The following is a 54,884-nucleotide window of genomic DNA, read 5'->3' as shown; positions in this document are numbered from 1 at the left end:
CTCTGATGATTAAGTTAGTACTCTCGTAGTAGATTGTGAGCTAAAAATTAGAAAGTATGAGAGCTAGAATGTGCTTACTCGCCACTCTTGTGTCATTGGGGTTGGTGCCTTTATATAGGCATTGTTTGGTGTGGGCCTCATGCACCGCATCCAAGATTTTCGGGAGGTCGTGCCTAACCGGTCCGAGATCCTCGGAGGTAACCGCCATGCACGTTAACCATCCTCTAGAACATTCGGTACATGGGACAACTTCCGAGAAACCTGGGAACGTCGGGATATGCATGCCGAATTTGTTGGCGAGCACATCTCATAGGTCACCATCTGGTCCCCAGTCAAGTCGGCAAGCCCTCGAAGGAGGTTGCTCCTTGCGTCGAGGTCACTTTGGTAGGTGATGAGGTGCTATAGGCTAACCCTGGATGAGGTGCTGCAAGCCAACCTAATTTGTGGTCGAGGTCGCTAAGTTGGTGTAAAGGCAGGTTGCCAAGTCGGCAGTGAAGGCAGGTAGCTAGGTCGGCGGTAAAGGTGGATCATCAGGTCGGGGTAAAGATGAGCCGTGATCTAGGACTCCAAATCATCACTTAGGTGGTGCCTAAGTGTCATCTAGTTGTTCTGAGATGCCATGTGTCACAATGTCATTGGAGGGCCAAATCCACCCTCATCAATTGCCCCCCACTCTCGAGCTAAAAGTAGCTTGGCGAAGGGAGTAGATCGCTCATTTTGGCCCGGAATGACTAATTTGATAAGTTCGTAGTCATAAGCATCGGTCCAATTTGCTTCTCAGGTCGGAAGACTCCAAGTGCTTGCAGCCTTACGCAGGACCTCCCCGTCTTGATTATCGGGGCACAAGAGCAAATTCATCTGCTCGAGGAGAGGTGGAGTAGGTACCCCGAGGGCATCTACCTTATTAGGGGTGTGACAATCAAGGGGTTCTATAGTCCAACTAAGAACCTCAAGAGTGAAGCTCATCATGTCGTCCTCAAGAAGAGGTTCTATGTGGTTGTTTTATCAGGTCGCTCCACCTAGGTAGACTTCGACGCAGTGTTTCTTGAGCTAGTTCTCAAAAGAGTAGCCGACGAGTTTGATGAGGAGCCAGGAACCAAGGTGGAGGTCGACTATGAAGAGATCGTCGAAGTTTGCGTCCGTCATGATGCTAAAAGTGAACTAGTCTTTTCTTTGTTTTTCTTTCATGTGTCGAATTAATCTTCCTTCCATTGTTTCTTTTTCTCCAAAAAATTTTCTAAGTGTAGATTCACCCGAGGTGCCAAACTGGTGGGCTGGGCATAGTTAGGAATAATCTGAGGTCGAGGTAAGCCGAGGGGCGCGAACACTATAGGGAATGTATCCAACATGTTTGCACACCAATGAACGCGAACTGTTTTTTTTTTTATTTCGGCCATGCTGGAGAGGCGATTGGGGTTTAGGTTGCCCATGCCAAAGTGACTGGGTCTTGTGTGGTGCCAAGTTCTTCTGTTAGCTCGCCACCTTAACCCTTAGGCCTAGGGAGGGACTCGTAGTCCACTCTCCTTATTCTTGACTTTGCCCATGCCGAAGGGGCGATTGGGTCTCAGGTTGTGCCGATGTCTTTATCAGCTCGACACTTTAGCCCTTAGGCTCTGGGAGAAACTTCGTAGTCCACTCTCTTTAATATTATTTAGTCGATATGTGGCTTGACCTTTCCGCCTATGCAGGTGGTCATTCTGTAGTAACTTATCATATGGCTGCTTTTACATCATCCAGTGGGATTATCTTCTTGGATGAGTGCTTGCGAGACCACGACGTACATGTTCTGCCCACCCCCCCCCTCTTGCGAGGGCATAATGTTGTTGTCGGTGTGATTCGACAGTTTGGGGCCACGACTGCACTGCATCAACTTCGAAATGGCGTCGATCGTCCACTCCTACGAGAAGCCATAGGGAGCTTGACCTGCGGGGGCAGCTCTACTAACTGTAGGTCGTCGACTCACTCGGGAGCCTTGAGGGGCTCAACCCGCAAGGGCGTTTGCATAGCTCGTAGGCCACTAACTCCTACGGGAGCTACGAAGGGTTCAATCTGTAGGGGAGACCTAGCAAAGAGGACTGATGAGGCTTATCTGGGCTGAAATAAAGTCAACAGAGCTACTTAGTCTGTTGCCATCAACTTTCTGCGGGAACCATGACTGGCTCAACTTGCGGGGACAACCTTACTCCGAGGTGCCTGTCGCCAGACAGCTGGCTGTTAAGGTCGTTCTATTGTTGCCTATTTTGCATCAACATGAACACGTCAAGTTGCTCCCATGCTCATATATGGAAATTCATGCTTCATCTCATGGAACTGTCGTGCTTCGATCCTGGCAAGAACTACTAATGGCTTTACCACGGGGAGAGGGGCATTCACATTCAGTAGCGGGATATTTATCTGGGGCACTGGGGATGTTGAGTTTGGCTTGAACTTGTCTGATTGTCGCAGGGGAGTTCTCCAAGTTCATCGCAAATGTTTTTGCCCCCCAGTAATCGGTATTCATTTTGAGTGTTGATGCTGCTCAAAAGTGCTTTTAAGTTCATAAAAATGGAAATTAGAAAGTGAGAACTTTAATTTCTAAAAGGTGAGATCTTAGCTTTCTAGAAGATAAGGACTTAGCTTTTTAGAAGGTGAGAACTTAGCTTCTTGTAGCGTTTCCTACAGACGACACCAATTGATGAAGGGTTTTTTGGCAGCACCCTGTTGTTCGGACTATTTCCAGGTGGCCAATGACTCTGAGGCTGAAGTGGAGGATTTTCGCTAGATGGGAACTTGGATGCTGAGCTGACTAGGCTGAGCTGGGGGGTAGATTGGGTGCCGAGCTAGATTGATTGCCGAGTTGGGTAGCTCTCTAGAGAAACCTGCAATGAATCAATGTTAGAGGACCCGGGGTGGCTAACCCGGTGAGGTCTCTCCGATGATTAAGTTACTACTCTCGTAGTAGATTGCTAGCTAAAAAATCAGAAAGTATGAGAGCTAGAATGTGCTTACTCGCCTCTTCTCTTGTGTCATTGGGGTTGGTGTCTTTATATAGGCATTGTTTGGTGTGGGCCTCACGCACCGCATCCGAGATTTCTGGGAGGTCATGCCTAACCGGTTCGAGATCCTCGGAGGCAACCACCATGCACGTTGACCATCATTCGGAACATTCAGTGCATGGGCCAACTTCCAAGAAACCTGGGAACATTGGGAAATGCATGCCGAATTTGTCGACGAGCACATTTCATAGGTCACCACCTGGTCCCCAGTCAGGTTGGCAAGCCCTCGAGGGAGGTCACTCATCGCGTCGAGGTCACTTCGGCCGGTGACAAGGTGCTATAGGCTGACCTTGGACGAGGTGCTACAAGCCGACCAAAGTTGTGGTCGAGGTTGTTAGGTCGGTGTAAAGGCCGGTGACAAGGTGCTATAGTTTTTTTTTTCAATCTAACATTCAATTGACATCTGAACTTATTTAAGATAACCAAACATTATGCATCATAGATTTCTAGCATTACCTATTGAATGAATCAGAAATGTATGAGGAAGTTTATCCAACAAGACAAGGCCGAACTAATCAATTGGGTCTTAATTTGTATGAAAAGGAGAAGATAGCAATTTAAAAATCCTGTAGGGGTGGAATGGAACTGTCGATTTGTAGACCCATTGATCCGGTCCTTAGCAAAAATTCATTGAATCGATCAATGATTCATCAACCTAAGTAGTCAAATCATTGACCCGTTGATATGTTCAATGGTTTTTGGCTGTTCTTTATCTTTTTAATCGACCATCCAGGCAATAGATTTTATTTTATCCTAATCTTGGTTTGTAGCCAAAAATCATTGAATCAATCAATGACCCATTGATTCGAGCGATCGAACCGTTGACCTGTTCAATGGTTTTTAGTTGTTTTTTATTTTTTATTTTTATTTTTATTATCAGAATGGGTCATCCATTCAAATTGAATAGTCGAACCATTGACCCAAAAATCGGTGGCCAGAACGGTTCCGTTTCCAGGTTGTATAAGTCACACGCTCTAATGACATAACACGTATGGTAATGCTTAATGGACCTCACACACTCAATATTTTGCATGTAATTTTTGTTGTCAAAATGGGTCGTCCATTTTTTTTTCTTAATTGGAAACTATCTAGACAACCAGATCCGTTTTACCCCAATCTTGGTCCTTGGCCAAAAACCATTGAATTGATCAATGATCCATTGACCCGTTTAATGGTTTTTGGCTATTTTTTTTAATTTTTGTTGTCATAACGGGTCGTCCGTTCGAACCAAACGACTGAATCGTCGACCTGAAAACCGATGGCCAGAACGGTTCCATTTTTGGGTCGTATGAGTCACACGCTCGAATGGCATACATGTATGATACTGCTCAATGGACCTCACACACTCAATTTTTTTTTCCTATAATCTTTGTTGTTAGAACATACTATCCGTTCGAACCGGACAATCAAACCACTAACCTGAAAACCGATGGCCAAAACGGTTCTGTAAATTTTTGCTTATAATTTTTTGTTGTTAGAATGGGTTGTTTGTTTGAACCGAACGGCCGAGCCGTCAATCCAAAAACCGGTGGCCATAATGGTTTCGTTTTCGGGTCATATGAGTCACATGCTCAAATGACATAACTCGTATGATACTACTCAATAGACCTCACAAACTCAATTTTTTGCCTATAATTTTTGTTGTCATAACGGACTATCCGTTCGAATAAGATGATTGAACCATCAACCCAAAAATTGGTGGCCAAAATGGTTCTGTAACTTTTTACTTGTAATTTTTGTTGTCAGAAACGGGCCATCCGTTCGAACCAAACGGTCAAACCGTCGATTGTCAGAACGTTATTAACAACATTTATCAATAATAGTAAGTAATTATACTATTTAATTAAATAATCATTAATGATAGTTTTAATAATATTATTTAGTTATTTTTAATATAACAATAATTATTAAATTTATGAATAGGATTTATTAACAGTATTCATTAAATTAATAATTACCAAAATTAAATTAAATTAATAGTATTTATTAGTAATAGTCATTAATTATAATATTTTATTAAATAGTCAATAACAATACTTTTAATAACATTTTTAACTATTTTGAATATAACAATAATTACTATATTTATTAACAATATTTATAATTTTAATTTAAAGTAAGATTTAAGTAAATATCTATTTATTAATAATATTTATACTAACAGTAATTATTAATTATAATCACTAATTATATATTTAATAAATTGCTTTAATAATCAGTAATTATTATTACAATAATTAATTGTTGTAATTAATAATTAAAGAAAAATTTAAGTAAATATATATTTATTAACAATGTTTATAATAACAGTAATTATTAATTATAATCACTAATTATATATTTATTAAATTACTATAATAATCAGTAATTATATTATTACAGTAATTAATTATTGTAATTAATTAGTGATTATTGTTATTAATTAATAATTAATTAGAAATTAAGTATTGTAATTAATTACTGGAAATGGATGCATATTATTACACTATTAATTACTGTAATGAATTAATAATTATTATTATTAGTTAGTAATTAATTAATAATTATTAGGGCTGTTCATAAGAAGACCTAACTCGACCAAATCGACCAACCTGGATTGACTCAACCCAAGTTGGCCGGGTTTTCTTCAGCACCGGTTAGTTTCAGGTTGTAAAAAATTATAAACCGATGGTTCGGCTTAGTAGTTAGTAGTTAGTAGTTGGTTCCTAATTAGTATTTACAACCTACTTAGTTCCTACTTAACTAAGTTTTCTCTATCCTAGTTACAACCTAACTTAATTTCTAGTCTTCTAGTTAGTTATGACATTAATGGCAAGTATTGTAAGACAAAATAGACAAGGAATTTTTTTGAAAAAATTTATAGAAAAGAATCAAAGGATCATAGTTTTTATGGTCTTTTACACCAAATAGGTAACCAATTACAATTAGAATTAGGTGTCATTTTTTTACTTAAATTAGAAGGTTTCTTGAAATATACAAATTTCAATATTCTTTCTCTAATACAGTTTGACTTTCTATTTTTTTGATAACTTCTATTCTAACTTGGTCCGCCCCCTACCAATTTCAGTCTTCTTTCTCTAATAGAATTAGGTGTCCTTTTTTTACATCAAATTTCAGTCTTCTTTCTTCAATCTACCAATTTATTACCATGGTTGAACTTAGAACCGAAACCGACCCAACCTGATTCAAACTAACCAGGTCGGTTTTGCTTAACACAGGGTTGGTTTCGGTTTCAATTTCAGGTAATTCGACAAGGCCGGGTCGGTTGTAAAAATCTCAGTAAACCGACCCGACCCGACTCATGAATAGTCCTAATAATTATTGTTATTAATTAATAATTAATTACTGGAAATGGATACTCGCACATGAGATCTATTTACACGAGTAGATTCCATTTCATGAGTGCAAAAAGCACCCATATCCTTTTATTATATATATATAAGGTAAGCTTCTCTTTTGCTCTTGGATCTAACATTAACATATTTACATTTTAACAATCTTTTCCTTTGAAGCCTTGTGTTTCTTCTTCCCTATTCCAGCATATAACTTCTCTCCAACATTGGCGTAACACTAAATCATGGAATATTTGATAAATCGCTCTTATACTCCTCCTCCAATTCCTCTACACCATATGACTAATTAAAATTATAAAATTCACAATTATATATATATATATATATATATATATATATATATATATATATATATATATATATATATATATATATATATATTATCCAGGCTAATTAAAACAATCGAGTGACAGCCCGTGCGAAGCAGGGGCCTCCTTCCTAGTCTATCTCTATTCTATTTGAAAGAGAAAACCTTCATTGAATTTAAGAATTCGTATTCTTTTAATTTATCCCTTTTGTAAAGTTTGTACAGAGAGATTGCATTATAAAAACTGAGGAATCATAGAACATATACACAAGATATGGAGACATCACTTACAACCTAAAAACTTAAACTATTATATAAATGTTTTGGGCCACTGTCTTATATAAATGTTTTGCACCTCTCACTCCTTTCTACTGTGAGATTCTATATACCATACACTATTCACACGTAAATTTCAACATATTGAATCATATTATCTCTAAGCAAAGCAAAGGTTTTAAGGAGAAAAAAATATTCTTGATCCCAGGTGATGACCTCCCCCCCTAGAAGTGTTTAGTGGGAAGAGAGACATTGACAAGGGTACATATTAAAGTATACATATTTATCTAAATTTAGGATGACTGAACCAAACCATAATTGCATAGTTTGGTTTAAACTAAGAACAGTTTGATTTGATTCTCTGAACTTTATAAATCATATCATACTAAATCGTAAATCATAAATCGTAAATTAAAATATATACGTATACATATATAATGTATTTTATATAATATATAATAAAATAAACTCTCAAAGCACTCTCTCATTATTTATTATTTATGTAAGCATATATATTGTTAGGGCTTTTTAATTGGGTTAAGCCCAATAGAATGGCCCAAACCGTATTAGAAACTGCACCAAATCATAATAAAATGATTTAGTTTGATATGAGAAATTTGTAGATTGTATTTTGTCGATTTGATTTTAGATCTACTCTAAACCGCACTAAACCGAATGTAAATGGAGCAAATGGTCCAACTTCTTCGAATGTGGGACTAATCATTCGAGACTCTCAGGGTTGTTTGCTACATGCCAGGGCAATACCACTTTTAGCGCAATGGTATTCTTGGAATATATCAATTTTGCGGTTGAGATAGGGCCTCACATGTATATGTGGAAGGATAAATGGAACCTCCATGAGGTATCGGGACTATTGTTGCCAATTGTAGAAGTTTGATATGTTAATTTTCTTCTAAACTTGTTGCTTATGTTCCTATACAAGTGAATTGTGTTGCGTTCAATTGTTCAATATTATGTTGTCTTATATTCGAAGACCACATGGTCTCTCATACCTTATTTTTTCCTTGAGAACAATTGTTTTAAATGACTTTAAATAATAAAATAATACGTTATGTATGTAAATTAAAGGCATAACATGCATGTATTTGTACATGTTTGTACATGTGTGTGAGTTTAAGCTAATCATATACATATTGCAAATAAATAAATAAATATAGTTTGGGATGTAATATGATAATATAAATATGTAATATGTATCCATACATATAAATTATGTGTGTTAAAAATACACAATACAATATACACAAATAAATGTGCATATCATATAATGTCAGGTGGGCCTAGATTGGGTTGAGCCTCACTCAGGTTGGGCTTAGCTACCCAAGGTCTAAACCCTAGCCTAACTTGAATTTAGGTCAAGCTCAAAATTTTTGCTTAGGCCCAATATATGCAAAAGCTCAGGTTGGGTCAGATTGAGTTCAAGATGGGTCCACTAATTGCAACCATAGCTACAAAATGATTTTTGTTGTCTAGATAGTCTAACCCAAGGGGGTGAATTGGGTTCTACAAAATGTATTCTCTAAATATTTCATTTTCAAAATAAATTCAATGCAAGAATGATTGAGAGCAATAATATGAAATGCAATATATATATATATATATATATATATATATATATATATGACTAAGAATGAATATCAACAAGAAATATCAAAAACAATAATAAAAGTAGAAGGTACAAACAAATTTTATAGAGGTTCATCCAAACTTGGCCTACGTTCTCCCTAGGTACACCACTTGAAAAATTCCACTATAGCAACTAACTTTTGGGTGCCAGAAAAACCTTTTACACTAGTTCAACTTTCGGATGCTAATAAGACCTTTCATTGGATAGACTTTTGGGTGCTATCCCAACTTTGTAGTATTCAATCTCATAACACTATACAACACTTAATTAAAAAACTACTAGCTTATCAAATACAATAAGAATAACAATGAGACATACAAATGAAATACAATATAATGCCTCTACAAGGCTAACGTGCAAATACAATTTAAACTACTCAAATGCAAGAAAATGCACAATAATAAATGTGTTGTAACACTCCAAAGTGATTCAAGTTTCTTGTGAAAATCAATGTAGCATAAATGGCTATTTCAATTTTTTCATAAAGATGAAATTCTTTCTAGCTCAAAATCTATTCATACTCTTTTCTTTCTTGCTTTTTGCTCACTTTTATCTTTGGACACTTAAGCTCAATTCTCATTTTTTTTTCCTCGTTTCATTCTTCAGCTCAAACCCATGCCTATATAGTAAGAATCTAGCTTAGAAAGCTTGTCACCATTATAGAGTCGTTGGAAAGGAACTAAACCACTCTAGGAAACATTAAAAGCTTGTTCCCAACAATATTTAAGGCTTACCAAGAGAAAAATGTTTTTGAGCCATCAAACTGTCAAAAAATCATATTTTTTCTTCTTGAAATATTCAATTATCACGACCAAGTAGTCAATTGCTTCATCTTGTTAGAAGTAGGTAATCAACTATTAGGACCAAGTAGTCAACTACTAATGCAAAAGGGAGTTTTTCTTCTTTACTAGTCAATTACTACTTATAACCTAATATCGGTTGTCTTGCAATATTGACTTCTGGTTAAAATTAATGTGACACCAAGCTCAGCTGTCACAAATAGTCAACTACTACCTTCTAGGTGGTTGACTACTAGGTAACACCAGTCTCAACAGTAGGGGCGGAAACGAATCGAACCTTTCACAAGCTATTCGAGCTTGGCTTGTGAAAGCTCGTTTTGGCTCGATCTAAATCTAGCTTCGAGCCAAATATATAAGCACATTTTCTAATCTAGCCAAGTTCGATCCTAATATAGCCAGATTCATAAGGTTCGTGAGCCTAATTGAGCCTATATATACAAATAAAAAATAATAAGTACATAAAAATAAAAATAAAAATATTATATACATATATAATATTTTAGTTTTTACATGTATAATAATAGCAACTAGTTTTTATAATTCTTAAATTTTTATATGTAAAATAAAAATATTTTTTATATTTACATTTTTTTAATTTTATAGAAAGCTTGGCTCACATTCGAGCTCAAGCTTACAAGCTTTTGAGTTGAGCCAAACTCGAGCTCAAGTCTCATGGCTTTTTGGAAAGCTGAGTTCAAATAGCCAAATATTTGGCTCGGCTTGACTCGAATCCACCTCTACTCGATTGTCACAGGTATTTGACTAATGTTTTATAGGTAATCGACTACTGAATAAATCCCAACCTTAAAACATTTAGTAGACAACTACTACAGTTTGAGAGACAACTCCTTAGCCTTCTATACTTAGATTTTTTTTATAGTTAGGTCTAGTATTAAGTTTAGGAAGAGCCTAAAAACCTTTTTTATTTTAACCATTGGGCCTAAGGTCCAAGCCCAAATTGTACAACATGGGCCCAACTTGAACTGAAATATGCATATATGCATATATGTATAGTTTATCAAAAAAATGCATACATGTGTTGTATATGCATATATGTACATAGGTGAGTTGGGCTCATGTTGGAGGATAATATAGGGTAGAACTCGAGCTACCTAAGGTCTAGGCCTGGGCCCAACCCTAAAAACAAAAGCTTGAACTTTGGCCCAAGCCCAACCAATTTAAAACTGTGGGATGGATCGGTCCTTCGTGACAAAGTAAAGCATTTGTAAATTATAGAGGGTGTCTTGATAATAGGCAAAAAAAAAGTGATATAGTTCACAAAGTAATCCAGATTTCCTACTCACTTTTCTTACCTACTCTCTACCCGCCTTGAGAGATGTGTGGCTACAATTCACGGGTAGAGAGTTGGTAGGAGAAGTGAGTAGGAAATTCCGTTTGTTCACAAAGTACCATACTTTCAAAACCTCCTACTACAAATTCTTGAAATTATATATATATATATATATATATATATATATATATATATATATATTGTGTAGCCCATTTATTATTTTATTTCCATCCTATTAAGAAAGGGTGTATCTACTAAAATACCCCCAACAGAAACCTAGTCTATAATTTTCATTTTACTAAATTACCCTTATAGAGTTATAATTTGTAATCAATTTAAAAAAACCTTTTGTCAATATTTTGTATATTCATTATATGGTTTGAACCGGCAAATCAAACTGAAATTGGCGGTTTGGTAAGGTTGAATATGTGATTTTAAAATTTCAAATTACAATTTTGGTCCGGTTTTCTGAATTTTAGAAAATAGACCAGATCATAATCAAACAAAACAATTAACTAAGCATAATCTCCAGCCAAAACAAAATAAATAAATAAATAAACTTGGCTAACTTTTCTTTAAGTTTTTCCGACTCTCAAACCCTAGAGTCCCACCTCTCCTTTTTGGTCCGGTTTTCTGAATTTTAGAAAATAGACTAGATCATAATCAAACAAAACAATTAACTAAACATAATCTCCAGCCAAAACAAAATAAATAAATAAATAAACCTGGTTAACTTTTCTTTAAGTTTTTCTGACTCTCAAACCCTAGAGTCCCACCTCTCCTTTTTTTTCTTGTAAATTCACGCACGCTAGCTCAATAAAATGTCCCAAATCATAATAAAATAGTTTGGTGTGGTATGACTTCTATGTAAGGCATGGTTCTAAATATTGACACGGGCACATATGCCGGTGTGTCGTTACATTTTTTTTTAAGTTTTATTTATTTATTTTCAAAACTGGTTCAGAAGGGTTGGTTTAAGGCCCGATTACCTTTTGAACCAGTAGCTGACCCAATACAACCTCTGAAGGGGCGTATTAGTAAGCCATAGGCAGGACATATATCGGTCGATATGCATCAATACTTTGAACCTTGATACAAGGGGTGCAGCTTGGGCAGGTTGAGGGTCAACCCATACCTCACCTTGAGTCTCAAACATTGGGTTCGAGCCTGGCCTAACCTGAAGTCAAATCCAAATTTTCCAACCCAACACATCTCGGTTACTTTTGAAGGTAATTTTTGAATATAATTCAGCCTCATTAGGTTCTGTAGCCCAATTTTTTGGTAGGATAGATTGTATAAATAAGTAGAAACGTCATTAATAAGTGTGCATTTACATAATTTTACATAATACAGTATATCTATACTACTTTAAAAAGCATGAATGGCATCTAGAATATTTCTGGAATTTTTTAAGACAAAATTTACCCCTTTATATTTAAATTTGTTGATAAAAAATGAGGGAAAATAGGATAATTAGTTATTGATATTAAATGAGTTGAAAAGAGTTAATTTTAAGATATTCAATGTATTCAATTATCTCTCATTAAATCTAACACTTAAGGTATTAATTTGCATTCATCTTCATTGAATCATATATTTAAGACTTCTTTGTTTCTTCTCATTATTAAATTCTATAATTAAATACATAAATAATAAATTAATAATTTTAATAACATGAAACTTATACTTTTAAAATCTACCTAAAAAAATAGTGTTTTTATCCAGATGGTGGTAAGAAATTAAACCATTTGGGTCAAATGGACCAATCCATGTTGTCTCAATTAAATAACAAAATTAAAAAATATATAAAATGCAAATGTATAGAAATTTAAAAAAAAATGGGAATGTTTTTAACATCATATATTTGACATATTAAACAATAATAAGTATGATAAACAATGTTTTAAAAACTAGGGCTGTTCATAAGAAGGCCCAACCCGACCAAACCGACCAACCCGGACTGATTCAACCCGAGTTGGCCAGGTTCTTATCAGTACAGGTCGGTTTCGGGTTGTGCAAATTCCTAAACCGATGAATCGGGTCGGTTTCGGTTTTTACACAAGAAAACTAAAACTGAACCGACTTAGTTCCTAGTTCAAACATGAAGTTCCAAAGCCCATTAGGCCACCTAGTTTTTGAATGGTTGCAAGAAACTTTGGAATAGTGAATAGTGATTAATGAACAACTTTTGTGATTAACTTTTCATTTAAATTTTATCATAGGAGATGGCTGAAATGATGTTCAATTTATGATTGTCTTTTAAATTAGCAAGATTTTATCACAGGGATGAACTTAGAACCAAAACCGACCGAAACCGACCCAACCTGACTCAAACCGACCAGGTCGGTTTTGCTTAACACTGGGTTGGTTTCAGTTTCTATGTCAGGTAACCCGACCAGGTTGGGTTGGTTGGAAAAACTGCAGTAAATCGACCCAACCCGACCCGTGAACAACCCTATTAAAAACCGATCCGAAGGCCAACCTACTTTTGCCTTCAGGTCACAGGTCACCAGTTCGACTATCAAGGTCAAACGAGTCAAACCGCTCTATGTCAACACTATGTTTGTGTAAAAGTACATATTTTATCAATAAATAATATAATTATTTTTTACATATATTACATATAATATATGTATTATGTTACATTTATTTATGTTTTTTAATTTCATTTTAAATTTTTATTTATAAAAATATTAAAATTTACAATTTAGGGCCAAAATGGGGGGTTTTTTTTCCATGAAAATAGCAAGGCAAGGCGCATAATGGACTTTGGACATATAGTTATTAAAAAGCTACTCAAAATAAAAAAAAAAAACTCCAATCGGACATCGGAGTGCAAAGTTATGGCTTCCAAAAGTTTGCACATAATTAAGTGTGCAACATGCGACTTGGTTACCGAGTCAAATGGGTCAATGGTTGAACCGGCCAAGTTAGACATTTTTTAACCAAAAGGAGGAGTTTTAACAGAACCAAACATAGAATTAAAGCTGAGTGACAGTTTGAACAATTCAATCGGTTAGGACAACAACAAGTTGAAAACATTGATGATAAATAAGAAATGTTTTTATTAATGATGGAAATGAAATATAAAATTTAAAAGCAACTGGAAGTAAACCTATTTTCCTATTATCTCTCATTAAATCTCATATCTAAAGTATATTCTCTTATTAAATCCTATACTTAAGATATATTTTTCTCATCATTAAATTGTACTAATTAAACCCATAACATTAATTTTAAAATATAAAAGAAAATGTTTCAAAAAATAATTTGAAAATAAAACCATTTTCTTCCCTCTCGGTGGTGGGTAAGTAATTCAACCATTTTGGGTCAAATCTGTTAATAAATAATGTCATAATTAAATAATAAAAAAACTAAAATATATAAAATATATAATACAAAAAATAAAAAGAACTGGGCATGTCATTAATATTGTATATTCATTATACTTAACATAAATAAGTATGAAATGTAAGAAGTATTTTTGTAAATGATGAAAATGGAATGCCAAAATTAAAACCAACCTAAAAATGAAATGATGTTATAGTCAAATAATAAAATTTTTAAAAATAGAAAATATAAGAAATCACAAAAATATATACATAAGATATAATGTTATATATTTATAAAAAATAAAATATTGGATACATATATAATATTATACATTCATTATATTGAACAAAAATAAATATTATACATAAGATATAATTTTATCAATAATGGAAATGCAATACAAAATTTATTGTCAACCTAGAAATCAAAGTATTTTTCTTTTTGCGTCGTGAATTAGTGGTTTGGGTCAAATGGATTAATCGATTATATAATAGTTAAATAATAAATATTTGAAAATAATAAAAAGTACAAGTAATCAAAAGAATATATAAAAAATTATATATTAATTATGTCAAACAAAAATTAATGTGATAAGTAAAAATTATGTATATAATGTAGATGAAATATATAATCTAAAATTGATTCAAAAGCAAAGCTATTTTCTTATTTAAATGGTGGGTCAATGATCCAACTTTTCAAAGAAAGTCATGATGTTATAATTGAATAATAAATATTTAAAAAAGATAGAACACAAAAGATAAAAATAAATAATAAGAACAACACAACAACAACAACAACAACAACAACAACAATAATAATAATAATAATAATAATAATAATAATAATAATAATAATAATAATAATAATAATAATAATAATAATAATTGTTATTATAATTTAAAATTTATGTAGATGCAAATACAAGTATTAAGTTTATTTTTAACCATATTATTACTTTTATCAATTTTCAATTTTTATTCCAACTATGATATATCTTAAGTTCAAGTAATTAATATGAAAAAAATTCATACGTGCAATACACATGCTTAATTACTAATAATATAAAAAATTGGATGAGCTCGGACAATTCAAGGCCTCAAACCAAGCCCAATCCAAATTTATGTCATGTCCAATCCAAATTTATGTCAGCCCAATCCAATTTGGGTTGGACTAGTCTAATTTGCACCCTTATTTTATACTAGTTTGGTCTGGTATAAAAAATTTTCAGATGCAAAACTTAGCAAAACATGAACCACTGCTAGGGACATCAACATCATCCACTAAAAAAATCCAAAAATAGAAACAACATTTCCAACTCCAACTTTCAAAGTTCAAAGTAATACTATATCCCACATTAAAACAAGTACATCAATAATCTTACAACGTTCAGAACAAATTTTCTTGTCCTAATAAATGTATATATATATATATATATATATATATATATATATATATATATATATATATATATATATATATATATATAATTCAAATTATTTGAGTCAATTAGAATCATATTATGCAATCGAACAATTCAGAAAACTAAACAGAAAAATCTGAGGTTGCACGGCTAAGTGGCTAATGTTGAGTGAGATAAGTTCAGATGTTTTAATGTTCAATTTAAAATTTTCCAACCCTGCATTAGAAATGATGTACTCATGTACATTAGGTCATCACGGTTCGACCTTCAATTTGATGCCGATCGAACCTCTGATGTGAACCTCTCTCTCTTTTCTGGATCCGATTCTCAAATTGGTCAAACCGATTTCCAATATTTGGATAGTCTGTCTCTGTCCAAGCGTGCGTTTATCACCGTCTCCCCCCAACACTTTCTCTCTCTATTACTTACTTGCCAATAGAAAGTACTAAACTTTCAGAGAAGCTCATTCTCCCCCTTCTTGCAAGTTGCAACTGCAAGGTACGTGTCTCTCTGTTACTTAGGGTTTTTTTGGTATTCACTCATCAGAAGAAATTCACTACACTGTGAATTTGCTTCTGAAACCCTACTATCTATCTCTTCCCAAGAATTTATCTGAGTTTTTTTTTTTTCCTTATGTAAACAGAAGTATATCATGGAAATTAAATCCACAAGAACCCATTGCTCCTGTTTCTCATGGACAATGGATTATTGACATGCTCACCACTATATGAGTAAAAATTTGGTGTTCAGACCAGGAAAAGAAAACTCGTAATCTTTCGATTTTGCTTTCAGCTACGAAGTTCCCGTTATCCCCTACCATCAGCAAAAAAAGAAAAGAAAAAAAACCAACAAAAAGAAGAAGTTCTCGTTACCAAAACGATCAGTTTTAAAAGAAAAAGAAAGAAATAAAACAAATAAACGCATCTGAGTGGATTTTTATTGTCTGTTATTGGATCGGTGGTTCTTGTAGTTAATGATTCTTTAGCTGAATTTCCTGCTCTTCTTTGTCGAATTCTTTGTTTCATTTTAGATATGCTTATCTTGAATTAGTGATACAATTGGTTTTTTTGATACCTTTATTTTGTTTACGAAATAAATGGATGTTTTTTTTTTTTTTTTGAGAAAGGTAACTTATGTTGTTTGCTGCCATTTATGTGCTTTTCTTTTCCTGGCATGAGCCGGCACTGGCATGATTAGTTTGGCTAATACTTAACACTGAATTTCATCTACTACTTGGTGCTTCTTTATCAGTGATATACCGAAAAAATGAAAAATGAATGTGATTTCCTTACTGTTCGATAGCTTGATCATATGGTGATCCATCTTTATCCAACTTGTGCCTTCTGATGGCGTCTGTTGTATCAACTATAAAAAAGGGAAAAATGGTGTCGGTTGTATTCTTTAAGTATTTTAATAAATTTTAGTGTACCAAACCAAACTTTTGTATTGCTATACTGTATACAAGATTCTGTATTATTTCATCTCAATTCTGTGGGTTTTATGCCTGGATAACTCGTGTGTTATTTGGATATGACCCTTGATAGAATCAAATGATGAAACAGGATTTTTATAGCCTATGTTTTATTTGGGACAAAACTTTGTTAGGTATAACCCATGTTTTATTTATTTACTTCAGGTTTATCCATACCATGAAAAGGGCAATGCCATGGAGCAATCAGGTGGATATACTATCGTCCGATGATTCTTCCTCTTCTGATTCTGATCTAGAAGCTGATAATGGACCAGGTAAAACAAAACCAACCGTTGTTCTACCAGTCAAGGAAACTAAATCTGGAGGTATTTTCATTCTTTTTTCCTCAAGTGCTTGGTTGTATTATTGTTTTGTTAATGCTGCTGTAGAACAACCTGATCCAGTCCCATTCTCATTGTTCTATATTTAGGACATATCTTTTTCAGTCATTAAGTTGTTTCTGGAAGAAAACTATGGGATAGTATAGGTAGTTGAGTTTTGAACTTCCTGATGTTTCTTCCAAGTGATTCCTACTAACCACCTTGAGAGAGGAATAAAGAATTGTCATGATCTAAATGTTCCAAAACCTAATTACCTGTCACTTTGTCCATTTTGTGATTTGTTTAATTTGAACCAATTTGCAAGTTGGTTCACAATTGTTAGAGAATGCTACAATTTTTGAGAGGAAATAAGGTCCTTCTGAATAGATGCATATTATATATAGGCATAAAAAATACCTTATAAATTGGAAAACAAAGGTATTATATTGACTTGACTAGTAAAAGAAATTTTCCTTAAAAATGAGATTCTTATTTCAATAAGGGTTACTATTACAGTGTTACACACCTTCCTACTAGCATGTGATTTCAAATTTTGACTCTGTTAGGCACTGAGACCATAGTTTCATACACCTTCAAATAAGTTTTGTGTTTAATGGTTATACCTACTTAATACGTTTCATGTGTTAACAACACAAAACAAACAATGTAATAAATAAAAATATGAAGAATAGATGCATATTATCTATAGGCATAAAAAACACCTTATAAATTGGAAAACAAAGGTATTATATTGACTTGACTAGTAAAAGAAATTTTACTTAAAAATGAGATTCTTATTTCAATAAGGGTTACTATTACAGTGCTACACACCTTCCTACTAGCATGTGATTTCAATTTTTGACTCTGTTAGGCACTGAGACCACAGTTTCATACACCTTCAAATAAGTTTTGTGTTTAATGGTTATACCTACTTAATACGTTTCATGTGTTAACAACACAAAACAAACAATGTAATAAATAAAAATATGAACCAAAGAAGCATAAAGCCAGCAAACCAGGTTCATTTTAAGGTTGCAAATTATGCGTTAAGAACCTGAAACAAATCTGACCAGTGAACCAGGTACTTCTAAATCTGGCCTTAGGCTAATTGTTTACTGGTTTTCCCAAGCTTGTAATAAAAACAAAAGTGCAACATATACAGTTTTTTTACTGATGGGTGACAAGTAAAAGTTAATTGTATGTTCATGGTACTTGGAGAAAAAAGGGGTAAAACCTCTCCTTTAAGAAAGTATACTTGTGGGTCAATGTATGAGCTTATCAGCTGTACCAAAATATTTTGAGCATTGTGTATTAGGATTTAGGACCTTGTAAATAATTTTAGTGTTGGTCCCTAAATGAAAATACTGAATCTCACTGAATTTCTTAAACATTGAAGATGAACTGAGAAGAGAATGTTTGTCTTTTTTTTTGTTTCTTTTTTCTTAAGTTACTCTTGTTCAAAAATATATACAAACTTTCTACTTCCAAATAGTCCAAAACATGGCAAATTGGAAGATATTCCAGAGAATTGTAATTTTTTCCCTCATTAAAAAACATATAGAAGGCCAAGAGAAAATAACTCAAGGAACATTGTATGTGGTAACACAATACATACCAAAGAACTCCAAATGTAAGACTACACAATGAGGATGATGATGCAATATATCAAGGTACAGCTAGACGAGGGCACTGGTTTTACATTAACAATTATCATCTTTTTACTGTTGACATTAGGTCTTCTGGATTTTTGTTTGGCCTTGCCCTATCCTTTTTTGGGTGCTTGATGTTTGCACCCGTTCTTTTATATTTAATAGAAGCTTAATGTTACTGAGCAAAAGAAGTAAAATTAAAAAACAGAGGAAAGGAGAAAGAAAAGAAAATAGGAGTGATTAAATGATATGCAGTAAAACTCATGTTGCAGATGGGAACTCTTCTCAGAATCAAGTGATCAACTGCTGACATCTCAAGTACTGCATCTGTTCATTGCCTTGCATAAGAAGATCGTGTTGTCTGCAAACTGGAGATGAAAAATATTGATGCTACCATTACTCAATGGCAACTATTCTTTTGCTATTGCTGAGATATTTTGAAATGCCACTTGAAAAGTGCAACTACTGTTTTCTTACCAATAAGACCAAGATCTTACCCATCCAAATAGGTGTTTGTAAGAAATAAAGGAAAGTACATATTTTCTTGAAAAGCTGACCCCGTATAGTTGGGTTCTTGGATGATGATGACATTTTCTTGAAAGCTTTTTGTGAAGAAAATATCTAAATTGCCTCAATAAGTATCTATATTTACACAAACGTGGCTAATTTCTTGGCACAATGGTAAAGTCTTGGGAGGTTGAGAATGTGGATTCAAGTCTGAAAGTGGCCACTGTGGAAAGAAAATGCCAAGCTTAGGTTTGTGTCCAGTCTACTCTTCCTAAGACCTCAGAGAGCAGGGACTATTGTTACATATACAAGTGTTCAAAAAATGGCAAGATTAGTTCTTGGAACAAAGTATTGGAGTCAAAGGCATGATTGGTGGAGTTCTAGTGGTTGTCCTGCTTTAGTGCTAGTGTAGCTCTAAGGGTGCATTTGATCTTGGTAAGTTTCTGCTTCTCAGAAGTAAAACTTGATACCTTAAACCGAATTGCCAATATTTAAAACAGTTTCTCCTGTTTCATGAACAGTCCACATTCTATTGGTTTCCTTGCACCATTGGATGGAATCCTGTTGGTGCATCCTAAGCTGTCTGCGTAATTAGCTTATTCATTAAATTACTTTTTGTTGTTACAACTATTGTGAAGACAGTGTAAGACATACTTCTTGATGCAGGTGCTATGATCAGACGAGCAGAAATGTATCAAGAATACATGAAGCAGATACCTGTTCCTTCTCACCGTGCATCAGTTATTCCATTCACCTCATGGCAGGGCCTGGGCAAATCCATCAAACAGTTATATGGGCAGCCTCTACATTATCTGACCAATATTCTCCTAAAACAGTGGGACCAATCAAGGATTGGTGCTGAAGATGAGCATTGCCCACTGGATACCATAATCCATCCTTGTAAAGCCGAAGCCACCATCTGGCTCATGGAAGAAATTCACAGGCTTACCTCTTCTCATCATCACATAGCTAAACTCTGGCTTTTGGATCCCATGCACCATGCTTTTGTTGATCCCATTTTCCCACAAATATAATCCCATTGTACAATACCATTGTTTCTGAACTCGAGCTTAATCGGCATGGGCATTCAGTAACATTTCTAGACATTGCTGTAGATCTAACATAATGTGAATTCAAGAAGAAATATGTTTCCTATTGTTACTTTTTTATGTTCTGTTTTTCAGGTTGTTACACCACTTTTTTGAACATTAACTCTTTTGCTATTATTTTTTTAGTTAAAAATGTTTGGATGTTATCTATCAAAAGTAGGAAAAAATTTCGTCCAAAACAAAAGAAAAAAAAAAGGAAATGCTATTTTTTTCTCATTTTATTATTCATATGATGCTGATTATTATGTGAAAGAGATAAGTTCATCTGCTTAGCAAGTAGAAAGGAAAGGGGTTTTTTTTTGACAAGTTACAAAGGAAAGGGTGTTCTGAATAAATTTTTCTGACTTGAGCAAAAACAAAGATCTCGGAGTGCACTCTGCCAGTAGGTGTAACTATTCGTCTGATCAATGCGCATTGTTGACCTACATTTCATTTTCATTTGTTCTATAGAAATGTACTAATTGGATGGTTTCATTTTGACCAACATGGCCTAGATAGGTAATAGCCTAATAGGTTCCTCAAATGCTAATTCGGTCAATGGAATAATGTGCTAGACTGCTAGCTTGGGTTTAGAGACCTTACTCGATCAACATCGACCAAAACATTAGATAGACATAGACCATAGGGCACATGTCTAATGTGGAGGAGGAGAACATTGTTTATACGAGTCATTTAGGGGCTGCGATCCATCATATTCCATAACCGGACACTGAAGGTAAGTCGATGGGTCATGAATCATCCAGCCCCCATTCATAATCCGAGACCGGAAGAAATTAGTTAATTGTTTACCACATGGATACCCTCCAAGCTAGCATACATGTTAGATGATAGAACTACCTCGTCATGTCAGAAATAGACAACCCAATCACCCCATTTTTCGATCCAAATCGATTCAAACTGGTCGGTTCGGTTTTGGTTAACCAATACAAAAAACCAGCAATTAATCAAACCAATTGGTATATATATATATATATATATATATATATATATATATATATATATATATATATATATATATATATATAAATACATTTTTATAATATATGATATATTATTTATTTTTTAAAATATAATATTATATATATTTATAATTATTTATTATATATTTTTATAATATAGATTGTAAAAATTAAAAAATAAAGAAACCAATGGTTAACCAAACCAATCAACCGGTTAACCAATAGGTTTTGGTTCAGTTTCGGTTATTGCTTTTTCAAAAACCAATACTACCTATTCAGTTACAAAATATGCCCACGGTTCGGTCCCATCATCCCCTACGTAAGAAGGGGGAAGGAGAATGGTTGCCCACACTACATGATAAATCTCTTGAATCAAGAATCCTGACCACAAAAAGCTTTAGTCTTTTCAGTCTAGGAAAAAGCAGAGACCGAGAAAATTTTTTGTAAAATTCCAACCTCAGTTAATATTTATTACAAGCACCCCAAAAAAAAAAAAATACAAGCGATAAGGAAAACTTCAGATTCCAACCTTTTTCTACTTCTGCCATGTGATGTATATTTACATCTCTTTCTCTCTCTAAAAGTAGAACTCTAAGCCGGTGAATTGTTACTACTGTAGCGATGGTAAGACAGAAGACTACTTGGATAGTGCTCTAGATATGGCTCTAATGGTATTTGGTGTTGTCCTGCAGCAGCCTCCTATGAGGGAAGCCCCGGCCTCACGCCATTTACTTATATATGAAATAAAATCTTCATCTGATACCCCAGTAGATTCCTGCATGAAAAAAGAGCACAAGGCAAATAAGATGGGATTAATTACATCAACCAGCATCTAAACCAGTTTGTCACAATATGATCAGTACTAGTAATTAACAACATGTTTATTTCGTTTCACATTCAGAACCAGATGATAATGCACGACTGATAAATGAAGGCAGCATAGGGTAGAAGAAGGGGTTATATAGCATTAAAAGAGAGATTTTTGTCAAAGCACTTGATGAATGAAGCACCAAAATTTCCTCTCTTTCATAAATTATGCATAGTCGGACCCCAACTTGAAAAGCTTATTGCCCAAAACTGCTGATAGTGATTGTAGATCAGATTGTCTGGATTTTGAGCTCAACCTCACACCAATAGGAGGATAGGTACCCGGGTTGACTTGGCAAGAAGGTTCAATTTCTTGCCTACACAAAGAGAAATGGTTTTTCTTTTTTAGTGAGTGAAATTTACAGAGGTGATCCTTGTGTAAAACTGAAAAAAGAAGTAGATGGCTAGTACTATCCATCAAATGGACAAAATACATTAAAAGTTACAAAGGCTGCAACTTAATTGTCCAATTAAATGGCAGTTTTACAATAAGAAAAAACAAGCTGTGAACTTGGGGAATGGGGAGCACAATACATGTCCTATTCAAAGAACACCAATGGTCCCCCCAAGCCAATATCCCGAGTGTTGCAAATCAAAAATATTGTAACTTGTAAGAATTTAATAGAAAAGGTTAAGAGGGAACTTACTACCCACTCCTTGCGATCAGGGTCGTAAGTCTCACCACTGTTTGGATAAATAAGTATTGGTTTAGATGTCACCTGTGGGGTTAGCCAATCAAACAATGAGAGTTTATTCTTTCTGTTAAAGGAAAATGTTCTATTAAAAGAGAAAAAGGTAATACAAAGAAGAGGTGATAAGGTATCACCCCCAACACAACACACAGAAACAAACAAGTATTCAGCATAGTGCTATTTGGTGAACAATAACAGAGCTCTGGTCTTTTTTGCGAAAAATACATGCATTGTTCAATGAATTCACGCATTGATTGCAAAGTCATCTAAGATGAAAAGGAAAATAAATAAGTATTGGTTTAGATGTCACCTGTGGGGTTAGCCAATCAAACAATGAGAGTTTATTCTTTCTGTTAAAGGAAAATGTTCTATTAAAAGAGAAAAAGGTAATACAAAGAAGAGGTGATAAGGTATCACCCCCAACACAACACACAGAAACAAACAAGTATTCAGCATAGTGCTATTTGGTGAACAATAACAGAGCTCTGGTCTTTTTTGCGAAAAATACATGCATTGTTCAATGAATTCACGCATTGATTGCAAAGTCATCTAAGATGAAAAGGAAAATAAATAAGTATTGGTTTAGATGTCACCTGTGGGGTTAGCCAATCAAACAATGAGAGTTTATTCTTTCTGTTAAAGGAAAATGTTCTATTAAAAGAGAAAAAGGTAATACAAAGAAGAGGTGATAAGGTATCACCCCCAACACAACACACAGAAACAAACAAGTATTCAGCATAGTGCTATTTGGTGAACAATAACAGAGCTCTGGTCTTTTTTGCGAAAAATACATGCATTGTTCAATGAATTCACACATTGATTGCAAAGTCATCTAAGATGAAAAGGAAAATAAATAAAAAGCTCTTTCATATTTTATCCTGATTAAAGAACAGCATAGAAGAGGATTATACCTTACGAACTAATAAAACAAGATCATGAATAAACCTTGGAGGAGTGCAGTTAATTCCAACAGCAACAACCTTCTTACATGAATCGGCAACAGATGCACATTCAAGAAAAGAATCTCCACTAACTACATTGACACCATCCTTAGAGTTGAATGAAAACCATGCTGGAATCTTTATGTCATCTCCCTCGAGAAGTTCAGCATAGGCCTGCATGACCACCAACCAAACCAAGAGATAAAGTCAATACCGAACTGAAAAGTTCAAACCAAGTAAACCATTTTTGATAAACTCTACTCACTAAACATACGCAGGTAAACCTGCTTGGATGTTCTACCAAATCATCAGTTTGGCTCAATAAATAGGACCCTCAAAACTGCTACGAACAAAATACTAGACATCCACCTACAATGGTCCAATTTATTCTGACATCTCTTTCATGGCTTGAACCATTTACTACAGCTGTCCAGATTTTGAATCTAGACCAGAGAGTCTGTAGTTCTTAGGAAAGGCTCATGCCACTTATTGAGCAATTCCAATAGTTAATTCTATTAACCCCCTTGTAAGTAACAGGAGAGAAACCAATCACTATCATTTGCTACAAGCACCAAAGAATATACCTGTGCTTCCAGCTTATTCGGAATTGTTTCAAATGCAATTAGGTCAGCACCTGATTCTGCTAAAATCTGAACCCTTCTCCTGTGAAAATCTTTCAAAGTTGTTAGAGTAACTGCATCACCATAGTCCCCACTGCAAAATGACACAAGGAAAAAAAGACATATTAACATAAAAGTTTAAATAGAACCTAGCATGAAATTGGTAAAGCCATAATGATACAACACATACTGGAAACAATTTATTGCAGTACTACAAGGGCTGCAGATAATTGGATAATTACATAATATGAAACATATATATTTATTATTTATAAATAAAATGATAAAATCTATCATGAAATTTAATGATACACCATGGGAACAATTTAAGAGCCCCAGTAGGCCAGTACTAATTTAATATAGTACTATGGGGAGTGTATATCATTGGATGATGAACAGTGAAACAGAAAATTCAATTGGCAGAATATAATGATCTTACATAAAATGAAAAGCTATTAAAATACTATGACAAAGAAATATATGACATTAAATAACATTATAATGCTATTTTGCTATATTAGGTTACTTGTCTTCTCTGGCTGAAAATTAGCACACTTATCAGATACACTTTTACCATTCCAGCAGGTTCTTTCCCTTTTATTACTATAGTTTTCCCATTACAGGCTTGGGCAGAATCGTATAGGTTGTTTATACAAGTCAAAAGCGAGGATCTCATTCAGTTCATTTTTTTTTTTTGATAAATATCTCTATCAGTTCATCTTCACCAAATGGATGCTGTGTCCTGTGACAAACCACATCAATCTTCTGTTCTATTCGTGTGCTCAGCCCTCTTTTATCCATTGCCATTAACAGCTAACCTTAGGATTGGGAAAAAGCAATATTTTTTTTACCTGAATAATATGGGGAAAATGCAGGAATTGAAAATTAAAAAAAAAAAAAAAGCATAAGCTTTGACAACCAAGATTTTGGTAAAGCTGTGAATGGGCAGATCTAATTTGATAAAGCTGTGAATGGGAAAAAGCAATATTTTTGCAATAACTAACCTGTACTCTGATCCATCAGCTAAATAAGCCCCATAGCTTCCTACGGAGGCTGCAATTAAGATTGGGCGTTGCTTTGGAATTCCTACATTTCCATTGCCTTCAGGCAAATGCTTTGTACATTTTTCATAATAAATATCCCGAGCCTCGCATGCAATTTCGACACTCCTCCGCAGCAGAACTTCACTTTCTTCTCTTGACAATCCTTTAGCCTCAAAACCCTGAATAGTGGCCTGCCAAGCATATAAAATAACCATTCTGTTCAAAGTCAAGAAATTTCTTGAGACACCATTATTAATTAGGCCTGGTTTGTTTCCACTGCTACTTTATTTTCACTACTGTGAAAGTATGAAAGTGAAAACAACATGAGTGCAAATTCTAATTTATTTTTGTTTTAGTTTTTGATTTATTTTGTTTGATTGCATTGCAGATGAAGTAAAACAACACCCGTGTGTTTTCTAAAAAATGCTTTAACCTCCCCTGTAAAGTCAAGAAATTTCTTGAGACACCATTATTAATTAGGCCTGGTTTGTTTCCACTGCTACTTTATTTTCACTACCGTGAAAGTATGAAAGTGAAAACAACATGAGTGCAAATTCTGATTTATTTTTGTTTTAGCTTTTGATTTATTTTGTTTGATTGCATTGCAAATGAAGTAAAACAACACCCGTGTGTTTTCTAAAAAATGCTTTAACCTCCCCTGTACTTTGATCTCTCCAAACTCCCCCCTTGACATTTTGGAGAAATTATACAAACATACTCTTTGTTTGACATTAAGAACCCAACTGGAAACGATGACGCCATGCTTTTAACACTTTAAATTTCCTAGTTTGCCCATGAATGACAATATTGGAGTTTGTATAGACCAAAATATCCCCACTATTTCAATAATAAATTTATATTCCAATAAACAAAGGCGCTTTCCTTATATTGGAATATGTTAAAGAGCCTTTGGGGGGTATTTCGGTTAATAGACACTCCAATATTGTCAATCATGGGCAAACTGGGAAATTTAAGGTGTGTAAAAGCATGACTTTATCATTTTTTGTTAGGTTCTTAACATCAAACCAACAGAAAGGGTCTGTTTGTATAATTTCTCCACAATTTCAAAGGAGGAATTTGGAGAGGTCAAAGTAGTAAAAGTGAACCAGAACTTTCATTCTTCATACTTGCACTCTCATGCATTTGTACTATTGTAGATAAAATTACACTGCAAACAAACAAAGCCTTAATTGCTAACAAAAAGGAAAGGCAGCTTAAGTACCTGATAAGATGCTGTGATTATAATATCTGCACCGGCTTCAAGGTAGTCTAGGTGCACCTATTTCATTAGGAGATACAAGAACAAGCATATAATAAGGATCCAGTCTTGTGCTCAAAATTCCAAGTCCGGTCACAAACAAACAATTTCTCTTTTGAAAAGAACTTCTATATTTATTCCATGGATGTGTTTGGATGTAGTGGACTTAATTCAATCATGCTGAAGGAATTTCAATAGTATTTTGTAGTGGAATAGAGCGGCTTATCTAGTTGCTTAGAAAGCAAAAATTTTTTATGCTGAGGATCCACGAGCCTTATAAACGCTTAAACACAGGCCACAAGAATAAGAAAGAGAACTCATACCTCTAAATACAGAACAAAAGGAAAATTGACAGTAAAAACATGCAAGAACAAAAGTAAGAAAAAGGAGGAGATATATCCCGGGAGAGAGGACCAAGATTACGTTTTGTCTACCCATGGCCATGGGTGGAACCTATACCGCCAAATGGATGCCAAATAGAAAAAGGCAAGGCTATCCTTTCCTTCCTTACAGAGACAATTAATTGGACCACTAAAATGGACGCATAATTTTCCAAACCGAAATATTTCAGGTAATCTTCCCCCTTTACAAAGAGATCCTTGTTTTCTACCCCTTAATTTGTTACGATGTAAAGGGCAAGGAAAACAGGGTTTTCATCGTAAAAAAAAAAAAAAAAAAAAAGAAAGGCGAAGAGCTCAAATAATTCAGCCTGAGTTTTTATTCGCCCATTTTACGTTGAAACAAACGGAGCCTAAGTGAAAATGGGGAAGGTCAACTAGAAGAACATCTCAGAAGGTTACGAGTAATATAAGCACGCATTTTGGTTTTATCACCAACGTATGTTATCTCCATAAAGCCAGCATCACGCTGTAATAAAAATGAAAAAAAAAAAAACTGTGGCTTTCTTCAACAGGCAACCCAAACCATAAAATGAAACAAACTGTAAAATATCGAAACAAGAACTAGAGGAGAAAGAAATTCGTGATAGAATGTTATCAAGACAAGAAAAATTAACAACAAATGAAAAGAAGAATTGATCGAGATTTAAAAGATCTACCCTTCTAACGAGATGGGGGGAGTTAATGAGGCATTTTGCGCTCCAGAGAGGATCATTAAGGTCAGCGCCGTGTCGTTCGAGCTCCGTCGCAAGGCCGCCATCGATGACGGCACACCCGCCGGAGTTTTGGAGGAAATCGGATAATAGCGATGATTGTTCTAGACTTCCCAAACCCATGGAGTAAGCAGAGGTTCTGGGGCAATTGGGGTATTCCCGTAAAAGTGGAAAGTTTCCGGCGAGTCCAGTGGGCGTCTACCCGATTGCGCGCGAGCGTCGATAGCCGTTAGTGGAGAGAGGAACTCCGGGAAAAGGAAGCACAAGAAGAGTCTGTCAAGTGTCACTCACATTGACAATTTATAGACCAAAAACACTACTTTAAATGACAAAAATCTCCCTACTAATCTTCTGTTGGCAGAAGTCTCTCGTGTCAATGTTCACACGGGTGACGGGCCTCGTTCTATTTCCTTCGCTTTCTTTTTTCACACGTGTTTTATTTATTTTTAAATTAAAACATATAAAAAATAGAATAAAGATCCTCTCAATTTCGAGTCTTAATTCTCTTTCTCTATACTCTGTAGTAACGGTCAAAACTCAAAACATGGGACTATGGGAGGTTTCAGCAATTTACCCTCATTAATACTTTGTAACCCCTGCACTCCCCTGTTAAATTCCTTTTTCTCTCCACTTAAATCTCCGCATTAATCTACCTTAACGATTATGTCTGTAATTAAGTATCTATCTATATATATTAAAAGAAGGAAATTTAGAAAATTTATTTTTTTTTATTTTTTTATTTTTATTTCATGCCATTTTTAAAACAACCAACTCTCTTCATTCCATAAAAATAACCTAAAATCTCTCTCTCCTAAATTATCTAAATAACCTCATCTCCTAAAATTTCTCTTAAACTACCTCCTCTACATCTCCTAATTTATCTCTAACTCTTATTTCTCTACTAAATTATCTCTAATTTTTAGTTATCCTCTCTCCCACATTTAAATATTTAATTAAGTATAATAGTTTTAACAATATTCATATTACTAATACAAACAATATAAATTATGTAGTAATAGCATAAATTATAATTTTATCGATTATTAAATTCAATAAATAATTAATGTTTTAAAATTTAAACAATGATAATATATAACTAAATAATATAGTAAATAACTAATTTCACTTATAACAAATAATAATTCTAGAAAATAACTTTCAAAAAAAATTAGTATTTATTAATAATAATTTTTGATGGAGCGCGATCCGGCTGGTCTTAGCTGTCCGCTGCCTTGCTTTCGAACGGGGTAGCAGGGATCCTGAAACGGGAGAGATGGGAAAGCTCCGGGGGGAACCCGGTGTAGAGGCTCTGAAGCTCAAGTTAGAATATTTCAAAAGCAAGGTAATACCAGATAGAGCAAAGTTTGCATACCTCCGTTGTCGGGGGGCAGGGGGCTCTTATAGTCGCTTCGCGTACTCGTCCCGAGGCCCTTGTCAGATCGGGTATGATTACCCTTGCGCTTGTCAACTCGGCCGTCGTCCCTTCTGCTGAGACAGAACCGTCACTGCCTAACCATCTAACTGGAGATGGCGGCGTCAGTGGCGGTGGCAGGTGGCCGTTTAGAGTGTTGCTGCCAAAACGTCAGATCCCAAGTCAGTCAGGCGTGGCGCCCTCAGGCACGGACTTCCCTGGTGCCAGGCATGGTACGACTTGTTTGGCTTTGGTGCCTAGAAGATGATGCGAAGTGCTGAGCGAGGCGGTCTTGAGCTCGGAGGTATCCTGAATTGTAACAAGGTGGGTCAGTTCGGCGAAGTGTGTCCCGAGCTGTTACGAGGTGGCAGTTCGGCGAAGTCTACCCCGAGCTGTTACAAGGGTCAGTTCGGCGAAATGTACCCCGAGCTGTTACAAGGTGGTCAGTTCGGCGAAGTCTATCCCGAGCTGTTACAAGGCGGCAATTCGGCGAAGTCTACCCCGAGCTGTTACAAGGTGCAGTTCGGCGAAGTCCATCCCGAGCTATTACAAGGTGGGTTAGTTCGACGAAGTGTGTCCCCTTGTTCCCGCCTAGGCTTGACCCCTTTTGCCGAGCTGTCGTTTCTGCCACGTGTCTCATAATAAAGAGGTCGGGCCAAATCTTCCTTCATCAATTTTAAAATCTTAATCTATATTTATTATACATTTATATATATACTAAATTAATAATTATTGTTTTTAGTAATTATTTATTATTTTTTGTGATAAATATATTTTCAATAATTATGTACAAATCTATTTTTATTTTGTTATTTAACAAAAAAATTCAATAATTATTGGAGATTAAATTACTGTTATTTAACTTTTTAAATTTAATTTATTGTACTTATTGTTTTGTATTTTTGTTATAATTTATTAGAGATTAAACTATTATTTGAGATTATACTATTTATTGACTATTTTAGTATTTATTGCTTTTTTTTGTAATTATTTTATTTTATTTGTTATTTATTGTATTCTCATTATCTATATATTTTCCATAATTGTGTTTTTTCACTACAAAACTTCTAATAATTATTGGAGATTAAACTATTATTATTTATTAGATAATAGACTATTAATTTATTTGAAATTAGGAGTATTCACGAGTTGGTTTGGTTCAATTGTAGGTTGTTTGGCCATCCAAATTGACTTGGTCAGGTTGGAGTATTCACAAGTTGATATGACTCAAATTGATATTTTAATGGTTTTATGAAGAAATACATTGTAGCTAATTTTAATTTCATTAAAAATTCTATGCTTAACTATAATTTATAAATTATAATTCTTAAGTTTCAATATTTTATGGGATGAGAAAAACCCAACTCTCCTATTCAACCATAAAAATGCATCGGCTCAACTTCTATGTGAAAATATAATTAATAAATATTTAATATTTATTATTCATTTCTAAAATTATAAAAATAAATAAACATTATATAATATATTCAAAAAATAATTATTAAATAAGAAATTTCAATTGCTTTGTGGATATGATAGATCATCCATAGAATTATAATATATTTAATTATAAAAATAAAAAAATAAAAAAATAATTATTAAAGAAGAAATTTTAATTGGTCTATGGATATGATAGATCATCCATAGAAGATAATATATTCAATTGTTGTGATCAAATGATAAAGTATAATTAATTATTATTTATTTTTTAATTCTAAAAATATAAAAAATCAAAAAAATATTAAAGAAGAAATTTTAATTGCTCTATGGATATGATAGATAAATCCATAGATCTATAGTATATTTAGTATTTTATAGGCTGAGGAAAAAGATTAAATTTTCAATTTTTTTGTTAATTTATATTTTCCCCAAATATCTTCATGAAATTTCCATAAATCTATTGATAACACAAAAAAAAATTATGATTTTGAATGTAAGAAATGTAGATCAACATTTAAACATTCAAGAAAAAAAATCACAAGATATTATAAAAGATTGAAAAAAAGTACCTATTTTTGCCATTTTTTTTAATTTGAAAAATCTTTTAAAAAAAATAATGATTCACACTTGTTTCTTGTAAACCTTTGCAAATCTAGCACTCTAGGAATGGAGTTTGGAGTTTTAGAGTCATTTGGGAGTGAAAGAAGGCTTGTTTGAGTGAAAAGAAGCTTACTTTCCCCTTTTAATATATTTTTTTTTAGTTTTTGGCCGTATCTTTTTTGTCGATACGCTACCAATACGCCTTGATACACCCCCAGTATGCACCTATACACCCTCGATATGGGTCCGATATGCATGAAAAAGGACGGAACGTCCAATTTCCATGTGTATCGGGTGTATCGTATAAATTTTTAAACATTGCCTAAATGGTCAAACCATTCAGCCCAAGAACCACCTAGGCAACTGGTTCCGCTTTACCCCAAACATGGTCCCTAGTAAAAAACCATTAAATTGATTAACAACCCATTGACCCAGGTGGTCGAACTATCAATCTGACATCTATTCCTGTTCAATGGTTTGGGTTATTTCTTTATTTTAATTATTTTAATTTTTATTTTTTCATTTGAATGGGCCATCCATTCAAACTGGATGGTTGAACCATTGACCTGAAAATCAATGGCCAGAGTGTTTCCATTTCTAGGTTGGTTTTTAAAATCTTGATTTAGCTTTTGCTTATTAAATCCAGTGCATCACATGGATCCATGCTACTATCATTTAGAGAGAAGAGGGAAGCTAAGAATCCGGTGAGCCTTAATGACTCACACAAGTGTCCTCCTCCTTCTGTCAAATGTGCGCTATTTATTTTCTAAACTAAAATATAAAAAATCACAAATCTCCCCATTAAATCTCGGGTGAAATCCATCACAATCTCTCTCTAATAAAAGTCGATGCTTGTATCTTCCCATTAAATCTCTTTATTTTTCTTTCCTCTTAAATCACTTTGAATCCTTTTTAGTCCTTATGATAAAGTAAGGGTAATAAATAGGATGAATTAGAAAATAAATAGGGTAATAAAGTAAGGGTTATTGGCATGTAGCATGGGTGGAATGGACAAAACTCCACTCCACTCCATTTCACTTGCTAATAATTATCTCCCCATTAAATATCTCTTTCTTTTTTTCTTTTTTCTTTCCTCTTAAATCTCTTTGAATTAATAAATAGGATGGATTAGCAAATAAATAGGTTAATAAAGTAAGGGCTATTAGCATGTCGCATGGGTGGAATGGACAAAACTCCATTCCATTCCACTTGCATATGGAGTATCGGCCAATATTCCCACAATATCTGGCCACATTGGCCAATATGCCCACAGTATTAAACCACATCATACAATACAAGTTGATATTATTGGATTATAAATTAATGCCTTCATTTTTATTTTATTAGTTTGCTTGCAAATCAAAATTTCCTCAAAATTTTATCACATCATTAACTCCTATATTTAAGTCAATATTCTTTCATTATTTTCTTTCTCTCTCATTAACTTCTCTCCATTCAAATTCAAATTTCTATCTCACATTATTCGTTGATGCAAATAAATTGGATCGGATTCGAATCAGGATATATTTGAATTCAATTCAGCATTGTTCATGTTGGATCAGATTCGATTGGATCTAATAGGACTTTATTTGAATTTGAATCCTATCAGTAAGTTGGATCTTCGGATCTAATCTGATCCAACTTGTTTTCTTTAAAAGTTAACAAATTATTAAAAGAAAAATAAAATATACTAATTTAAATAAAATAAAAAAACAAGTATTTTTTAATTATTTTCATCATATATATACATATTTTTTATAAAAATAAATAATATAAAAATATATTTATAAATAAATAAATAACATATATATATTATATTTATAAATATATAATATATAATATATATCTGATCGAATCTTCTCAAATCGGATAGGGGTGATCTGAATCGATTTGATTTTTGATTGGATCCTATTATTATATCCGATTTGATATAGAGATCCAAACAGGGGGTGATACGAACCCGGCCAAATAGGATTGGATTTCCAATCGAACCCGATTCATTTGCACCCGCTAAGTCATATATTCAAGCCATTAATCTCTCTTTCTCAAATGTGTGTAGTGGCAATTCACACATCATAGTGGATTTTAGGAACGAGTAAATAAGTAATGAGAAAAAAATAGGATGAGAAAAGAAGGTTTATTTTTTCATTTTGTCGTCTTCCAGTTGTTGGTTGCTGAGAACAAATGTATATGAGAATAAATCATTATTAGCATTGATTGCTAAAAAATTGGATTGAGAAATGATAATATAACCTAGTCCTTGAATTCGAATTGGATAAGGTAATATCCAAATTTGAATCCAATTAAATATTTGAATATTCGATTCGACTTAATTCGAATTTAATTAATTAATTATTTTAGATAATTAATATATATATATATAATAAATATTTTATTGATATAAAATATATAAATATATAAATTATTTATGTAACTTAATTATTATATATAAATTATATAAAAATATTATATATAAGAATTAAATAATCAATCAAATTCAAATATTTAGCGAATCAAATTAGGTCATATCCGAATTCGATTCAACTATGTTGAATATTGAATTCAAAATTAGATTTTTGAATACTATTTACACCCCTATATGGAGGTAGCATTTAATTACACCAATTTTAGTGGTTGACATGACAAAGTGGAGGAACCACATGACATGTTAGATTTTAATGTGGGTTTTGCCTTGGCCATGTGCGATGTTTTGAAAATTCAACCCTAAGTTTGGACCAGTTTTTCCTTCGATAGTGTTTTCAACCCGATCGATTGAACTATTCAAACTTCAAACCATCACCTGATCAAGATTTTGGGCCCGGTTTTATAAAACCCAGAGAATAGTAAAAAACTATTGATTTGGTCAAAACCTTATGACTCGGATAGTTGGACCATTGACTCTAATGGTTTTTTACCAAGTCAATGGTTTTGGCTATTCTCTGGGTTTTTACTAAAACCGAACCTGAAACCTTAGTTGGACAACTATTTGAACAATTCAACCAGCCAAATCAATGGTGGGTTGAAAACACTTCCCATGATGTCAAAAAATATAAATATAAATATAACATAAAACTCAATGATCCAATAAATAATTAATCAGTCAAAGGGTTAACAGTTCAATTGTCTAGTTAGAAAACTAATAGACCAAGTCAATGATTTTTTACAATTAATCTGGTGGGTTATAGGTTAATTAGAACCAAAGTCATGATAGATAATTGGGTCATTGGTTTGACTGGTTGGATCAATGAAGGGTTAAATACTTTTTACTTATTACTATTTTTTAGGGTAAATTTCTTAAATTACCCTTATGGTTTCGTTAATTGACTAAGTGTACCCTTACTACTTGCAAATTTATTAACTTACCCCTACTATTTCTAACAATTAACTAGCTCTACCCTTATCATTAACATCCGTTAATATTCTATCAAAACCCATATACTTGTGAGACCACATGACATTTCAAATTTAAAATCCAATATTACCCCCTCATTCATCCCCTTCATCTGACCAGTAAGTTGACAAACCTTTCTCTTTCCACCGAGACGATCGAGTTTGAGGACAAGTTGACGACCAAGGCGATCGACTTCTTTTTATTTTTTAAGTCTTTAATCTTCTAACCGCTTCCTCTCCCCCTCTTAGTTTTCTCATTTTTTTCATCTATAGTCGCCACTGCAACTCCAATAGTGGCAGTGTTTTCAATCTCATTCTCACCGGCAACAGGAGGATAGGTTCGACTTGGATTCAAGAAAGACAAAGTCGAACTTGATTTGCTTCCTAGCACTTTTCTAGTATTGAATCCATGCCTCGTTGAGAGAAAATTTCAAGGGGAGGGGGGAACAGGGGCAAGGTGAGTCATCTTCGATAAAGGGCAAACGAGTGGCGGTGGTTTGATCAGAGATATTTACTATTCCAGCTCATGGCTACCTCCTTCCCTACTCTCTCTCTCTCTCTCTCTCTCCTTCTCTCTCTTTCTCTCTCCCCTCCTCTTTCACTTCCTCCGTTTTGCCACTGCCACTACAAGTTGCAGCAGCAGATTTGGAACTTCTCCTTCCACTACTCCCAACACCACCGCTCCGCTCAGACTGTGAACCACTGATACGGGATGAAGAAACAACGACCACTAGAGGGAGTAGAAACAAGAAGCAACCAAAACAAATCCCCATCATCAACCATCATCACATTCTCCAGATCCTCGATCACCAACTGATAAATTACTCAAACTCGCCAAAATGTAGACTCCTATGTAAGAGTTATTGGAGATTCTTGGTGGAGGAAAAACCAGAAGAGGAACCTGGTTCACGGTAACCCACACACCCGATGGTGTTTGTTCTTCACTCAGGTTTAGACTGATTCTTCGTGGTTCAGACTGAGTTCTCCACTCAATCAACGAAGCTATTAAAGTGATGGACAAAAACGTCGTTGCACCGCTGGGAGTTGCAGTGGTAACCCACGCAGCCAATGGTGTTCGTTCTCCACTTAGGTTCAGACAAAAACATTTGGTGGTTGTCATCGGGGTTTGGGAGAAGGAGAGAGAGAGAGTGGCTAGAGTGAGAGGTTGTGTTTGAGTTGAGTTAAAACGATCGGTTGAGTGTGAATTTAAGGGTAAAACAGTCATTTTACATTTTTCGTTCATGTTTAATGACCCTGGTAATGTTTGACAAATGTTAGAAACAATAGGGATAGCTTCAGTCAATTTTCAAACAGTAAGGGCACATTTAGCCAATTAGCTAAATCATAAGGGTAGTTTAAGAAATTTACCCTTTTCTTTATTTTTTTTATTACGGTTGCATTTGAAACCCTGCATCCCTCATTTTGGGATTTGAAATGGTAACGTGCCACCAAACAAACACCGAAAACTTGAAAAATGATAATACAATGAAAATCCATATATTGCTTGGAACCATTCATTCTTATTGCCACAATGCCAATATAATGCCATGTGAAAGATCAAAGATTTTATGAATTGCTCCATTGTGACAACAAGGACAAATTCTAATTTGGGTAAATATTTGAAAGTTCCACTGAAGTTTGGTAATTGTATTCATCTCCTCTGAAATTAATTTTTAATACAGTTGCAAGTAGACCTCTTTGTTAAAATCTACTAATAAGAGGCATAAAAATGTGTATAATACCCATGAAATTAGTATTGTGTTTGAATTTTATAGAAAAACAATAATAAATAAATTTCTTAAACTACCTTTATTGTTTAGTTAATTGACAAACTATACTATTATTGTATAACTATTGTCTTAATCATTCCTAGTGTTTTTGACAATTGAATAGTTCTACTTTTACCATTATTATTTGTTAATATTTCATCAAAATCCGTACACAACATTATGGGGCTGCAACAAAATCCGGTGCTAAACAAGATCTCGTCTGTTCATCATGTATGCACGCCATTTGCCTAAACCTCTGCGTTCAAACTCTCTCTTATGCTGGCTCTGCTAACACCTCCCATGATCTCTCCCAAGCCGCCGTAACCATCAGCCTCGGTCGTGCCTGAAGTGTTTCCTAGTATCTCGACCGACTCCAAAAGCTTCACAACAGCAAGGTGCGATGAGTGACTGTTGGGGAAGATGGGGTCACTGTAACTTTGGAGGAGAAGATCTGAGGCGCGTCTGAAGACACTGTCTTTAGAACGTTATTTGCCCCCACTCAGTTTTACTGAGTTTGCTGTTGGGTTATAGGCAAATTCGTTCCCAGGATACAATAGAGTCTTGGGCGAGAATATGCAACCAGCAAAGTTGAAGAGTCTCCAAAGAAACCTTCTGTGAGACTGTAGCAGACCGGACTGAGAGAGAGAGAGATAGTGAATTTCGAAATTGTGTGTTTTGGAGTTTGATTCATGCTCCTTAAATAATTTGTGAAGAGGTATGAGGAAAAGGTGGGTACTGGTTTAGAGAAGGCACATTGAACAGTCACAATTTCAAACATTGTGATTGTTTAAAAAGTTGTTAACAGTTGGTGACTGTTAACTTTGAATTGTGCCTCTTAATCACACCCGATCGAATCGTGACCGTTGATCTCACCAACAGTGATCAACAATGATCAATGCACCAAAACCAGAGCCGCCCATCGCGAGCCACGCGGGTGCGAGCAAAGTGCGCCTCTAAAGCGCCTCATTGCGCCACACACATGCGCGCACACGCGTGCGTGTGCATTGCGCGGTATTGAATCCCCATACTCTCCTCTACTAATTCTAAGGAGTGTAAATCAGCTCCTATTGAAATACTAAAAACCAACCTTGTATTTATCCAATGTGGGACAAGTTCAAAACTGGGTTTTTTTTTTTTTTGTAAGAGAAATTTTGATTTTTCAACCAAGTGTGCAGGTGCAATTTCTCATGTAATTGACCAATCAAACCCATTGGATTTAATCTCTTATGAGATTAAAATCCAACAGTGACTACATCGAGCAGTTATTCGACTTGGTAGACAAATTGCTAAAAAAGCTTTCAAAGCTTCGACACCTTCACTGTGGAATATTTCGGGAGAAGACGGGTAACACATAGACATGGGTCAACGCTGCTTTGATAAACGAAAAAACGTGTCTTGATGGATTTCAAAATGTTGATCAGCAGTGGCCCTATTGAGCAAGGAGTATTGGATGCATCCTTAGGAAGCTCTCTGGCACACTGTTGAGCCCTAACGAACTGATTCTTGGACCATGGGCATGTTGGATGTTCGTAGTTGACCATCTTGGACAACGAAACTCACTTCATGGAAGATGTATCTCCATCCCTTCATTCCTGCAATCCATTGATGGATTGACAAGGTAACCGACAATATAATCCTCCTTAATCCCTGTGTTTGGGTTATGGTTGAACTGATCAATGATGCCAGGTGGCAGCCTCCGTGGCCATCTTCTCTCTAGCCAAGTTAGCACTACGCAAGATAGATAAGCACAATTAAGAAGGAGTGTCCTATACAGACAAGGAAGTTAACTTTGTTGGAGAAGAGGAGTCACCCCGAATACTTCGGCGGGCAACTTCATCCCGACAACCCCAGAAGCCATATCCATTGGGAACACGAATGTCCAATTATAAATAAGTAATCTCCACTCAAGGTAAATGACTTTTGGACTAAGAATACTTTGGCACCATCTCTTCTGCTCGACCCAACCAGTTACCTCCCCATTCAACTAACTTGAGCGTTGGAGTACCTACCCGGGGAATAACTCCTCGGGCCTTTGATTTTCCCCCTTGGTTGCAGATCCTAGTGTGTGACTTTGTCCTTCCACCACGACTTCGTCCAATTTCCAGGACTATCTAACTGTGTCTTCGGTCCAGAACACCTTGGATCGGACATCAAATTGACATCGTTTGTGGGGAACACACAAAAAGCCATTTCCCAAACCTCCTTTCGTGCACTCAAAACAACCATGCCTAGAAACACATCTGATCACTCTAGAACCCGTTCCCCACCTTGGGGTTCCTGCTCTCATCGCAGCTCTCCACCTCAAGAACCAAAACAGCAGACCACGGTCGATCCTGTGGAATTCCAAGCAATGCAACAGAAGGTTGACCACATCGTTGCCATAATGGAGACATAGGCTCTTACCATGGCTAATCCTCTAATCCTTACACCAAGGACCCCAAAAAGCATCGTACAAGGCCTGGTTTGACCATGAAAAGCAGTAGTCATCTAGAAGCACAACATCCACAAAAAGTCACATCATTCCACCTGAGTACTGGTGAAGGAACAACTCAGCTAGCGTCACCACAACCGCCGATCTCGATAGGCGAGTCCAGTTTGGACTGAGATCAGCCTACAATCCCAAAAGGAGAGAAGCCTGTGGACATGACCCTAACCGACAAAGACGTTGAGATCAAGAAGTTGAGAGAAAGACTAGCCGAACTGGAATAGAGACAAGCAGACAGAAGCATGACTCCTCTGACAATCCAACATGTAGAACAACACCATAGCCAGCTTGCAAAGGAACCTGTCTTCGTTCAAGAGGTCATGGATGAGCTTCCACCAGCTGGTTGGCAACCTCCTCAATTTGAGAAGTACAATAGAGCCTTAGACTCAAATGACCACGTTGAAGGGTTCAAATCCGTGATGATGTTGCACAACTCTTTCGAAGGTCTCATGTGCAAGGCTTTCATCACCACCCTCCATGGAGTTGCTAGAACCTGGTATGCCTCCCTTCCTCTGTGGTTCATATCCTCCTAGGAGTAGCTGGCGATGCAATTCTTGGCATAGTTCACCACCAGTCAGAGACATTGGAAGATGTCAGCCAGCCTCATGCAGGTGCAGCAAAGGAAGGGAGAGACCTTGCGGGAATACTTGGCGAGGTTCAATGTCGATGCCCTCTAGGTCCGAACCTTAGACTAGTCAGTAGTAGTTATTGCGATCATGAACGGCTTGCGCTCCTCCATGTTCAGCTTCTTGTTACAAAAGAATCCTCCTCCCAACCTAACGGCACTCATGAAGCATGCACAGAAATATATGAACGCCTAGGAAGCCCAAGCACTATAGAGGAACGAGGAAGAGCAACATGATCGAAAGAGAAGAGACCACAATGAGCGCAAGTCGGATTGAGAGAGCAAAAGTCAACACCAATGAACTAACTGAAGACTGAGGACCCCGCCGTCGATGTATAGGAGCTTCACTCCCCCGAATGCACCACAAGCCGAGATACTGATGCAGATCCACGACCGTAGCTTTGTCAGGTGGCCCAAGAAGATGAAGTCCTAGAACAACAAGAGAAGTCGAGACAAATACTACAATTTCCATAGAGACTACGACCACGAGACTGAAAGCTGCTGCGATCTACACCACCACTCCCCCGAGCACACCTCAGGATGGTAGCGCAGCAACACAGGATGGCCAAGTACTATGACTCTAAAGTTCGAAGGATGGAGTTCAAGACAGGGGACCTCATCCTCCGCAAATTAATAGTGTCCGCACTAGGAGAAGGGAAGCTTGGACCCAACTGGGAGGGTCCATACGGGGTGACCAGAGTCTTTGGCCTGAGCACCTACAAGCTAGAAGATTTGAACGGGAAGCTGGTGTCGAGGAGCTAGAATACTGGGAACCTAAGGATGTACTACCAGTAGCTCAAGAAATAAAGCTCACTTTTTTGCATCAAACTAACTAACGCACACCGCACATGTTCGCCTAGCCAAACTCTAACGACTGAAGTGTCCAAAATATCACCGCACACACCTTCACACAATGGCACCACCGAACCAACCTAGGACAACTAACAGACCTGACCGACCTAAAACAGTCGAGGCCCACATGGGAACGATGTCCCCGCCCAAATGGCAAGAGGACGACCATCAAACTCCGCACACTCAACTGACAAACTATTAGAGCAAAGATAGCTGAGGAACACGGCTAGCCCAGTTAGAGCACGAAGCTCCCCGAGACTAGGCGCCACCGAGCTTCCCAACGACAAGCACCTTGGCCAGCACAAAACCAAGGCCATTGAGCCCACGACATCGGCCAACACAAGATTGAGACCTATAACCAACTTAATTCCAAGGTATAACAACTTGAAAGAAAAGGAAGGACACCCAACTCGTTCAATTTTTCATTAATTGTAAAATTAATTACATTGATCAAAGCTTGGCATACCGAGCTGCATACAACAAAAAAAAGGGGGAAGCACTTCAATCATCAACTGGGGGCTCCTCAGCTCGCTCTTGGAGATCGGAAATGGTGTCATCCCCTTCAGGTATGGTGACATCGAATGGACCGAACCCTTGAATAACCTCAGCCGCCTCTAGGAAGTGGTGCACAACACTTCGCTGGCAAAGAGCGAACTCCTCCTGCCAAGAGTCGGTTGTGTAGTCACCCAACTCGTTCTAGTGGGCCTCCAAAGCCTTGTACTCAGATACACCCTCTTCCTTCGCCCAAGCAATCTTCGCCTCAACGTCTCCAAACTCCTTCCTTAGTGCATCCCGCGCCTCCTTTAGATCATGGACGCAACCCTTTAGCTTGCGGACTTTGTCATCCCACTCCTCAACATCACGCCTCAACTCAACCAACTCCATCTTTAGTTTAACGTTCTTGAGCTCCCACGACTCATAAAGACGTCAAAGTGCGCGAAGGCAGTCAACGAGGCTGACGACTCAGTAGACAAACTACAAGACATCAAATTATCAGTACAAGGAAAGAAAAGCAATGAATACATAAAAAAATCCGAACTCACCGCCATAGCTTGATAAAGGGCCGCACTCTCCAAGAAGCTGCTAGTGTGATTGTTCACCTCTTGCCTAATGCTAGGGAGCATCAAACCCTAGGCAAGTTGCTTGGCCACCCCTTTTGACTCAAGGGTGTGCTATGGTCGGACAGACCACTACAACAAGTATACGTCAACCGAGCCCTTTGTCGTGGCACACACTCTACGGAGCGTCCCCCTCAGTGATGCTTATCACCCAAACTAAGTTGTGGTCTCCTCAAAATCGACCACGACAACCTCCTCTACGGGCCTCAACCTCTTCCCCTGTCGAGGCGTGCACTCTATAAAGCGCCTTTGTTGTAGTTGCTGCCCTAGGCTGTGCACCCAAAGCCCTAGCTGCCTGAGCTCTCCTCTCTATCGCGGCCCTCATGCGCCGAGCCCTCTCTTCAGCACTAGCAATATCCGCTTCTGCATAGTACAACACCAAGTTAGAACCAAGTAAAGACAAGTTCAAAAATTAAAGAAAAGAAAGACCACGCAACCCACAGACCGAACTAGCATTGCTCGGCCATGCTGGACATTAGCCCGACACAGATCACCATGGAAAATGACGTGCACTGCACGACAATCCTTTCTATCCGTTGGATAGCCGTTGACTCCTCCCCAGACAACTCGACCTCAATTGGTGCTTTCACCTTGGTCCTTGGGACACATAGCATAACAAGGTGCTCATCTCTCCTTCCAGTGCTTCACCAAGGAGGGAGCCCCAATGAGCACCTTGTTATGATGTCGAGCCAAGAAATAGTAGAAACCCTGTTGGTGCTTCTTCATGTGCAAGAAGTAGGTAAACATTGGTAGAATAATGTCTATATCATGGGCCGAACAATAGCAGAGAAGGCCAACTAGATACCTATAGGAGTTAGGCATTAGTTGGATTAGCTAGACATAGTACCACCTTAGCACCGCAGTAATACCCTCGCTCAAAGTAAACCTCAGCCTAGCTCTCAGGCTATGCTCATAGACACAAAGCTCACCAGGCCAAGCCGAGGTAGCCTGCTCACCAGCGCTCGGGCACCTCAACTCATACTCCACGGGAATACAATACAGGGCCCAAAATATAGTACAGGGGCGTTGGGCCCCTCATTCGACACAATCTCTAGTTCAGCGTCATCAACCTTGACCCCCAAAGGATCGTGGCCTCCTCCACCGCAGCACCCTCACCTCCAAGCTCGTCGACCTTAGCCTTGTGGCCATTGGTTTCACGGACCACGAGGGCGGCAACCTCGAAATGAGACCCCGACTCAGACTCACTACTTCATGAACTAAAAGAAGAGGACGAGGAAGAATAAGAAAACGAGGAAGATGAGGATATCTTACCAGAATAAACGAAGAACACAACACTGTAGAATACCCGAAGCACCAGTTGAGGACTATTTCTTGCCAAACTCCAAGGAGCAAACTCTTTACAAATGACAAGTGAAATGGCTTGCCACCCCTCTTTTATAAGGCTAGCCAACGGTCCAGATCAAGTCAGACAACGGCACCGATTCGACGCCGCACTCCGCATGTGCATGACCGTGTGACCTCAGAAAGACGAAACGACACATTTATCGACCTGTCTCGAAAACAACATGAGCATCGAACCGGTCGGTTCACCCCGAAAATTAGCTCCACTCTAGGCCATTCAACTCGAAAAAGAAAGATTAATTAATAAGTTAAAGTTCCTCAACCGATGACCATAGAGCTCTTCCACGTCTAACCGTAGCCAAGCACTATACTCCTTAACTTTGGAACTGGGGAAATGGTGTTTGGGTTATGGTTGAACTGGCTAAGGACGCCATGTGGCAACCTCCGCGACCATCTTCTCTCTCTAACCATGTCGGCATCACATAGGATAGATAAGCATGATCAAGGAGTGTCCTGCTTGGACGAGGAAGTTAACTCCGTTGGGGAAGATGAGTCATCCCAAAGACCTCGACAAGAAACCTCATTCCAGCAACCCCGGAAGCCTCATCCATTTGGAACACATACGCCCAAGTATAAATAGGTAATCTCTACTCAAGGTAAAGGACTTTTGGACTAAGAATACTTTAGCATCAGCTCTTCTACTCAGACCAACATTGTTCTTACCTACTCAGCCTGACCACTTACCAGTTACCTCCACATTCAATTGACTTGAGTGTTGGAGTACCTACCTAGGGAATAACTCCTCGGGCCTCTGACTTCCCCCTTGGTTGCAAATCCTAGTACGTGAATTCATGCTTCCACCTCAGCTTTGTCCAATTGGCAGGATTATCTAACTATCCTCGGTCTAGAACACCTCAGATCGGACAACATCACCTTGTTCGACCCAAATGATTGGGGAAGGACAAGGAAGCCTGGGATGCCCATAGCATCAATGGGATCCTGGAGCTCAAAGCGGTTGGGATAGGTGAGATCAACTTCGCCATATTTGTTAGTGTTGGTTTTTCCTTGGCATTGGTTTTGTCGACAACTAAAGAGGCGAGGGAGCTGAGAGGCGACACTAGGGTCATCGAAGATGTCTTCTCCGATAAGGAGATCAAGACTCGTGAGGGTCGATCCGGAGGGGATTGTCGACATGGAATGATGGCTTGCAGAGGCACATCACCCTAAAGGCCAAGGAGCATGATCCCGTTATGGTGCTTGTGGTGAGGGTGATCATGAATGGAAAACACATCGATGGAGCCAACGAGATATGACAAATGCACAATGACAAAGAAGTTATGAAGGTTATGGAAGATTGTGAGGCGGTGATTGATAGATATAGTGATGGCAATGACGGTGGAATTTTTCAGCAATTGGATTTTATTTTGAAAATTTGAGGTATAGTGGAGGGAAAATTCGACATTTCATTTTTTTATTATTGCTTACCGATGATGTCAATTGCCAAAACCAGTAGGGATACTTCAAGACAATAGGTAAACAGTAAGAGTAGAGTTAGTCCATTAGTTAAACCATAACAGGAGTTTAAGAAATTTGCTCTAAAAAAAAGAGAACTTAGAAAATAAATCAATTTTAGAAAAAAGATTGAAAGGATTTGGAGTAACAATTCATATGAAGAGAAATTTAAAAAAATAAATATTTTGGTGAAAAATACTGCATGAACATTTTGCATATTCCCACGTCACTTGTTAGAGGATTTTAACAAAAGGAGTTTACTTGCAACTATATCATAAAGTTTAGAGGAGGTAATTATAATTAGCAAAATTCAAGGGAGGTTTCAGCAATTTACCCTTATAAGCGCTACTTGTCATCTTTATGTGAGAGTTGATCTAAGGAGAATCATGTTATTATTTATAATATATAGGCAGCCAATTGAGGAATTCTCTGCTACCTCCTAATCAGATTTCACATTTTAAACATCAAACAATCTAGGGTTAAAAAAAAAAAAAAAAAGAGATAACTCCTACCAGATAGCACCCATTTAGAACAAATTATTACGTGTAAAGTGAAACTCTAGCCTCTGGGCAAGAATGAATGTGGCCTGGAATACGGCATTAGAAGAAGAATGTAGACAACATAAGAGGCTTCTTTCATACACAAACTAATAATAAGAAAGATGACATGGGCAAGAGAGAGAGGGAGAGAGCTCTTTTTAATATTATGAGTTATGGGTCGTGATCGCCTCCTCAACTAGAAAAGACCTCTAGAATATTAGGCATCGTGAATAAAATCAGTTAGACATCCCATCGCACTCCAAGTGTTTTTAGCAAACAGGCCATCCCAACTCCATGCCCATACAATTGATAGGGAAAGATGAAATGTACGATATATATTCGTACAATCGAGACATGACATCTACGATCCAAATCGTCCATGTCTCAATTGCACACATGTTCAATGCCCACAATCCACCTGATGACCTGAGCTTCATGCATGCATTTGTGAGATCATATGAGTTTCCACAATATATGATATATCCACGCCTAGCTATATATACCAACAGGCCATATTCAAGTTAATTAATTTTGATTCAATACTCCAATAGTATTGATATAATTTGGAAGTGACACAAATTAACCCAAAAATAAACCCATTTACCTCAATCATGTTTGGGATAAGTTGGGTGCAGGATGAAAAGTGATTAATATAATGGATGGATTGGTCCTCTGATAAAAAGAACCATGCAAGAGAAGCTCCCAAGGTCATGGCGAAAGGATATGTATCCAAAGCACAATAGTGGTATCTGATGCGCAAGCATCTTCTTTGGTTTGGATACTCTGGATAAGACTGACATCATGCCAGCATTTTTACTTTTGTAAGCTAAACATGCGTGGAGAATTTGGGCATACCTTATCTATCTATTGGACACATGAGGAGTGGCCTTTGTCTAAGTATCTATCTGTTGGACACATGAGAATTTGGGCATACCTTATCAATTTGCACCATCACCATTCACCAACAAAAAAAAAAAAAAAAAAGAATCAGGGCAGGAAATCTTGAAACATGGTGAGTTCTTATCTGTAGCCTAATAAAATAAGGTATGAGGCTGTAAGTTGGCCCCTGTTACACTGCTCTTTGGTGGATGAACTTGAGGAATATCCATAATGTCAGTAAATTAGCTTCCACTACTGAGGAACAAGGCATAGAATCCACTCAAGTGTCCTTGCATGAGTTACCAGGGCATTTCTGGATTCGGTCCATTTTCAGTTTTTAATGATTTTGTATGTAGTAGGTTAGATGGGATATCCTGAAAGAAAAAAAATATGAACACCCTGCATGGCATCTAGCCACACATTGAGAATATCTTTCCATGAATTTAACATTCAAGTATGGGAGATAATTCCTGATGTGCGGCCGAAAGCTGTGTTTTCAGGGTGTTTGCATGGTTTTTTGCTTTTAGGAGATCCAAGCTGGTAGTAGGTTGGGGGGGTAAAGGTTCCACTAAGTTGATTGGGCTTTTTAGTGGAATGTCTAGATGGATACCCATATATTGACTTCCCAGTCACAATCTCTTTCCAAAAATTAAGTTCCTGTATTACAGACATCCTCGAATCTTTCTTGATCTGCCAAAAATCATTAAATCTAGCTACTTATTGATTGCTTGAGCTCTAGTTTGAAATTTTCAAAAAATGCTTTTGCAAAAAAAAAAAAAAAGAATGACTGGGGATGGCCACACATTTGGCACAATGCGTGCTCCCTTATAGTTGGACTAAGATTCATAATTAGAGTTTTTGTTTGGTTTTTCTTCCTCTCCCTTGGGAGTGAGTGATCAGTAACCTTGAGCCTTTCTAACTCTTTATTGATAACAAGGCTCTGCAGACCTCTGAGAGAGATCATACTTAGCCATGTAGTGATGATGGAGGTGTAAAAAGCCTCATACTTAGTACATAGTCCACCTAATGTTTTCGAAAACAACTGTGGATTACACTAGTAGAAAAAAAAAATTATGAGTAAAAAGGAGCACATATAGTTTGAAATGTGGGTGCATAAAGAGTAGAAAAGAATGAGGAAGAGCAATCATGCCATAGACAAAAAAAAAACATGCATTAACAGGCAATAGGAACCAGGCAAATAGCTAAGTCAAGAAAATGCATATCTATGATTATGCAACCGTGTAGAAAGAACAATATCTGTACCTTTCATCAACCCATATCTCAAATTGAAAATGTTGGAGGTCCAATAAATATAAGCCCCTTGGCTTCACAAAGCTGAGCAAACTCACCACACTCTAATAGAAAACCATAGCCCGGGTGGATAGCCCAAATATCAGAAGTGATATTGAAAAGCATACTTTTTGTGAATGCCATAATTCTAAGCTATTACCTTTTTTCTAGCAAAGCCACCAATTCAATCCAACCCACAATAACTATGGCTACGCTGACAATAATATAAAAGGGAACCCAAATGCACTTGGAGTAGAGCTTAAAATGCAAAATTTCTGTAATATGATGATGAAATGTGAGATATTTATCTTATGCATTGATATCCAAGAAAAATTAGCATAACTGATTCATGCCCCTATATTTAGAGTTGCTTAGATAGTGATTTCTTCACAAAAAAGAAAAAAAAATGAAAATGAAAAAGAAGAAAAAAGAAATGAATGATGAATATCAAGTTAAAGTCTCACTAATTAACCCAATCATGCATTGGAACTTCACTTATCAAAAAACAGAAGAAAAGAGAGAACATGTGATTGTAAATTCAGCTTCAAGTCCCTTTGGGCTAACAAGTTTGATCAAAACAACAAATATTCTAATAAGGGGGAACTTTAAAAGATATATGCATGTGCATAGGTATATATATGGATATGTTTCTAATGATTCCCTTACTGCCGACCCCAAATAGTGGGGGAATAAGGCTTTGTTGAGTTCAGCTAAATACTAACGGTTTTAGTCATTTCTATCTTCAAGCTATGGCGCCCAGATACCCCCTGCACAAGGATATTGTATTGTGTCAGAAGCTTCAATTTATTTATATCCTACACCTTGTCCAACCCTGTCCATTGTTGTATCTGGGTAACAGTCTTCCAGATATTCATAGGCTGCAGATGGTATCTGATTTTTTGAATTCAATCCCATTAAGGGTGACCCGAATTCAATCCATTTTATAATTGGATCAAATATGGACCCACCCCATCCAATCCAATATAATTCGATTTAAAATATATATGCTTAAAATTTAAACTGTATCTATTAGTAAAGGTAATTTGAATGTTGTGATTTTACCAAAATTGTTACAGGTTCAAGTTTCATACAAGCAATTTTTTATTAATTTTATTCATGAAATACAATATCAAAGTCTTTTTTAGTTAATTTTATTAATAATATATAATATTTTGATCATTTTGAGTTTGACTTATTTGTATTATTCAATATTCAATTGCAATCCCAATTTGATTTGAATCTGATATAAATCCAATGGATAATATCTAATTCTAATTCAAATAAACGAATCAAATTTGGATGTACCTATGCCCTATTCGATTTGATCAGTTTACAACCCTATGTACTAAGCATCAAAATCTTCTTGGATTAGTCTATAAGCAATATGAACTATGGATGATTTTTAGGCCCACGCCAGCCAGTGACCAGACTTCCCAATACTGATACATCAATAATCTTCCTCAAATTTTCATGTCATGCAGAAGAAAATAAAAACTATAAGAAAAATTAACAATGACAGAATCACAATGCTCAACATTTCATGATTGTTATATAAGGTCCTTTTGTAACATGTATATGGTTTACTTTTTTTTTTTTTTTTTTTGACCAACAACACATGCAGATGGCTTACTTTCAGTAATTGTTCCTTATTGTCTGTTGTCTTTTTCCCTGTTTCTATCTATTTGTAATGCTTATCTGCATAGAACTCCTCATTTCTAACTCTCTTGCATAGATTTCCCACTCTTTTTTATGCAAAACTAGCATTTTTTCTGAGTTCGTATAACATATTTGGACAGTAAGACATAAGTGCAGAAAAACATGCTCAAGCAATCTACTGGTAATTTTCATAATTCCTGATGAATGCAGCAACATACTTGTAGAATCTAACATAACAATAGCAGCTGCTAAGGCCCATACAATATATTATATATAAACAACACATTGGCACCATCTTAACTGAAGATTATTTCTATTCTAATGAACACCATCCAATTATTTCAGAGAATTTTATATGCACATACATATATGAACAACACATACATACATAAAACCCCTTGAAGACGGACAAAAAAAAATCTATAGACAAAAAGGATTGGTTGTACTCTCCAATACCTGCTAACCAAACGCCAGTCCCTGATTAAGCCAAAAGAGATTGATTGTAGCTTCTGCTTGTTTCTTTTTCTGCTCAAAAACGGAAAAATCCACACATTTCTCTCAAGACAAGTGGTCCATATAGCAGCTGCTGGTACCACATATTGCCTTGCCCACCTTGTTCATATCCTTCACATGCCAACCCGTCAACAAGTCTCAGTAACAGAAAAAGGGTGGCATCTTACCTTACCACTGAATAGCCTTCATAAAGTGAGACCAAACCCTGGTGATATAATCACAATGAATGAACAAATAACTGACTGATTCTTGCTCCTTTTCACATAAAAGACATAAGGAACCTGTCAACTGCTATACCCCTTAGCATATTAATCTTGGTGAGGCACTTATCCAGTGCCACCAGCCAGATGAAGAATTTCACCTTTGAGGGAACCAATATACCCCAGATTTCCTTGTGAAGGAAATCACTAGTTCCACCTTTGACCAGACTTCTGTACAAGGACTTAACTGAAAAGACACCAGAACTATGCCATTTCCACTCCCTTGAATCCTGCCCCAAGAAGGTTGAATTATTTATATTTAAATAAGAAAGGCATTAAAAATAGCAATAGAAATTGGCAAAGACAAACAATATCAATGCAGATCAAGAACCATTAGCCCGAACTTTTTTAATATTTTAACCCTGGGCAATTTGTTTTATCTGGTTCTCTGATGACTGCCAGTTTAGGACCTACTCCCTGGGTATGCTCCTAGTTACTTAATTGTCAATTTTCTCTTTAGTCTCTAGTCTTTACCTTTGATAAGAAACTGAATTTTGGGTTCCTGAGTAGCAGAAGCCCATGCCCAGGAACCCTAAAAAAAAACATCTAAATAGGATATTTGAGTGCCCCGAGAATCTAAGTGAAAACTTATGCATCCATGAAGGAGTGTCCAGTATCCACACGTGGTGAATATGCAAGGTAATACCAAAATCACCATCTTAGTGGTTTTATATGATCGTCCCCATTTACTCTATCCCATCTCATTGGGGTTAGGAATTTAGGCTTAGTGGATAAGTGCATGCTTTAATTAAGCCCCCTTTTACAAAATTAAAACCTCTCTGTCCAACAGAATGTAATTGTTTTACCAAGAGGAAAAAGAAACTAATTTAAAGGGCATACTACAATGAAGCTGGCAAGCACGATCAGAAGACATGGTAAACAAATCGAGGCTAGGGCAAACTCAAATATATTACCTGTATACCTGTATGAATTGCATCTCGAGTGATCGCCGGAGCAATCAGGAAGCTCAACCGCCGAGCCGGAGAAGGCCCAATTCGAACAGCTTCATCTGCAGATTTGGCATGAACGCTGCCTTTATTTACATCAATTTAAACTAATACAGTTCGAAACTTCGAATCCCCAATTTCTTGGAAGTTTTCATAATTCTGTAATCGAGTTCTCCTCTGTTAGAGATTAAAATTGCATGCCTTGTTATTCTCCCATGTTAAAGACAAGTTTTTCTCTGTAGGAATATATGATATTGCCCCGGTGAATTAGAAGTGATATTGTCCAGTTAAAAATCTCTCGCCTGTGTGTGAGGGTTCCCTCTCGCCATGTGCAAGGTTTTTATCTTTCCCTCTCCCTCTCCCTCATCTCTTCTTTCATTTTTTATTTCTTTTCTCTTTCTTTGTTTTCTTCTTTCTCTTCTTCGATGCAATTGGTGAAGTGGGATCACTCTAGGGCGGACAATGGAGTTGAGCGGGTTTCTACTATTTTGCAAAATGCAGAAGTTATGGTGAAAACAGTCATATTTGTGGCAGTGCGGATGATTCTTTATCACGTTTTGTCTCTTTACTGTGAAACTTCTCGGCCATGGATGAAGATAGTAAACCGTTTAAAGTTGATAACAATGCATACTTTCTTCCTTGGCCTTGCTCATGACTAGGACTAATGAGCATGATAGCCTCTCCATTGTTTTCTTTTGGGTACAACGTACAAGCATTAATTGGTACCTGTAGAGACTAGAGAGGAGGTTTCAGAAATGGTTGTTGCATTTCAATTTTACTGTCGGGGCATCCATGAAGCCGGTTTTAATGAGGATGGGGTGTTTTCCGGCTTTGGCAGAAGATTCGGACTCTTCTGATTTATTTGCCACAATTCCTTTTCGGTCGAAGTCAGAATTTTAGCGCTACTGTACAAGGGGTGAATCCTGACCGACAATTGATGCTAAATTCACGGGCAGGATGCGATTACTATGAACACCACCCTTTTTTTCGGAGAGCTTTTAAATTGGCAATGATTTTGCTCCTATTTTCGAGCACGCTTTCTTGTCTCTCCAGTGGAGTGATTTGGTGGTATAATTTGAATTATTGGGTATTTGGCCCGTATAGAGGTGTAAAATGAGTTGTGCTGTGATGACATAGCATGGCCCGCAGGTGGCCCGCGCAAAGTGCGGGTCATATTATGCCAGTCTGGCCCGGCCCATGATCCAAGCCTGTGCGGTTTTGTGTCGTGTTATGCCGTGTTATGGGCCTAGGCTGTGCCGGGCCTTGGGCATGGGTCGAATCAGACTCGACTAGTTTTTTACCTTTTTTTATTTTTTTGAAAAATTTGATTTGTTTTATTTCTTTGTTAAGTAAAACTGTAAAACTAAAATATTTAACTTTCCTTTGGACTTTGGGAATTATTCGAAAAAATAAAAAATGAGAAATCTAACAAATAAATGAAAAAAATACTTAACCAAATAAGAATGGAATAACAAATTGGAAGAAAAATAAGAATTTTATTTCATTTAAATTTGAATGATACAAATTCCAAAGCATACAATGGTTGGATACATGGATGAATGAAATATGAAAATTAGAAAATGGAATACATTAATAAAATATAAAAAATATAATATAGTTACAAATTGAAAATACAAAATTACATTGTTAAAAATTAGCAAATAAATTAAATAAAATTAAAACAAAAGTTACAATAATTTGAAAAAAATGTTGTACAACTATTGTTCATCAAGTTTATTATCTTGAGCTAACAAAAATGATTCTTCAGCATGTACAATGTATTTTGCTAATTCTTGTCTCATGTTTTTCTTGAGAATATTTAAATGTACCAACCCCCGGCCAATTTGTGTTTGTGTTGTTTCTCTCCCTTCTTCTTCTTCTTCTTCTTTCTCATAGGTGAGCAAATGTCTGCCCAAATGACCGGTGCCACTATTGCTACAATAGTTAAAGTCTTTCCTACATTTTTAACAAACAACTCTTTTTCCCTTCCCCTCAACCTCCTCTACTTTAAATATTTTCCAACCGGGCTAATCAACTTAGAGGCCCTCTTTTTCTTTCCCCTAGTATTAGTACTAGGGGTAGAAGTTCCATCAATATCAATAGCATCCATATCAGTGCTAACACTATCATGATGCAATTGGATATCGTCGACATTGAACATGTCGGGGAATTGGTTTTGAGAGGAGCCGGCTATTTTTTAAAATTTATAAAAAAATAAAAATTAATTTAATTAGACTTACCCGGATTGCCGGTTCGGAATCCCAACTTGATTTCAATGGTTGAAGCCTTTCAACTTTAACAATCAAAGCCTCCCAAATTGCTAACTTGAGATACTTGAGCTAGTTGAGCAAGCCTTCTTCTTGTTGAAACTTCAATAAAGTTGAGAATTGGAGAATCAAGCAATCAGAGTTCAGACTGCAGAGAATGTATGACCATGGTTTTTAAAAATGAAGAGAAAACAAAACTGGTCAGGGGACCGGTTTTTGGTTAAGCAATTCAACCGTTCGAGTCGAACGGTTCGACCCGTGATGTCATAAATAAATTAAAAAGAAAAAATATATTTATAAATAATAAAAATAGCATAAAATTAAATAAAAAACAAAAAAATACATAAAATAAAATTATCTAAATAAAAAATAATATTGTACAAAACACATAGAAAATATAAAAATAAAATATAGAAAAATTCTAAAAAATACATAAAAAGCACAAAAAAATAATAAAAAATACAGGAAAAAATAGAAAAATAAAACTATCTAAATACAAAAATAACAAATTACATAACAAATATAAAATACAAAAAAGTACAAAAAAACTAAAAAAATACAGAAAAAAAAAATTAATCTCATGACTATACTAATGCACCTTGCGCATTGATGTAGCGCGATCCGGGCACTCCTAGCTGACGTTGGCTGGCTCCTTGCTGGCAACGGGCAAGACCTGAGAAGAGGAAAGGAAGGATTCCCGGGGGTTTTCCCGGTGGGAATACTCCGATGCTTAAGTTAGTACTGTGTAGGGGAAATGAAAGGAAATACGAGGGCTAAGAGTGTAGGTTGCGCAATGTTCTTGTACTCAAGAGATTTTTTAGTCTATATTTTCCAGAAGAAGTTTCTCCTCTGCCCTGAGGGCTTTTATAGGGGCGCCCCTTGGGGGATTGGGCGTAACCGCCACCGGATCTCCCGCTACAGCCGTTACCTGCCAGGGCTGCGCAGGTGGCCGTTGGGGCGTACTCCTTATCTGGGCGAGTGACACGTCTCCAAGGTGACAGGCACGCCTCCACCTACTGAGAGACGTGAGTGCAGACCACCGAAAGGACAGGGACTACGCCATCAGTAGGTGATATGGCGCAGTCTGACTGGTACGATCTGTCAGATAGAAGCTTCCCGCGGAATGCTCGTGCAGTCGACGAGGAGGTTGGGAAGCTCCTCGCAGCCGATTTCATCAGGGAGGTCCATTACCCGAGATGGGTAGCCAACCCCGTTCTGGTAAAAAAGGCCAACGGTAAATGGCGCATGTACGTCGATTATACCGACCTGAACTGAGCTTGCCTGAAGGACTGCTTCCCGCTTTCCAAGATAGACCGTTGGGTGGACGCGACCTCAGGGCCTGAGCTTCTTGGATGCTTACTCGGGCTACAATCATATCAGAATGGACCTTACTGATGAGAAAAAAACAGACTTCATAACCGAGCTAGGCTTGTACTGCTATAAGGTCATGCCCTTTGGGCTAAAAAATGTCGAGGCTACTTTTCAAAGACTTGTAAACCGATTATTCGAGCTGTTGATCGGAAAAAAAGTAGAGTGCTATGTAGACGACATGGTCGTCAAAACCCAGTCTTCAATTGACTTAATAAAATATTTGCATTCTGTTTTTGAAATTTTGCGCAAGTTAAACATGAAATTAAACCCGAACAAGTGTGTTTTCGGTGTCACTTCGGGTAAATTCTTAGGTTACATCGTTAACCAACGTGGCATTGAGGCCAACCCTAACAAAATTAATGCCATCTTAAACATGAGACCACCCCAAAAGCTGAAGGAGTTTTAGAGGTTGAATGGTCGTATAGCCGCTCTAAGCCGCTTCATGTCTAAATTGACAGATTGTTGCCTGCCTTTCTTTAAGGCAATTAAGAGAAGCAAGGACTTCGAATGGACCGAGGAGTGCCAGCTCGCTTTTGACAAGCTCAAAAGGCACCTCGCTAGCATCCCGGAGTTAACCCAACCCAAGGAGGGAGATGTTTTGGAGTTGTACCTCTCTGCGAGTGACAAGGTAGTCAGCACGGTACTGAT

The 54,884-nt window shown here is 36.4% G+C and overlaps 2 protein-coding genes and 1 long non-coding RNA gene across 6 annotated transcripts; 1 reads left to right on the top strand and 2 right to left on the bottom strand.

Annotated features, from left to right (window-relative positions):
* The first annotated feature begins 15,725 nt into the window (after positions 1 to 15,725).
* RDM1 (RNA-DIRECTED DNA METHYLATION 1) lies at positions 15,726 to 20,579 on the top strand. 2 transcript variants are annotated; one of them, XM_088960603.1, is made up of 3 exons: positions 15,726 to 15,961; positions 17,100 to 17,260; positions 20,077 to 20,579. In XM_088960603.1, the coding sequence occupies exons 2-3, from the start codon at positions 17,113 to 17,115 to the stop codon at positions 20,442 to 20,444; spliced, it is 516 nt and encodes a 171-aa protein (XP_088816729.1). In that variant the 5' UTR covers positions 15,726 to 15,961; positions 17,100 to 17,112; the 3' UTR covers positions 20,445 to 20,579. The 2 variants fall into 2 exon arrangements, with proteins under 2 accessions (XP_088816729.1, XP_088816730.1); XM_088960604.1 differs by having other exon boundaries at positions 15,825 to 15,961; positions 17,100 to 17,209.
* Positions 20,580 to 21,881: 1,302 nt separating this feature from the next.
* On the bottom strand, positions 21,882 to 28,307 carry LOC148879168 (homocysteine S-methyltransferase 2-like). 3 transcript variants are annotated; one of them, XM_088960599.1, is made up of 7 exons: positions 27,957 to 28,307; positions 26,864 to 26,920; positions 25,603 to 25,832; positions 24,563 to 24,692; positions 23,949 to 24,152; positions 22,993 to 23,064; positions 21,882 to 22,253 (listed from the first exon to the last, which is right to left on the bottom strand). In XM_088960599.1, exons 1-7 carry the CDS (start codon positions 28,131 to 28,133, stop codon positions 22,116 to 22,118), a joined length of 1,008 nt encoding a protein of 335 aa, XP_088816725.1. In that variant the 5' UTR covers positions 28,134 to 28,307; the 3' UTR covers positions 21,882 to 22,115. The 3 variants fall into 3 exon arrangements, with proteins under 3 accessions (XP_088816725.1, XP_088816726.1, XP_088816727.1); XM_088960600.1 differs by lacking the exon at positions 22,993 to 23,064 and having other exon boundaries at positions 27,957 to 28,295; XM_088960601.1 differs by lacking the exons at positions 21,882 to 22,253; positions 22,993 to 23,064 and adding an exon at positions 23,466 to 23,630 and having other exon boundaries at positions 27,957 to 28,295.
* A 12,675-nt stretch (positions 28,308 to 40,982) lies between these two features.
* On the bottom strand, positions 40,983 to 51,375 carry LOC148879167 (uncharacterized). The gene is made up of 4 exons (XR_016104139.1): positions 50,566 to 51,375; positions 49,335 to 49,881; positions 41,626 to 42,063; positions 40,983 to 41,557 (listed from the first exon to the last, which is right to left on the bottom strand). It is a non-coding gene; the product is annotated as an uncharacterized LOC148879167 (long non-coding RNA).
* Between the last annotated feature and the right edge of the window lie 3,509 nt (positions 51,376 to 54,884).

This window comes from Nelumbo lutea, chromosome 1 (genome assembly GCF_056320005.1).
Source record: "Nelumbo lutea isolate HS-2025 chromosome 1, American lotus-T2T, whole genome shotgun sequence".
Classification (NCBI taxonomy): Eukaryota; Viridiplantae; Streptophyta; class Magnoliopsida; order Proteales; family Nelumbonaceae; genus Nelumbo; species Nelumbo lutea.
This window is presented reverse-complemented; position numbering and strand designations above follow the sequence as displayed.

Bases quoted from the DNA above. Each gene is read 5' to 3' on its own strand.
- RDM1 (XM_088960603.1), top strand. From the start codon at position 17,113: ATGAAAAGGGCAATGCCATGGAGCAATCAGGTGGATATACTATCGTCC. The intron at 17,261-20,076 runs GTATTTTCATTC...TTCTTGATGCAG, and splicing joins CAAGGAAACTAAATCTGGAG to GTGCTATGATCAGACGAGCA.
- LOC148879168 (XM_088960599.1), bottom strand. From the start codon at position 28,133: ATGGGTTTGGGAAGTCTAGAACAATCATCGCTATTATCCGATTTCCTC. The intron at 25,833-26,863 runs GTACTTAAGCTG...TATGCTTGGCAG, and splicing joins TAATCACAGCATCTTATCAG to GCCACTATTCAGGGTTTTGA. The intron at 23,065-23,948 runs GTATAATCCTCT...CTAACCCCACAG, and splicing joins TTGTTTTATTAGTTCGTAAG to GTGACATCTAAACCAATACT.